Below are 72,089 nucleotides of genomic sequence, written 5' to 3'. Positions count from 1 at the left end.
GAGTGATCACTAATCAGTTGTCATCATATTCTCGACGATTATTTACCCGCTGCAATTGAGCAGTGAGATAAATGGTGTGTTTCCCTTGGGTTTGATACAGACAATGCGAGCATTGGAATTCGATCATACCTTTGTATTCGCTCTGGCTGTCTGGTGTTGCCATGGAGATCGTACCTGATCCTGTAATCACTCCTGCCCTGTGTAATTTTTTTTTTTCATGTTTACTGCGTGTTTAATACAGTTCTTGTGAGAAACCATCATACTTGCCATGCTCGTGCTGTGTAAACACTGAAGGCAAAAAAAAAGAAAAAGAAAAAGAACAGAAAACAAAAAATCAAAACAAATAAAGCAAAGTCAAACACAACTTAAAAAAAAAAACAAAGCAGAAATACACAAACACTTATTGAAGAGCAAATTATTTTAGTCAAGATATTAACTGTAAGGAGTAGTCCTATTCATTGCATATTAGAGAAGTCGGTCTCAGCACAAAATAACATGTTTTCGTCTTTAGCCTAAACTTACAGCTTGCACTGTATCCGAAGCAGCATTCAAGTCACGGTGACACTTGGGGTGTATTACTGACCTTATTACGCAGACGACTGGAAGAGTATTTCAACAGTCAGCCAATATTGCAATGAATTGATGGAATACTTTATTGCACCACCGCTATCTAACTTTCATTAGTTTTTCAATGGTTATGGTCTAATTTGACGTCAGACATCACTCGTAAGTCAGACGTGGGTGAAATTAGGTGTGTTTGCTAAAGTGCAAATGTGATTAATATAAGCGTCATACAGTGAGGAAACTTATATGTACATTGCATTCGAGCAAAATATCATGCTCTTAAAGCCCTTTGTAATAATCAAAGTTCTTGACGCTTTTGACCGGTGAAGCGAACTGAGGTTCGACGTTCAAGGAATCACGATGCTCCCACGAGCAGAAGTCATGGTAATCATGACCTAGAGAGTCAGTCCCTTTAAGTGTCAGGAGGGGAGGGAGAAAAATAGGCTAATCTAGCACACGATCAAATCTAGAAATCAGTAGTAAATCTAGGCTAGTCTTTTATATTCTACCAGTTTTATATTACTTTAACATCTGGAAATGAATTCACCGTATAACTTATTCCTTCTGTTTTGATGTTGCTTAACTGCATTACGAGTGCAGTATAAAGGTGAAAGTCTACAGATTTCAACATGTTCGCTTCCCTCACCCTTTCATATCTACTTCGGAAGTAAAATAACAACAGGCCATTAGGCGATTCGGTTCTCCAGCACTTGTCGGTCACCATGGCAACGTGTGCGACTTCAAAATGATGCGGCGCGCACTCCATGCGCTGCTCAATCATCATTGACGTTCAAAGTGTTTGTATAAAGCAGTGATGCGATCGTAGCACACTTCACTCGAGAGCAGAAATGGAGCAGAGTCACTGGTCTGGCTTGCGACGGTTTGTTGCCGAATATTATGGGGGAAACCCCTAGAGGGCCACAAACGAAGACAACAACAACAAGGCAACAAGAGCAATAACAACAACAACAGCAGCAGCAATTAAGAACGCGACACGACGGAACTAAGTCACGTGTAGTTTGATGCATTTTATGTTATGGCGGAGTACTATACAAGGACAAAACTTTTGTTTGTCTCCGAACACTGTAGAAAATGCATGTCTTTTATAGTAAAAAGCCCGCATACACACAGAGTCCATCAACGATCTCTGCTTGGGCAGGAGGATGAATACGTCTGATTGAGAGGAGTGAGATGTTTGTGAAAGATAAGAAACGAAACAGGTTCGATGGATATCGCCTCTGCAGATATCGTTTGTGATCAGTTTTAAGGCTAAATCTCGCTCGTCAGAAAGGTGCATTTGCATTTGAAATGTTTTATCTTCCAGGGGAGTCAAAAACCCCGAGATCGATGGGTGCGGGCGTAATTATTAAAGCAACCTCATCTGGCATTTATTCCCCCTTCATGATAACCAGATTTCAATCTTTGCTCGCACATATTATTGTCTCGTGATGTCACAAATCGCGTCTGTGGTCGTGGTGATGTCAAAACACTATTTTTCTGTTTTCAGGTAATGAAATTTCTTCATATTTAGATATGAATTTGTGATAATGCATACAGAATTCTCCTCGTTCATATATGACAAACTAGGAATAATTGTCAACAGGGTTTGGTCTTTATGAGCGTCTGTGATTTAATCTGAGCAGCGAGTACATTCACGCTTGCTGAGTGTATGTAGTCACCAGATGACACGTTATCATTGAAACAGCGTACAAGCTGTGAAAACAACGTCATTGACAAAAGGTGATGGTAATGTGTCGCCCTGTCGAGTTCATTCTCCTCGCAATATCAGAGGGATGCATCGTATCTGCATCTTTCCAATTTCTTACTCCATGCGAGTCAAATCGAGAACAAAGACTAATCTAAAATCATAAAATGCATGCTTTCACCCTGTTGCAGTTGAGAAAAAAAAGTTCATAAACTTCTATTTTAATCATGTGATTATGTTAGAGGCTAAGATGAATTTGACTTGCCTGCACTGTAAAAACATCGGTGTTAGATTTAACGTGTTAAATCTAACATCGATCAAACTTCAATAGAGGACCACACCCAAAGGTGTTCAAAATGCACTGTGATAGTGTTGAAAAGTGTTCACCTGACACTTCGTGGTGTTAATTTGACACTGTACCTGGAGTTATTTTGACACTGTACTGGTGTTAATTAAAAAATGACACCACATGGTGTTGATTTGATATTTGTTGGTGTTAATATCAATGGTTTAACACCCGTCCAGCTTCAATAAGAGACCACACCAGCTGGTGTTACTTTGGTGTAAATTTATTTTCACATTTTTTTCAAAAATCTAGTATTTTAATGTAAAATTCTTGATCGTCTTGTTTAAATTAAAAATCAACAAGAAGTGCAGTTACTAAGAAACTCTTCAAAAAAAAAACAGTTTAAAATTTGAAAATGACACCCGGAGGTGTTAACTTAACACCATAAATGAGCACCGAACATTTAACACCAGCTCGGTGTTCACTATTTAACACCGGACTTTTTGCAGTGTGGGAAAGTCTGAAAAGGTACAGAAAGAAAACATACATCTTCATCATCTTTGCGATTCCTGGTGAAGTATATACAACCTCAATTAGTGTCTTTTGGAAGTTGTGTGTTATCTTTCCGACGAGCACGACAAGCTCGATGTAATGAATATCTCCCAGCAATTTTCCCCTTTTCCAGTCTATATGGCACAGTGGTCATGTGCTATATCTACGCTTATATTCTACGTATGATTATTCTACGTAATTGCATAATATATCTATCATAATGTCTTATTATATACTTAATGGTCCTTACATCATATATTTCTTACAAAATGATCAAACAATAGCTTAATTGTGTAATTTATGTCTTGTATTCTGTTAAAACTTTTATTGGATGGGAATAAATGACATATTGAATTGAATCGAATGGAATATAATTATATCAAGATACAGTTTCAGTTCAAAGGAGCGTTGATCTGGTTTTCTAGTAATTATTAAAAGAAAATATAATTATAGGATGCTACGCGAATAACATACGATCAAATATCAATTTTCTTGTTTTCTGCTCAATTTCTTTTTATCGACGTATGTTACACTGTGTTGTTGCTTCAATCATGAGATACCATTTTCATCGGGTTCTTAGCTGATATTGAGGACACTGCTCGCCTCAACGGAGTATGAAGACAAACATTTTGCCCAAGACTTGTTGGGGAGTCTACGATCCGCCTCTCCGCGAGCAGCGAGGTACTTAAAGGTCAGTGATAGCGATCCAGGTTGGGTGGAGATCAGCGTGACCTTCATGTGCTGCCCCTCAGAATGTGTTTACAATCAGCGAGTCAAGTTTAAACTGTAATCAGCGCTTGTCATGTCTAATTAACATCGCTCATCTCCGCTCTGAAAGGGCATCGGTCTTTCTGTCGCTGATGACCGGTATTAAAAATAAAAAGAAGAAGAGCACATGCATACAAGGGCTCTTGTCTACCTGCGTTCTATACTGCAGGTTGGAAAGTGTTAAACCCTTTCAGTGCTAGGGACTCTGAACAGTAGTGTACGGATCAATGCTATGTGGGTTTATGTGTCAGTTGTCATTCAAAGCACAAAGGGTTGACTGTGTATAGGTTCGGACAAAGCAGGAAGGGCGCGGAGATAATTTTAAGCAAAAAAATGAAATAAAATAACATAATAAAATCAACATTGTTATCATCATTATCATTACTATTATTATCATCATTATAATAATAATAATTATTATTATTATCATCATCATCATCATCATCATTATCATCATCATTATCATCATCATTATCATCATCATCATTATCATCATCATCATCATCACCATTATTTTCATACCAAACCCGTAATGAAGAAGTCAAGATAACACACTGATTAGGGAAGAGTTTGAACAAAAGAAAAACCGACAAGAATTAGAAAAGGATACTTTGAAACGGTTTTTCTTCATGTTTGTGTATATGTATTGTGCCTTGTGCACTTTCATGTTCTATATTGTATGATAAAAAACCCATATGGATAGACATTAAATCGAAATGCTGATGTGATGAACGTTGAGAAATGTATCTGGGTTAGGATTTCTGTTGTGTCTTAAAGAAAAGAAGAGAGAGAAAATGGGGCCCTATAAAACAAATAATGTGCCCCATAATTTCTGCCCATAATTATGTGCGTGTTCGTTCGTGGACACGGTGTGTGGTCTAAGGCGTCCCTCGGGACCAACGTGTGTAGCTGTAGCCTGGAAATGCTTTCGTTATTGAAATTGCGGTATCATGCATGCATAGCAAGGTAAAGAAGTAACAACATTAACCTACTGGTTTGATAATGCTACCCTGGGTAGATAAGACAACTGTTTAAGTGCGTTGCAAGTCCGAGATCGAGATGATTTTAATAAATAGAGTAAAGTCAAACAACAGAATGGTGAAATTGTGAATAAAAATAGAACATAAAACATCAACGTTATATGGCATTTCTGTATATCGAGTCAACTATCAATATTTCGGTCTTGGGAGTCATTTTCTATTACCGTAAGTGGTGCTTATGGCTCGAACCCATGTGATTTTACACTGTACTTTATGGTAATTTTGTAGACATACCCCTTTGATAGGTCATAATTTTGAATATGTTTTTTGAGTGACTGCGTGCGTTGATGTTAGCGCGTCTTTTTTAATATTCTTTTAATACTTTTTCAATATCCAAACAAATCTTGAATCTATAATCAAAATTCTCCTAATCTCTTCCACATACAATTCAGATCTTCTACGTCTGTCATCATTAAAGCTGATCCCAGGAGTGTACACAAGCGGAAGAACCTCCGGAAGGGAAGGAGACTGCAGAGTATATTACCATATAATTGCCGCTGCTGACGACACAAGAATTGGCGCGCACTTTGATTCAGTCACATATTGACGCAAGTTAAGCTTCAGCTCTGTTCAGTTCAGTTCAGTTCAGTTCAGTTCAGTTCAGTTCAGTGACTTTATTTCCAGCAAACAATATACAAAAGTGCAGATAACAATGTGATCATTTCGAAAATGGTGCGGCACATCTTTAGAAGTGCACAACTTGTGGCGAGTGTGCCCTAGACGTAAATGTATTTACATAATATAATGATATTAATAATAAATATCATTTATAATGGAGTACTTTACGAAATTATGATAGATGAGGATACAAAGCAGATATAAAGGACATGGAAGAGGACAAGGACTGAGACAAAGATAGAGAAATGATATCTGACGTTGACGGGGACGTGAACATGAAATATTAACAATACTGATATACCAACAAGACCTACGTGGGAAATGACAAATTTAGACTTGCAGAAGATGTTTGAATATGACTGTGACCACAAAGTATTTTGTACTATGTTTTTTCTTCTGTTCTCTCCTTATTTGATGAGGCGAATTATGGTTAAGGTTATAGTTCAGCTACGTGCATTTGAAATACGCCAAAAGCAGGTGAACTTTTGATTATGTAAATATATACATGCTAAAGTGCTCTTGTGTTATGACACTGGTTCAGGTTTGATGATCATGTACAGTGTATATGAAACTCCGAATAGTTGACAATAGTTAATAGTCAGTTGTAGTTTCATATCAAGGCTATATATAGTAAAATGTATTTTCTTTACGAAAGAACAAATTTTATCGTTCTCCTGTGGCGAAATCAGTGTTTTGTTAATTTCGCGATATCAGTGTTTGTGAAATTTCACAATTGAACTGGATTAATTTGAATTGAATTGCATTTAATTATTCGATTTTATTTCCACAAGGTAATCTCATTAAGATATGCAGGTCCTGCTCTTCCAGAAAGCCCTGCCCATGGTAAAAATACATAAATATTCATTGTATCTCCAAATAACAATCATACATAGATAGTGGAAGAGTAAAACAAAATCTATACACAACTGATTACGTATTAAAATGCATACCATCAAAAATCGAATCAATGAATTTTAGCAAATATATTGCTTAACATAAGATAGGAGTAAGATGGCCCATCCCCCCCCCCCCCCCCCCATATACGATGATTGATGGTTTGTTTGACATGGTCGCTACGGAAGCGTTGGATGATCTTAAGCAGTATCAGTCGTGGGGCCGAAAACCATAATCCCATAAGAAGGAATAAGCAATGAGGATGAAGTGTCTTGTCTGCAAGCATATACGTGCTGCTCCAAAGGGACTCGATCCAATGACCCTCAGGATTGATGATCTGTGGTGTTATATCCACTGTGCCGCGATAGCTCCTATATTGTTAACAACATTAAATTATGAACATTACAAACATTATTTTTTCTGTGTTCTTACATGATCCAAACACTGTAATAACCACACATCTGGAATAGAAATGATTGACAACAGTTCGTTATTACTCACCTTTTCTTCATTTTCTGATGAACGAATCTCCTTTCAGGTTCGGATTATACCAAACATTTGGAATGACGAACTTTCGGAATAACAGATTGATGACGTAAACAAAATTTAAATCCGCTGCCCTATACCCTATTCAATGTCTGAAATGATGCCTGTATAGGAAAGACTTCACAGTTTCGCACTGAGCTATTTTTACGTTCTAAATGGAGAAATTAAAAAAAAAGGAATCATGTCAGCCAGAACAATAGCCAGCATTGGCATAACAAATTGATTTGATTTGATTTATTTCTGCATTTTAAACATTCACAAGTATATACAACGTAACAAACGATTTTCCAATACTAATCACATTTTGTCCAACACATATAAATATAAACATAATCATATATAATGTATAAATAATGAAATATTGTATAGATGAATTGCAATCATACAAAAACAACTGGAAAATCATTTGCTTATTCAATCGAAGGAATGCGCACAAAATGCAGGAGACTGTCATCGTAAGCTGAAGCTCGAGTTTGATGGCGGTTTCTGGAAAAGCATATTGCTTGTACTTCTTTACAAATCATTTAATACATACAATTGCATGTCATAGTCAGTAACAAACTCGTATTAAAGTGCAATCACATTCCTTTTGTTGTTCAAGAATTTACCGGCATTGTCATTACGTCTGCTGGGGGTAACTCGGGGCAGAATAATTCATTTCTCTGCGAACAGGTGCATCGGGGTTCCGATACCTTGATGAAAGGGCATGGATTTCCCCCTCAGCTCTATATCGTGCCACACACGATCGCCTCCTCATCAGTCAACATTTCATCAGATTGCTGAAAAGATCTATACTTTTAAAGCCAGTTTACCGTGAATATCATTGATATCACGCCAACAAAGAGGAGAAGAATAAAACAACCAAGCATGTTTGTTTCATAATGAGACCAAGTTTTTAGACTGTAAGATAAACATGAACGTATCAGAGCCTTAAGGGTAAACAGCTAGTGTCAAAAACTTCAACTACAACCAGTATTCAAGGAGAAAAAGAACATCCAGTTCTAGCCAGACAATACTGGAAAATGAAACTATAATCTCTCCATTAATTGTCCAAGAATTAAATTGACTTAACATAGGTAACTCTTAAGCTTTCTCTCTTTTATTGCACAAGTTATTACCTAAGTCTGCGTTCCAGTGAAAAAAAAGGAAAAGGAAAATATTAGCAGTTAATTTACAAACATATATATATATATATATATATATATATATATATATATATATATATATGTGTGTGTGTGTTCATCTTGGAACTTTCCATGTTTCTGAAGAAAAAATGGTGTGATTCCGGTTGGCATTTCATTGTGAGATTCGTAAAAGGTTTAAAGGGGGAGACACGATCGGGTCTGAAAGGATGAAGACATATAATATGTATGTACCAATCCTCTTTCGTTTATTTCCGTCACTGCTCAGGGCACGACATTCAATCATATTAAGTGACAATGATGATATCTTCCGAGATTGATTCACAAAGGTTAAGTCGAAACTGTCACATTCCAAATTGATTGCTTCTCTGGTTTCTTCACACTATCATAATATTCAACCCCCATAAATCTATATCCTCCCTATATAATACGGGTAACCAGGAAACGGGGGATACGCTGATTCCAAGCAACATCCGCAAAGGAGAATATGGGTTTCCATACGTAAATCAGCATTCATTTATAGAAGCACAACCATCTGAGGACATCATAATGTATTGGTTTCGATTTTGTTTATTTGTTTGTTCTTATTGGTGTTGTTCGTGTTTTAGTGTATTTGTTGTTGTTGTTGTTGTTGTTGTTGTTGTTTCAGTGAGTTCCCGCAAGGACCTCAAAATCAAAACTGTGATGCAGGTCTAATAATTTAATCATTTTTTTTATGCATAGTTGTATGACAAAGGTTGTTCTGAGAACTGGAAAGATATCATGGATATAGTGCACTTGACTGACGTCATCATCATCACTTTCGTCGCGTAAAGTAAGTAAACTGGATTCCGTCGAACTAAGCTCCGAGGGAAGATCAATGCATTTGAACACACCGGTGAAAATTCGCCTCTGTATTTTCGAACTTTAAAGATATCAAAACCTTAGGAGGTACTTATAGTCATTCATTACACCTGCCCCTAACCTTGAATAATATAGCTCTCTTAGTGGAGCTGTATACTATCCTGTAACTGCTTCTTATCAATGTATACTTATTGTATATATTCTGTCTTGGCTATATGAGATGTACTTGCATACATTTGTATGCATTCCTATTTTGTGAACACACATGAAATCTTGAATAAATGAATAAATAAATAAATATCAATCCTCCGACGAAGCCTGTTTGTTGTACATTTCAGCATTTGCAATAACCCGGTTTATATATATATATATATATATATATATATATATATACTGAAAGAAATTAGACTTGAGGCGGACGTTGCTCTCGATCTTGTTCTCCCTTTTAATCAGTCGAGCTTTCGGCCTGTCATCACGCTTTCATCAGGATATACCAACAGAATAGTTATTATCTAAATAACATGATGTGTCATAACATATAATGCAATATCATACAATGCCAATCTTCTGAAATATTACCTTTATATACACAAATCAATCATTCAATTTAATATGAAAATCCAATCTAACATCATCTCATCGACAAAAATACATCATTAATCAAAAAGAATATATATATATAGATTCTTAAAGCAAACTGCTGAAATATGATAATCATGTTTTCTCATCATTCTAAGCATAGTAATTACAAACAAAATAACATCATTAATGTAGACATATACATGTATATATATATATATATATATATATATATACACTTCTACATTATTATAATAATGTTCATATGTCTATTTGCATTGCATATATATATGTATACATACACACGTACATTCACACACCCATATATATATATATATATATATATATATATATATAACAAAGAAAGGGAAAACTGACCAGAAACTGGTCAGAAGATATTATAGTGTGTGTATGTGTGCCACACGAGCAAAGAGAATTAAGGGTTTGGGACGGACACCGAACTAGGGCTTTCAATAGCTCAGTCGGTAGAGCACCGGTCTAGTAATCCAGAGGTCTCGAGTTCGAATCCCGATGAATCATATATATATATATATATATATATATATATATATATATATATATATATATATTTGTATATATTCCCAACTCGCGATGACCGAGCACCTTGCTAAGATGGCGTGGCACCATGCCTTCCCCTGCATCTATGGGGAAAGGCCGAAAGGCCACCTGATAATGGCACCTGGTGATCTGGATTTTGCTCATGGATGCATTTACAGTCCAGGGCGGGGCCACCTGGTATACAATACGGTGCACCGGTTTAGAGAGGCAATCCTTATTGATGCGGATCACTGGGTTTTTGTACTCTACTGATACTTCCCACTGTCTTCATCTCTTGTGACCTTATACAACTGACCAAAAACAATACACGGATCAATCTCCTCGTCTTGGCCGAGATTATAGATGTTAAGTACAGGTTGCAGTAGCATATGAATGGTCTGACCCTTTGCTGGAAGATTATCGTGCAGGTGGCTGCATTGTGCGTAAGATAAAAGGAAACTGGCTTTTGGATGCTTCTTCTCCTCTTGGTTCTACTTTGTCTTCTTCTTGTCTGCTCGTAAATCTCGTTACCCAGTGGCGTTGCCATTAAACTTGCTTCAGTCCTCCCTCTTACAAAGACATCTTCAGACATCTTCAGACAAATGCGCATACACCTGAAAAGATAATCACTTTCTTTCCCCACCCCCAACTTTACAACAATGTGGTTCCAAAGAAACATTCTGTAAATCTGCTGTCCCCCTTCCTTTTCCCCATTTCTTAAAGAGTATGCGTTAACACACTAAACGATTACTCGAGATGTCCGAAACAGTGACACATTGTAAAGTCATCTCGTCCAGTTTGTAAAAACGCGAGAAACTTAAATGTCATAACTCTATTTAAACTATAGAATGTCTGATGGTAATGTCACATTATCTATTTTTGTTCGATTGGCTCATCTCTCTTAATCAAATTTTATTTGAACATGGAGTGTAGTACCCAACTAATGGGGGATTCACTTGTGAATTAAAGTAGAAATATGACAGGAAAAAAGAGAGTAAAAGCTTGAGCAAACCTACTGAAAACTTTTAAAAAAATGTCATCTCAAAATGTTAAGTTGTGATTAATCGAGCACAAATTGACATTTCAGTGATGAAGCACGTGAGCACCTTCAATTTGGCCTGTGTTTGAAATTCCATAAATCTCTCTTTCTCCGTTAAATCTGACGGAATGTATTAATATTTTTTCTCTTGCATGCAGGAGTTGTTCATTAGAATGTTAACAATGATTGTATTAAGGGTGCGTATACAGTTGGATATGACCCTGATGGGACCAAGAAATTCCGAAAACCTCTCGTTGTTTCATTACTGACGATCAAATATACTATGATTTTATAGTACAGAGCATAAGGGGGGTGAGCTTGCCTGTGACGACACAGAATTGCCAATTTGTGTTTTAATCACAAATATAAAAAAAAATCATGACTTTCACAGTTTTCGCTAGACTTTGTTTAAACCTTCACTTTCTTGTTCCTCTACTTCTTTTGCTTCTATAGTCACACGGCTTTTTTTTTTTCTAGTCACAAAAACTTATTTTCATGGAAAATTTCCCTTTAACCTTGGACGAGGCACCAAGCTCAGCAAACCGCATACATAATAGTTCTGTCTGTATTATACTTGCAGACAACAGACGATTCTGCAATTCAATAATATGACATCAGTCTTTTCAAAGTGCCCTCTCGTTGCTGTGACGCACATAGAATCGTCCTGCTAAACACAGGTAGCGAAATGTAATTTCGTATAATTCAAGGGCTTACTTAAAGTGAAGAAATTCAGATTGGTTCTGGAAGGTTTTCTCGCTGTACAAGGCTTTTCGACTCGTGACTTGGCATCGTGTCACGTGACTGCATCTTCTCCCGTCGCTTGCTGTATAAGTATGCCCTTCGATAGAGAGAGATGGCGTTTACATTATAGGCTATCAATATGGCGACTCTCAGACAATTACTGACGCGTAAAATAAAGACTGAACAAGATAGATAGCTGCATTTCACTTAATAAGTGGGATTCGCTTTGGACTACAAGCATTTTCTTCTCCTTTCTTTCAGGATGCAATACGCAATGCACATTATAATAGTGGATTTTTTATTCTAGTAAATGCTGAAAAATTATATACCGTGGTTATGATTGCAAATTGAATTGTATAGATGTCCTTCCCGTCCAAAGATCGATGACGGTTAGGGAAAAAAAAAGTCCAAGGTCTGCGAAGCGCCAGCCATCGTCCTGGTTACGAGGCTCTGTCGATGATAATCAAAATGTGCACAGCGTGCATTCTCGGGTCACTGTTGATAGGATGCGGTCCATGCGAGCCAGCATGAACAGTCCTCCAAATTACTTAATGACATCCCTAGACTGTCCCATCAACATATCATACGCATGCAGACATCCTTACAGACAGTAAGGAAACTAATAGACAGACAGCCGCTACAAGAACAGGATACAAAACCGGGATAATATCAACAAAACGTTATAATCTGATTTTTAAAATCTATTAATCATTTGTTTAGACAGAAAATGACGATTAGGGAATAACATCTGAGAGAGAGTGAAAGAAGGAACCAAACGTACACTAAAGTTGATGCATGTAATTAACTTGATTGTCTAGATGATTATATTTATATACAGTCGCATTGAAATACTTAACCAAAATTAGAGAACTGAAACACACACACACACACACACACACATTCATCGAGTTTTAATGTCATGTGATAACATAGGCCTACTATACCATGACGACAACGATTTAGTTTCATTTAGTGTGGGTAGCTCTTTCCTTGCAAACGGTCTTTTTTCCTATGTCTAGGGCCCCGTCATTATCGCAATACCAGAAAAGGCACAAAACTGCCGAGGGACACGCACATCTTTAGATTCAAAGGTATGACTATTAGAATTATTGAACCCTTTACAATCATGACACATCGCGTATTGCAACTGGCAGTACGACATATTGCAGGTCACATGCAAGTATAGAAAAGAAGGTTTTAAGTGTTGCTTGTATTCTGATTATGATTGTTTTGTGATAATCTGTATTACATATACCTGAAACGAAACGAAACAAAGAAGAACAGCACAAAGGGACGCATACAATAGCAGTAGCGAAAACGTCCAGAAATTCATGAATAGCACTGTGTTGTTTGGTTGACGAGAGACGTTGGTCATTGGTGAATTTATAATCGTCATCATCATCGTCATCATCAACAACAATAACAGCAGCAACACACACATATTGCACCCCAATTTCTCTCTATCCATCCATCCATCTATCCATCTGTCTGTCTATCCATCGTCTATCTATCTATCTATCTATCTATCTCCGTATAGTATCTCTTTGTCACAAGTTTATATTACCACGTACACTATCATGCAAAGATAACGCCCATCAGAACCAAATGCAAATGCATATCCTCACGTACGTCCTTGGCAATACACGCATGATATCATTTATACGCACGTAGACATCGCTATTTCATACATCCATTACATTGTGATTACACTGTATACGCTTTCGCGAGTGGTACTTACTAAATACTGGACTCGGGAGCTGATTTTCAGTTCTCTCATACCTCCTTGGTTCTACTAGATCACCGTAATACAACACGATGGATTACGTCGCAGTCGCGCCAGGGTCGTCGGTATCGTTATGTGAAGCTTAACGATGAACATTATCTAGCCGTCGAGTGGTTTTCTTGTTGCTATTTTTTTCGTTGCAATTAATCGAAGGTTTTTTTTACATTTAATCTAAAGCGTGTAATGATGTAATTTAACAATTGTTTATACAATCACATCGCCAAAAGACTGTGAAGCTGTGAAGCTGTTAAGCTTTCTTTCTCTGTAATCGGAACGATTTTAGAGAGAGAAGAATAGATAGATTAAGACAAAATAAATAATGTGTGTGAATGTGTATGTATGTGTCTGTGTGTGTGTATGCGTGTGTGTGTGTGTGTGTGTGTGTGTGTGTGTGTGTGTGTGTGTGTGTGTGTGTGTGTGTGTGTGTGTGTGTGTGTGTGTGTGTGTGTGTGTATCATTGATGAATACAAAGAAGTCAGGATGGATTTCAGATTTTTTTCCACTTGCTAACGCTGACGTAAATATGTCTGTATATTCGGGGAGCTAACTTAACAAACATGGAAACAGAAAGACGAACAAATAGACAGAAAGGCAGGCAGAGATGTACACAGATCATTATACGTGCTGAATGTTCCTTAATTGTCTGCATTCAAGCATTTTGGTCCATTGTGCTGATTGGTGTGTTTGTGATGATAAAATAAAGGATGCGTAGTTACAAGTGCATGTTACCGAATCCCCTCCCAACAAGACCCTTGCAGTATAGAATGAATCCAACTTGCGCGAAATCTTATGGCAACTTCACCAATTTGAAGGTCCTGTTTTCCTTTGGGAGCAGTGATTTTAAAAATGTTCAAGATATCACATTTGATGCATATGTGTAGGTTTGTTGTATCACAAAACATCCTACCATATAAAATTTTCGTAATAAATCCTGAACTATAATAAGGATATATCAGCATTTTTCTCATTAAACCATAACTGTAGACGGTTTAGTCTGGCAATGTTTTTATTATAATTACTGTTCACAATTCGTCTATTTGACAATACTTAACATTGCTTATACGGATTCAAATTTTTACAGTGGCTGTTTCTATCCCAAACTCACATTTTGGAACAATTTTAAAGCACTAATGCTTTTTTTGTGTGTCATCTGCAAATGGTTAATTATGCCTTTAATTCTGCAAGTAAGAAAATCAACTAAAGAATTTACTTTGATACGGTAAAGCCTGTGCAGTATGCGACTAAATTTAAAGTGTCTTTCAGATTCAAAAAGAATGAATCAGTAAATTAGATCACAACATAGCTATTCGCAAGTAACCACATTCATGCCAGTTTTATTTCATTTTATTATTGATGTTGTTATCATTGTTAATGTTATTGTGATAGATTATTCTATTACAATTTATATACAATAAGCTAATTATAGTTCTGCGCGAGAAGTGTAGCAGTAGCATTAGCAAAACGGAGACATTAAACAATCAAAAGAGCCATGAAAATGGTACACTGGCCTTCAAACGTTGATGGCTCCCTCTTTTTTTAATTAGTCAAACGTTGATGATGCCTTTCACTTCCCTGCTGCTTCACGTGTACTGTCATTAATCAAAATGAGTTCTATTTTAGGCTAACCCTCATGCAAGGTACTTTAAAGGTACTGTTTACCATTGGGAGCAGTGATTTAAAAAAAAATTGTTAAAGTTATCACATTTGCATTTGATGCATAATTATGTGTACGTCAGTTGTATCACAAAAACATCTTACCATCTAAAAAAAATTGGAATAAAGCCTAGTTATATGGAGATATCACTATTTTCTCACTAAACCATAACTGTAGACGGCTCAGTCTTAATAGAAATCATTTATTATAACTATTGTTCAAATTTTGTACATCTAACAATACTTAACATTGATTACGTTGATTAACTTTTTTTTAAAACAGTGGTAGTTTCTATCCCTAACTCACATTTTCCAACTATCTTGAAGCACTAACATGACTAAAGCTGGGTTTTTGTTTCATCTACAAATAATGGTAAATGATGCCTTTAAAGCGAAGGCACATGATGATGCGTTTGTTGGTTACCAATATCGATAGTCATGAAACATGAACACAAGGCAATGTAAGGGGTGTGCAGCTATATCAACCGTAGGCATTGAATCGGGTTATTTGGGAAGAGGGGTTTGAAATGTTTGACTTTCACAATAGTAATGGCTGTAGACTGCAATGAGTTGGCGATATTCATGGTGATAGAACGTGCAAAGTATAGCGCAGGTGTACTCTTGTGCGATGTATGATGTAGTATATCAGTTCAACAATGTTGCGAAACTTGAGTGGCAGCGGTTTGGCGTGAGCGGACGGCCGAGTGAGAGGTTGAACAGGTGGATGACCTGTTGTTAGGTAGAAAACGAAAGATGACTAATTGCAGTAGAAGAAGGGAAAACAGCAGTCAGTATATGGACCAAGGAGTGAAAACACAGCCATCCAGTGGGTACGAAGACCTATTGTTTTGGGACTCTCTATCCCTTACATTGTACAGACAAAGCCTATAAGCGATCTTGTTTAAGGGGTCATTATACCAGCCCATCACTGTCTTTTCAGTTATCACTGCAGCTTCTCCACTATGTAGGGGATTAATGAGGATGAAAGGGATGGGCTTTAGCTAAATAGCGGCTTGTAATGTCACGAGCTGATAAAGATGCTGGGATCGATGAGTGTTTTCTGCAGACAATGGGGATGGTAAGGCTACCCTATCTGATGACACTGCGGTGCTCGTGGACCGTGACGTGGGCTAGAATAGGTGGAACGGGGTGTACCTGCGCCCCTTCCCTCCCACTCATTCCTAGGAAACTTTTCCATATATCGCTTGTCAAGCAAGGAACCGGTCTTTCCCCTTGAGGAAAATCTTCCCTCCAGAGCTCAGTGGCAATGGTGGAAGAATAGAACAGAAATCTACCCCCAGATACCAGTAGATATCATCATCACATGAGTCCATCGCATGTGGAATACTGTGGTAACTACTGTAGGTCGGGAATGCCCCCAGAAACCGTTCAACTGTCGGTTTTGACACACGAAGCATGTAAGACCAGGCTCCATCGCGAAAGCGATCTACGCTTATAAAATATGGAAAGCAGCATTGGGGGTCTTTCCTATATCTTGACACTGAAGTTACGAAGTCCGTATACCAACAAAAAGACCTTGATTATCACCATATCACCGTGAACGCCACCATCCACTTACAAGGCCAACATCCTTCCGAGTTGCTTGACACTTATGACCATTCAGGACGAGAGGGGCTGCAGACGTGTACGTCCCGAATAGTCTTTAGCATTATTCCCGGAGGGAAAAGAATGTGCCTAATCAAAGGGATTAGTTTCCATCCACGTGACGCATTATGCAAGAAAACACAGATTCCCGGCCAAGCGTTATGAATTGGCTTATTACGTCTCTACGCGGTCATTAAACCGAGAGGGATTGTGACTTCACGAAGCTTCTTGGAAGGGGGGGGGGGGCCCGATATAGATTAGTATTCGTCCAGTCAAAGTGTAACCTCCAAATTCTTATAAATCCGAAACTGGACTTGAAACTTTACGTCACGCGGCGTTTCGCCAGGAAACGCTGATTGTTGTAATCGGCGAAACGTACGTCGCAAGATGTAAGTTTCAAGTCCAGTTTATTAAAAAAAAAATGGAGGAACTCCCCAGAAAATCTTTGCCGAGAAAGAGAGATAGTCGTGATAACTACTCCCACCCCGCCCCCCCCCCCCCCAAAAAAAAAACCACACATCTGCACATGGAAACACAAGTATGATTAGTGTGCGTCTTGAGAAGGATGCTAAGTCATAGAACGTATAATAGAGATAGAGGTGGCATTTTTAGAGAGAAATTCGCACATTCATTTTTCACTAATTCCGCAAAGACCAAACATATCGACACCATCCCGTCACCATGCACCACTTGCCAAGCAGATCCCTTGACAGGTTAATGAAGACGTCCCACGTTCGTTCATGCAAGTGTGAATTTATCGACAGGTTATAACGAAGACAAACTTCCCGTATAAAATCAATAGGCTGGGTAGACGAGGTACAAATGCCAATGGGCCACAGAAACAATACGAACCAGCTCTGGAAGTAAAAGGGAAACTTCACGGCTCCATTGATTCGCTGAGCCCCCAGACGACGCATCTGACGCAATCAAAGATTCATTCTGGCCCACGGAGCAGCCAAACCCCGGGGACGACATTCTCTGGTTCTTCTTCGGGCTTCACCAGGTGACCCAGGCATCCGGGGTCCCGAGGGAATAGGAGACAAACTGGCCCAGAGGGAGAATGGGTATTATGATAGGTGGAGGAACGCGAGGAATACATTATTGATGGGAGCTAACAATTTTGATAAACAACAGCCCAAGGTCTGGCGAACAACTATTCGTCATTGGAGGCGAAGGAACCCATACAAAAAGGAATTGATATTTCGTTAACGCTGTGAAAAACAAAGGTAGCTAATTCAGAGCCAAATCTGACATAAAAATTGTGTCCTCTACTCTTCTCTCGAGTAATATATGTATATAATGTAGAGGGATAGATAAATATGGATAGATGGATAGACAGATAGATAGATAGATATATAGATAGATAGATAGATAGATAGATAGATAGATAGATAGATAGATATAGATAGATATAGATAGTTGGATAGATAGATAGATAGATAGATAGATAGATAGATAGATAGATAGATAGATAGATAGATATAGATAAATACAGATGTAGATGTAGATGTAGATGTAGATGTAGATGTAGATGTAGATGTAGATGTAGATGTAGATGTAGATGTAGATGTAGATGTAGATGTAGATGTAGATGTAGATGTAGATGTAGATGTAGATGTAGATGTAGATGTAGATGTAGATGTAGATGTAGACAGGATGTAGATGTAGATGTAGTAGATGTCAGGGGCGGCGCAGCCGTGGGGGCCGTGGGGGCTCGGGCCCCCAGACTTTTTGTGCACCATACAAAGGAATACATAAGGTATCATCACTTTGGCCCCCCTCCCCACTTTTTTCAACCCGGAAGTACGTAAGAGGCACTACAATGGGAAGGGGAATGAGCTGAGGACCCCTTTTTTCTTTTTTTCTTTTTTTTTTTTTTGCTTGTCAGCTGAAGAAACCCGGAAGTGGACGGGGACAGGGAGAGATGAGCTGAGGACCTTTTTTTTTTTTTTTTGCTTGTTAGCTCATGAAACCCGGAAGTGAAAATAGTGCGCCGGCCCTGGATGTAGATGTAGATGTAGATGTAGGTGTAGGTGTAGGTGTAGGTGTAGGTGTAGGTGTAGATGTAGGTGTAGGTGTAGGTGTAGATTTAGATTTAGGTGTAGGTGTAAGTGTAAGTGTAGGTGTAGGTGTCGATGTAGATGCAGATGGAGATATAGATATAGATATAGATAATAATTATACAGCAGACCTCACCGAAGTTGATCTCACATTAAGTCGAAAAATTCATGTTAAGTCGAAGGATTTCCTCCAGTCCTTTTGGATTCAAGTAAGGCGAGGCTGACTGTATTATATTACACTGTATGACAAAAAGGTGTGCGTGTCTGGGTATAGGTGCTATGACAATTGTGTTTGAGAGCAAGTGCTATGGGGATGTATTGAAAATGAATTGATTCCACTCACTTTCGAGACACAAATTGTTTTCATTTGCATTTTGTTTATCTTAACATAGAAGCAATTACTTTTTCTTTTTCAAAGTGTGTGTATGTGTGTGTGTGTGTGTGTGTATAGCTATATATATTCTTTTTCTTTCTTTCTTTTGCAACCATTGGACTGTCTAGTAAACAAATACATTATAATACCATGTATACTTTTCTTTCTTTTAAGAGCGCAGAACAGGAGAAAATTATTTCACTCAACTTTCTTTCACCGAAGAATTTATAATTTATATAATAATAATAATAATATAATAATATAAATAATAATAATAATAATAATAATAATAATAATAATAATAATAATAATAATTAAAATAAAATAATAATAATAATAATAATAATAATAATAATAATAATAATAATATATATATAATAATAAGGTCTTATTTACCCAGGGTAGCCTCTTCAGTGTTGCCACTGCTCTACCAGAGGGCCCTGCTATTATTATTACCCTAGCGTTGCCAGGTACCCATTTATACACCTGGGTCGAGAGGGACATTGTGGGTAAAAACATCTTGTCCAAGGATGTAAGCACTGGGCGGGATTCGAACTCACGGTCCTCCGTTCGGGAGTCGGAAGTCTTATTTACTATGCCACAGCGCCCCCACTCCCACATCGCCCCGACTCAGTAGCTTAAAACAGTGCATGACATATTTGATTTATATCCTTCCAGCCAATCTTTAGTATCATTGATCATTTTAGAAACAGAACAAAAGAAACTTCATCACGAATAAATTACCTCATGCGACTGTATCAGTAATTTTCACAAGACCCAGCTGTACTAAATTCTAACCACGCTATAACGGGCGCATGCACGACACACACACAACACACACACACACAAAGTAAAACTACATAAACCTAAGTATTACCATTGAACTGCACTCTTCTGTTCTCATTCAAATGCGAAAGAAATGTGGTCTCCAAGTACTTATCATGCTCTCTTCAAAGGAATAGTCTGTACATCTGTATCTGTATCTGTATGGTTTAGTCAGCAAAATGTCCAGGAAGACACATCTACGCTAACTTGTAGAGAAGCACTACGTGTGGATAGAGCGCGACTATTGAAATTGCATCAAATTTTGCTTGAACAGGGACAATGATGGGCATTGAACCACTGCGTTGGGGAGTTGGTTCCAATCTTTAACAGTCGTTATGAAGAAGGAATCCCGGAAAACTGTAGCTCTGTGTCGTTGTTGAATAAATTTTTGATTATTGCCTCTGGTGTCACGTGCGTTGGGTTGAACATAATTATATAGGGGGACGTTGACTAAGCCGTTTTTCATTTTGTACAACATGCAAAGCCTCTGATGCTTTCTCCTTGTCTGGAGCGATTCCCAGCCCAACTCGGATAATGCCCTTGTAACAGATCCCTCTTCCCTGGTATAGGCATTCGTGCAGAATCTGGCTGCCTGCCGTTGGATTCGCTCGAGAGAATTAATGGAGTGTTTAGTGGTAGGGTCCCAGACGGAGGATGCGTATTCGAGTATGGGTCTCACTAGGGCCAGATATGTAGCAGATTTCACTTTCGTATCACAGTTCCATAGGTTTCTGCGGATGACATTCTGCACATTTTGGGCTTTCTTAAGAACTTGCTGAACATGGGGGTTCCAGTTTAAGGTGTTGGATAAGGTGATGCCCAGATAGGGGTGGGACGAAACACTCTTCAATTCGGAATTACAAAATTGATATATGTTGTGGGGTGGATTTATCTTGCCAAAAGTAATAGTACAACATTTAGATGGGTTGAAGTTCATAAGCCAGGTGTCCTGCCAGTTTTCCAGTGATTTTAGGTCATCCTGAAGAATACCGACATCTTGGGTAGGTGAGATGGGTGAATAAAGCAGACAATCGTCAGCAAATAGTCTGGCTTTAGAAGAAACAGCATTTGGTAAGTCGTTTATATATAACAGGAACCATAGAGGACCAGTGACTGTGCCTTGAGGTACACCTGAGGTGACGCTCGCAGATGAAGAGGAATGACCGTTCAGAACAACTCGTTGGGTGCGATTGGTGAGAAAATTCCGGACCCACGTGGATATCTCACCGTTAAGTCCATAATATTTCAATTTAGAGATGAGTCGGCGGTGTGGAACCTTATCAAAGGCTTTGGTGAAGTCTAACAGTGCCGCATCAACCAAGTTGTTTTTATTCAATTCATGGCTGATATCATGTATGGTTAAGATGAGTTGGGTTTCAGTTGATCTCTTGGCCCTGAAGCCATGTTGGTCGTCCGAGAGGATATTATGGGATTCAAGGTGTTTCATCACGTGACTATGGATAATGTGTTCCATAACTTTGCACACTACCGATGTAAGTGAGATGGGACGGTAATTAGCGGGACATCTTCTGTTGCCCTTTTTAAAGACAGCAGCGATATTGGCCTCCTTCCATCCCTGTGGGACAATGCCGGAGTTGATCGATGACTGGAAGAGGTCTTGTAGTGGCATAGCTAACTGTTGGGCGCCAATTTTCAGGAACCATGAAGGTATGCCGTCTGGGCCAGGAGATTTGTTAGAGTTCAGACCTTTGAGTAATTTAAGTACTCCATCTTCAGTAATAGTAAGATGATCAATCTGTTTGTGTGGACTGTCGCCAAGCAAGGGGACGTTACCGTCAGGTTCAACCGTGAAAACACTTTGAAATTGATCACTAAGTATATTGGCTTTTAGGTGATCTTCGCTGACTATCTTTCCCTCAAAATCAAGATCAGCGACCCCAAAGCTTTCTTGATTAAGGCGTTTGATAAAAGACCAAAAACGTTTGGGTTCTTCAAGCAGGGCAGACCCTAAGGTGTTCCTGATGTAGGAAGACCGCGATTTCCTAATGAGTTTGTGGGTGGATTTCCTAAAAGATCTGAAAATTTCCCAATCGGCTGGTTTTTCCGATTTTCTAGCTTTATTGTACAAACGTTGTTTTTTCTTGACCATACGACGCAGGGTTCTGTCGAACCAAGGTAGGTTGAAGCGGGATGAATACAATTTATGTGGCACATGGCGTTCCATTGTTGAGAGAATGTTTGATTTAATCTCTTCCCATTTTCTGTTCACATCATAATCAAGACAGTTGTTACGATAATATTCAGCAAATTCATGGAGTGATTGCTTGATACCCTCTACATCAGCCTTGTTTCGTAGAAATATTTTCCTTTTGGTTGGACGTTTTCTGAAGGGAGTGATTCTGACATCGATTACAACAGCATCGTGGTCGGAAATTCCTTCCCTACATGTGACCTTCTGTACAATTTCAGGATTATTTGTGAAGACCAAATCAAGTATACTCTCAGTTTTTCCATATCTTCTCGTGGCAGAACTAACATGTTGATACAATCCAAATTCCTCAGCTAGGGAGATCAGTTTACCGGCAACTCCAGTGTTACTGCCACTCTCAACACTGTGATCAGACCATGAGATATTTGGCAAGTTGAAGTCCCCAGTGAGTATAACATTATGTGAGTTAATTTTATGCCCTATTCTGGTGAGTGATTCCACAAGGTGTTCAATTGCTTCACCTTTATCGTTGGGTGGACGGTAAAAAACTCCAACGAGCAGTGGCCTACAGCCTTTAATTTTGTTTTCAGTCCAGAGAATCTCACAATCTGAGTTATATTCACTGCAATGAGAAGTAGCCAGGTCCAGTTTGACAGCCTGGAAAACCCCCCTCCAATTTTCGGTGGGGTCCTGTCTTTCCTGTGTACATCGAAATGATCAGGAAAAATCTCACTACTGTTGATGCTGGGGTTTAACCATGACTCGTTTCCACACAGGATATCAGGTTTGACAGAGTCTACGAGCACCTCAATGTCTCCGGCTTTAGATCTGACACTTTGACAATTTGTAAGAAGTATCTTGAAGTTTGATTGTGCTTCCCGATACTGTGGTATCGCTGACTGACCGGCACATGTATAATGAACGATTTGTTTTTTCCTCTTTTACGTCAACACTATCAATATCTTAAGCGCTTACTTTTACTGGGGCCCCTATCTCTAAGCACCGCTTCTCCTGGGGTTTGTTTCCATCTTCAAGCTCAACTCCTCTGTCTTCACTTCAATTACTTTGTATATGTAATATGTATCTCCGTGTAGTGTATGTTCTCATAAGACTTCTGAAATGATAGTGAATATCAAAAGAAGTGAATTGAAACTGACTTGAAACTCAAGTGTCTGTTGTAAGGCACAAGGACATAATACCTCATAATCAGCGTGTAGGCGCTTCTGGTTCTAAAACTGTCAAATCTTGATCACGACAACACACAACGCGTATTACACGTACACATCACACAATCCTGTATCATACGCAACTCACACTCAACATTGCACTTCATGTACATGTAATGACGCTTAAATTAAGACAAGGTGTACCCATTACTTGCTTCTTTGCGAAAGTCTGCTTCTCTTCACATAAATGCATAAAATCTCTGATATCAAACATTATCTTGACATGTATACATGAAATATAATTATTGCTTTGTGGCAAAAAGGGAAAAAAAGAAGAAATTTACAAATATTTTACAGTCTTTACATTTACATTCTTACATTTACATACTAAGAGTTCAAAAAAAATGCTTCACTTGACATCTTTTTTACAATCAATTAGCATTATATTTGTAATAACATAAACTACAGCTGTACCTTCCACAACCCATCATGAAATGCATACACGAACTGTGCAATGTACAAAATTACCCTTTCCCAATACACTAGATTTTCTTTAATTACAATATGGCGCTGATTGTTACAATGTATCATGATTTAAAAACATAAAATGATTACTGCCAAGATAGTAAAACAATTTCCATTTCCAAACATGTGAAAGAGCAGACAATTTGAATGGTCTTAATAATTTGACCTTAAATGATATAACTTAAATAGCAAATTATAAAGTCTTGAATACAACAAAATACAAGGAAACCCTAAACCAACATTAAAATGCTGTCAACATCTCGAGCAATTGTATCACTGATCAATCGTTATCATCATAACTACAAGAACACCACGATCATGTTGTACAACTGTACATTCATAATAAACAATCGATATTGTAGATCCAACGTGCCACCAAGGATTTCGTACAGACGGCTACAACTGATCAGATTCAAGAAGAACCTTTGACCCTTTTAATAATAGTATTTACCACTGAAACATTCGGTAAGGCAAACTGGGATATAGTACCTATTAAACTGCTATATCAAGAATACATGCTGCACTTGATTGTTACATGTATGTGCCTGCAGAGCCCACACATACAAAATTTTACTTGCCAGATGTGATTTGTACACAAAAGTCAGATTCTTGTTGTTGTTTTTTAAAGTCGCATGACTTCTGAGAGAAATCATATGGCAATTACAATGTATATCAAATACATCATGAAACCGATCAATCTAGTCAACACTCTCAAACCTCCAATATGACTGTTGCTTGAAGCATCTCTTTTTTATGAGAAATAAATCCATCATGAAATCAGATTTATGCAGTACAATGTACAGTGTACCTATCTTTCAAATCAAGACACTTCATAATGTCATCTTCTATGAGTTCAAATTCATTTAGCTAACACAAATGTACATATATTTGTTCTTCAGTGCGTAGGTGGTGATCCTGCACAGAAAATACACGTATCATAATTTTCAGCAAACGAAAACTGTAGTTTTATGTCCTACGGTAGAACCTCACAATGATAATACAGGTGCAATGCATGTGTCGTACACTTGTATCTCAGGGATAAGAATAAAAAAAAGGGGAAAAATATCCATAGACGTGCTGTAGAAAGAAAAGGAGTCAAACTGAAACGACTTACCGTAAGATGTGGGGAAAAGTCATAAAATCACTCTAAACAAACCTACATTGTACATGTACCAGCATAAACCACAGACAAGGTCGATAGGTAACACTCCAGATCGGATTCAATGGTCCGAGACAAGACCGAACATACAGGTACATCAAGCATGGTATTACAGTTATACTCCCTGTACACAGCCCCAAAGCTATGTATAAAATGTTGTATTTTGTAATTGTATGATTTTTTACTTCACGGACTCACAGAAGAACAGCCATTGGCTGAAGTGAGTGACCCGTGGTGAAATAAAATAAACTCAAACTCAACTCAAACTCAAAGCCTTACATTCTATTGGGACATACAGTATCATGTACATACAATGTATACTAAACTGATTCTGTCTTTATGGTGGTTGCTGCTTTTCTATCATATTTTACCTGACTTTTTAGATACATATGTCTATCAATTTACCTTGTGCCAGTTCACCTCAAAAGCTTCTTGGTTTAACCCAATGAAGACTTTCCCCCAGTGTACTCATGCAGGTGTCTATGGGAAATGCATGTTGTACAGAAATCAGCTCATCCTCAATGGGGCAATGATTCTCACGTATTCCTCTCCAAATATTATAAAGGAAAAAAATCCTTGGAAAATGTCATTTTTAGTTCTTTCTTCCTCTGACACTAAAATGCACTTCAAAAATAGCTGTCCACAAACTCAATAGCACTCAATCTTCACTTTGGAGATGTAGCTTTGCCTTTAATAGACAAATTTTGATTTTCTTTCTAGAGTGCCTGCGTCACATCTGAGAATTGTGAAACATACATCGTACCATGTTGAAGTGGAAATGAGTTCTTTTTCTTCATTTTCTGTGTGGATAGCTTGTAGGGGTAGAGAAGGGTTTCAAGGTAGTTCAAGGACTTCAGACCAGTAGAGCAAAAATAAATCAATAAACAGACCCTGATATCAGCAATTGAATGCAAACCATATTGAACTTGACTCGCCAATAATGAGAAATCCCTACGGTGGAAATGATGAATGGCAATGTATGGTGCTGAAAACAAACATTCAATTAGAAGCATCTAGCATGAAACCGAAGCTAGGAATACAATTGTACATTTCAGTAGTTTGGCAGAAAAAAAAAATATCAGGACAGAGACACCAACTACAAATCACTGATTTTCTGACGATAAAGAAAATGAGAAGTGTTTCCTCGGTTTGATGATAGGAGCAAGTACTGAATATTTATATGAACTATGAATAAAGGAATGAAATCAAATGCATTGTTCAAATTTGATTTGGGGAAATTTGTCCATTGAGCAGTGACATGTATGTCCATGCAAATTATCTTCAATGCAAATTCTGTAATATTTACAGATATGTAAATAAATAAATGTTTCTGCTGATGGTACAGAATCAAATTGCACTTCCCATGGGAAATGACTCTGTTCTCAAGAATACAACATCTATTTGTTTTAGGTTTATTTTGGGTTGGTGTTTTTTTCCCCATGTCTATCCTTTTTTCAACAAACATTGAAGGTTTGCGAGACAGGAAAGAAAAGTTGCTGCCTTCTCTTTTCTTCAATCCATTCAAACATTGAAGCAGATTTTTGCTCTCTCTCTCTCTCTCTCTGTCCCAAATTTGCGAGCAGGAATCTCTCATCTGTGTGCAGCACAAAATTACTCATGCAATTTAATCCTTCATTATCTAATCTCATTCAAAATATCTTGCATTCTGGGTTTTTCAAGCGTGCATACTTTACAGCGTAATTGCGAAAAAAATGGCATCAATTCTTTGTGAGAACAGCTTGCAAAGTTGCTCACCACTTGTTTATTTACATTCAAAGGTTACACTAGCAGCAAATAAAAAGAAAAAAAAACTATGGTACTTTCCCCCTTTCTCGCTGCAAACAGATGTGTAATTCATCCAACGTTTCTCTTCATTCTACTATCTCCTACTCAAACTAGGCCTGCTGAAATGTGCATTGCATTGGTTTATCTTCCCTTTAAAAGCTACTACATGCATGTAACTGTACAATATCACATTGAATAGCAAGCTTTAGATCTGTGATGCTATCGCCATTAAGATGACGCAGCCTCCCGGGTCGGGCAATGGAAAATGCTGTCTCACACATATGTACAGACCACCATTTTTTGCCAAACAGCGTTATCTTTAGTGTTTGCGCCACAGATCTAAAGCTCGCTAATGTCTGATGGAAGAGAACATGTGGAAAGACTTTGAAATGTCATACAATCAACACTGATGTCAGTGTTAAATGGTTTCCAACATACCACTGATATAAGTTCTGCTGCACACAGGTTCACCATCACACACTCTAAATTTATCTTAAAATTCAGTTGTTGAAGACCTGGTGCGGTATGCAGTTGATTTGGTAATGAGTGCCCCATCTTTCCTTACTGGTGCATGCTTGCTCCTTCATTGAACACATAAAATATTTTGTCATTATCACATTCTATCATAGCATTCTTTTTTTCTGTACATTACTGTGTAACACCCTACGCACTTTCAATAACACAAAACCCTACAAACAGAATTTATCTTATGTAAAATACACTGTCCGAGACAGTTACCTTCACCAGCAAATATCTCACCTGGCTTGAAGCAGCCTAAAGTCTTCTGCCACCCCCGACACAGTTCAGTGAAACTATAGACATGGAAAGGATTCAGCAATATTTCTGGTCAACTTTACCAAAGTATGTGAGCCATGGAACTCAACCAATTTGGTATTAAAAGCTTTAATCTGTGCGGCTTCGGTCATGTACAATGTACAATGTACATGACCTATCACAATACATAAATGTAGCACCAGCACCGTAGATGTGCTTGCATATTATATCAAGCATCTTTTGCATCGTATATGCATTTTAAGTGTGATATGAAATGTCGGTACCCAACCAAACTTACAGTAAATTGAGGAGAAAATATAACTCTTCATCTAGTGTCGGTTGACATCTTTAAATGTGTATAATCCAAACCCCTATCATGTCACAATTGCCTCAAATGAATCCATGCATAATTGATACCATGTTCTTACTGAAGGTTGCAAGGCATAAAAAATATAGGTCTTTTGAAGTTATAATCTGAATACATGTATTCTTCTCTATTGATAAATGAAACAGGTGCAGGTATGAAGACAGACAAATCAGTCAAGTAAAAGTTAGACATTAGACTCCCTTCTCCGGATTTCATCAGGCAACTCCTTCTGCGATTCCTCCGGTAGCGGACTTGGCTGACTGTTTATCGAGATCTCCTCTGTCGTCTGGGAATCACAAGGTGGCAGCGGCTGCATCTCCGTGCCCTGCGACTCGATGGAGACCAGGCGGCCCACGTCGGACTGCTTCCACCGCAGGGTCAGATGCTCCGAGCTCCGACTCCGCTCGCGGAAGTCCCCGCGGGCGAACTGCTTGAAGCGGCGGCTGAACACCTCCTCCGTCATTCTGGGATTCCATCGCTGCCGCTTCTGCTCCTCCAAGATGTTCACAATCAAGTCCTTCAGCTGCGAGAGCTGCGAGTCCGTGGAGTTCTCTTCGTTTTTCTTCTCCATCTCGTCGAGTTCTTTGGCACTCTGCCGCGGATGTTTTGGCACCGGGTACGTGGACTCAAACTTTGAGTAGTCTATGTCATATTGCTTGTCAAACTCGCTGTGCAGAACCAGTACTGAACTACAGAATCGGTGCCCCCATATGATTTCAGAGGGCAGGTAAGAGGTCCGTGCCTGTGTGGTGAGGCCCGTTTGTTCTACAATGCCTTCAAGTATGACAACGATCTCAAAGTCAGCCGTGTCCAGGCTGCTGCTGGAGTATTCATATAGAGGACTGTCCTCATCGATGGTGTGTGAGATAATGATGGGCCACACCAGAAAGATCCTGTCTTCCCCGGTATCATACGACAAATCCATGTTGTGGTGATACAAGGGAATGATTTCTCCTTCCTGGGTGACTTTGGGTCTGACGAGGTACACCCTCAGGTGTGCCTCAAATAAGTGACTGTTGCGAATGTCTCCCACCCGGAACATGAAGCAGAGCTTGCCGTCCCTCTGAGCTATGACGGCCTTGCGGCTAAATTTGAGAGTAGCTGCCCGCTTCTTGGGGCGTGCGATTTTGGCAAATATGCATCCGATGAAGACGGCATCTATGAGGCAGCTGATGACAGACTGGACGACGACCAATAACACAGCATCAGGACATTTTTCAGTCACACTCCTGAAACCGTAGCCTATCGTTGTCTGTGTCTCCAGTGAGAAGAGAAACGCACCGGTGAATGTCTCCATGTTATACACGCATGGTTCCCAGTTGGTTTCATTGCGATCAGATGCACCGATATCCCCATGGGATGCGGCAATGATGTACCACAAGATGCCGAAGAGGAACCATCCGGTGACGTATGCAAAGGTAAACACAAGCAAGTTCCACCGCCACCTTAGGTCTACGAGAGTGGTGAACATGTCCTCTAGGAAGCGCAGCCGGCGCCACTTGACGCGGGTGTGCACTACATTACAGACGCCGTCCTTGCCCACCAGCCGCTGCATCTGCTTCCGCCGCTTCAGCTTCCGGCGCAGTTTGTACGAGCGCACAGAGTCCTTGCGGTTGTGCTGGGTGGGGATGGGCGGGCCGTTACCATTGCTGCTGTATGCACTCTCTGAGGACAGGCTGGTGTTGCTGACCCGCCTGTCCATATCTGACTCAATTTTGGGTGGTTCCATGAGCCCCAATGGCTCGTACATGTCACCATCTGGTATAGTGTGGGGCATGGCGAAGCAGGCTCCCAGGCACTTGCTCCTTAGAAATCGTCAGGTACACCTGGGGAAGATGAAAAAAAGTTGGCACATTATTTACTTCTGTGGAGTGGATGGTCAAAAGTAGGTATTAAAGATACAATTGTACATACCTGTAGAACTTGAGAGACTCACATCAAAATTCCAAACTAAAGAGCAAAACAAAATCAATTATGTCCCCTACTAATATTCTACAATGTATACGATGGCCTTGTTGAGATTTACATTTCATGCATATCTTGAGAAAGGTATGATGGTCATGATTGCAGGAGTCAGTTACACATGAAGTTTCAAAATTTTAAGTCTCGATTTGCACAATTGTGTAAGCCTTCCCTTCCGGCTTCGTGCCTCCTGTTTGGAGACGATCTTGGGAAGCAGGTTAGGATTTACTTGATTGGTAATAGTGCCTACATGTAAAAAATGAATGTACATGGACATACACGTATCCAATGAGATGCAAATACCATGCACAGAACTGATTCCTTCAGTAAATATAAGTCGCCATTCTAACCCATGTGTGCAAGCACAAAATACCTTTTAACATTAAAAGTATTTAATTCCAGAATGGCCAAGTTGGCAAACTCTGCCCCTGTCCCTGGCCTGCAAATACTAGCACGACCTTACCCTAAAAAGAGCAGAGCAAATAATAACCATCCTCTTGTAGTCTTTTAAGACTGCAAAGGCTACGGCAAATAATCCTTCTCTCGCACCGTTTGCTCAGCAATGCTTTCTGGATCGAGAAGAATCCATTGCATAATATTGATTAAAGGTTGTCACGGACCGGGAGATGGAAGGCAGTTTATGACGTCTGTATCTCTAGCCCAACTCTCAAGGGAGAAGTCCCCATGACAATGTTCCTGGTATATTGTCTTTAAAGCCCTGAGCACACAGACTTTGAATGGAGACATGATACAATTCAGTTGTTCTCGTTAGGATTATTCACACTTTTGTGAAATACCTCAGTATTTCGTAGCATGAACGCAATATACTAAGTACCTCACAAAAGATCATGGAATTTTGGGTGGTATTTATTTAGTTTGCGCAAATTACACATGCAACATTGGAGTATGAATCCTGCCAAGAAATACCACCTTTCGTACAGTACAATGTTGTACTTGGTACATTTCCCATGCAGCATGACATACATACTGTTGCGCTTGTCTTCTCAGTACGAGATATGTGGTGTAGACATGCAGATTGCTTTAAAGGACAAGTTCACCTTCATAAACATAAGGATTGAGAAAATGCAACAATATTAGTAGAACACATCAGTGAAAGTTTGAGGAAAATTGGACAATCGGTGCAAAAGTTATGAATTTTTAAAATTTTTCTGTTGGAACCGCTGGATGAGGAGACTACTACAGCTTGTGAGTCATATGCGTACAACAGTATAAAGAAAATATAAAAGAAAATTCAACATATTTTCACTTTTTTCGCATAATAAAAGAGCAATTGACTTGCCTCTTTCTTAAGGCAGGGGGAATAATATTACCCATAACATTTATCGGTAACGAGTCAGGGGAATGTGTACTTTTTTCAAAAGATGGAATTTTGTGAAATTCTCTTTATATTTTCCTTATATTGTTGTACGCATGTGACATCTAAGTTATTCATACACTGCAGTAGTCTTCTCATCCAGCGGGTACTGCACTAAAACTTCAAAAATTCATAACTTTTGAACGGATTGTCTGATTTTCCTCAAACTTTCAATGATGTGTTCTACTAATATTGCTACATTCTCTCAATCCTTATGTTTATGAAGGTGAACTTGTCCTTTAATATCTCAGAGAGGAATACTTTACGGCCAGAATCACCAAGGTATTTTGAGAATGAGAACTGTTTAAAATGAAATACTGCAGTATCTACTGACATAGCATTTCACCACTAAGAACAGGGAGAACAAATTACTGTGGTACATGAACTATAGGCTAGCCTATTGTGGATGGTAAGTCGAATGTGAATGCACCTTGTGAGTGACTTTATAACAACTTCAGATTCCTCTTAACCTTCCAATACCCCAGAGTTATTAAACAAAAAATGAAACCTCTGAAATCAAATACCCGAGGATCAAATGAAAGTCACTTTAACAACTATGGGCATCTTCATTAAAGATTGTTATTCTTGCAATTGCATTCTTATCTCATTCTTACAATCCACAGATTCAGTTCATCTTGTAACTGCACAACAATGTAAGAGATTGGCAAAAGTCATTCCACACTTTGACTTCAATAGTGGCAAGAAGGCACTCAAACAGAACTCAACCATTTTCTATCAAACAATTCAACACACACTCAAACAAAAACACACAGAAGGTGACTCATAAAAGTCAAACTCGGGATTGAGCCTCTAAAAAGAAAAAAAAAAAAGCGGTGGTATTTTCTTTGATTGAAAGTGACCTCCATCCTCAATGACTTTGCATAAGAGAGAGCAAGGCTACTCCAACAAAATCCCACGGTGTGCTGCGCAAGCAAAGGGATACGCCTCAGTAGCATTGGATAGGTAAATCTACAATGCTCACTCTTACCAGGGAGGTGAGACTGTCTCACCTCCCTCCTCCTACCATTCTATTTTCTCCCCTTGCTGAGCGTGACCACACCAATGGTCAAACCTGCCACAAAGTTATGGAATATTAACCAGCATTGTGTAAACTGGCCTTTAACTGCTGTGGAGGTGGGGGTGGGGGTGATGGACAGAGGGGGATGGGTCTACCTTCTACCAAGGAGGTGAGCTCACCTCCCTGTTCTACATGAGTATGTGTACAAATGTACAGTAAGTAGGCCCACATTATTGTATTTTATTTGCATACAAATATGTACATGTACTTTTATGAAGAGGCTCAACTTGAGGCAGGCAAAAAAAAAATCAAGCCTTTTGATGTGTTTGCTTGTTGCTTGTTTTTCTTCTTTTTTCCCCCTGACTCTTACTGACCTCATCTTTCTCTCTCTCTCTCTCTTTCTCTTCTATTGTCTGGGGCAAATTGAGATAACGAGCAGTTGAAGAGCATAATTTTATTTATCAACCTCCTTGGCTTGCAGCCAGCACCATGATATGGAAAATAAGAATAAATTGTGTAACTTGTACATCAGACATTGTGCACATTCATGCCTTTAATGTTATCTGGGAGCATGAAGGTATTATAAATCAAACACAGTCCATGATGAGGGGGCAAAAATTAAAAAAAAAAAAAAAACAGAACAAGAAATTAATCTACAAAAACCATGTCAGACTGGAATCAAAGTTTTGAGTGGCACTGCTGCTTTTGGTCTTCACGTGAAGATAGCACAGCACCAGAGAGGGGTGAATCTTGTCGCTATTGACGTCACCTATCGTAGTCCCAAACTGTGCCCTGCAACCGGAGCCAAGCAAGCTATAGGGAAGCCATGCAGGGTAATCTGTGGTTGTTGGCAGGGCTAATGACATCCTGAATTGGGCCCACACAGCGAGGCCTGCACTGATAAAGTAATCCACCAGTGCTTGGGATGAATAAAATATAACAACACACAAACCCAGGGGCCAGGCACTGATATGATGCACTACACCACTCATTAGCTGACATGCATCGAGTCAACGATGCATTGTCCTCATTTATGAGGCATTACCAAGGGTCTTGTATAAAAAGGCACTCATTGTACATGAAACTGATATCATCCACCTCATCAATATGTAAATCGTAAACTGCTGGCAACTTTTTAACTTATGAGACAGTGCATTAATCTAAAATTGGATATGCTGGGGAACCTTGTTATAATGAGGACCAAAAGAACAATGGCAGTTACACTGTGCATTGTTACACTGAATCAGGGTACAAAACAAGAATTATAAAGAGCTGGGTCCTGCGAAATCATCTCATTTATGAAAGGGTTTTCTTGTATGAATCTGAAATAAAGTAGGGAGGTGCGAACCTCCCTGCCTGAAAAGGTTTCACTGTACTGCATAGTGTTGCCAAATATTTCTCCCACTTGGCCAAATTGGCAACAGGGCAGAGGCCCCATTCTCTTCACAGGCACATGCCAATTCATCTTTCTACTGGCCTGATATCAAGTTTTATTTGTACATTGTGTAGTTTCTCATGACAAACAGGCAATTGGGTTTGTAGCACTCATATGCCAGGTCAGTTGATCTTGATTGGTATTTGGTAAGACCATGAGGTTCACTTTAAAAATAAAGACAATGGCACATAGGGAACTATCTCCAGGAGCTTTTCTGGTTTGCACTAATAGCCGACAAGTTTAAGTTAGAACATGCCCAAATGCAATTCTAGTTTACCAGTTGAGATCAGTCAGAAGATGCTACAGGACAAGTATTGATCTTTCCATTGTCACTAGCCTGGGAGATTGACTCGAGCACTTACCGGCATTTCAAGCAAGATGCCGGAGCCCCCGGTCCCTCTCCTCTGCTTCACCCTCCCCATTGTGAACATCGAAATCAATATGCAGCTCCTTGTTCCCCGGTCCCAATGTTGGAGCCTCTCAGGTAGAAGAGATGGAGGGTAATTGACTAAATTTTTTATTACTTCCATCCGTCCGTCAATTCTACAGAGATGCCACAAGGAGCTTCCCACATTGCCCGAAACCCTATTTGAAGAAATGCAAGGGCACAGGGGTGTTGGTACATACGTGTAGGGGGGTTTCCCTCTCCCACACTGTGGGCCTTTTTTGTTTCATAAATCATATGAATACTGTGCGTTCCGCATCATGCCTTGGGCATTGGGGGATATCTGCACACATTTCAGCACACATCATTCTCATTCTTATTTAGCATTAGGTAACAATTGTCATCTAGCTAGGCCAAAAGCTAATTTTGGTTCTGCGAGAATAAAGAGAGAAAAAAGAGCAGCAAGTAATTGATCTTTTGTGTAAATCTGTAAATTCCCTTCATGCTTGTATGTTAAAGAAGCTCTAGTACAAGTCTGAGTTTTTTCAAAACACACTTTTATGACTCCAGTCTTTATTGTGCGTAATCTACATTTCTGTTTGCACTGAATAATGTAAATTTACCTTCCATATCATATTGTCTCTTTTTGTGTGTTTTTCAGAATGGTTTCTGACAACCACATCCTTTCTTCTCACTGCTCTCTGCTGGATAGTTGGATAGAAAGTCACCTTTCACATTCATTTGTTAATTCCACCACCACCTCATTCTTTTACTCCTGCTCAAAGTTGTTTGATAGTACTTTCCTCTTATTTTCAATGATCACCATGAGGACAACTTTATACATGTAGACCTACAACATGCTTTAAAGGACAAGTTCACCTTCATAGACATGTGGGTTGAGTGAATGCAGCAATAGTAGTAGAACACATCAGTGCGAGTTTGAGGAAAATCGGACAATCCGTTCAAATGTTATGATTTTTGAAGTTTCTGCTCAGTCACGGCTGGATGAAAAGACTAAGTAAGCTTGTGATGTCACATGAGTACAACGATATAAAGAAAGAATAAAGAAAATTCAACATATTTCCATTTTTCTCGCATAACAAAAGAACACTCGACTTATCTCTTTCAGAAGGCAGGGGGAATAATATTACCCTTAACATACGTCAGCAAGTCGAAGAAATGTGCACTTTATTCAAAAAGTACAGTTTTGTGAAATTCTCTTTTTATTTTCCTTATATAGTTGTACGCATGTGACATCATACACTGTAGTAGTCTTCTCATCCAGCAGTGACTTAAAATATTCATAACTTTTGAACGGATTGTCCGATTTTCCTCAAACTTTCACTGATGTGTTCTACTAATATTGCTGCATTCTCTCAATCCTAATGTATATGAAAGGTGGACTTATCCTTTAAAGAGACCACAAGAAATGAAGACATGAAGAATTGGTTAACGGTGCAGAAGGGTCAGGATTGCTCCTTTGTATCATATCAGATAATGGAGGGGGGGGGGGGATGAGAGATGATTTTGTCCTTACACGGAGAGTCAAAACATATCAAATGTCAGATTCTGACAGAAGTGCAAATTGGTCAGTTCAGCAGGAAAAGCAGAAAATTCTGGGGATATTTACAATGCCAGGGATCTCTGGAAGAGCAGTGCTACAATATTTGCCAGTAAACACTGAAGAGTCTATCATGGACTAGAAACCTAGTGAGACCATGTTGTTGTTGTTGTTGTTGTTACTATTATTATTATTATTATTATTATTATTATTGTTATTATTATTATTATCATTATTAAAATATCATTATCATCATTATGATTATCATTAACATTATTGTTTTAATTAGGTTATTATTACTTGTTAATTTCGTTACACTTAATAGCCACGTCAGAAATGATGGGAGGGCCACAGGGAGACATTGGAGATACCGTAGGGTTGTTCCTCTTTCACAGTGTAACCACTGAGAATGCCCCAAATCTGCTCCTTTTTACTTGAAGACTGGGCTGTGCGGATATGAGTTCACTCTTTGGTATTCTTCTATTAACAGGCCAAACATTGGATGCCCAATATTAAAGCAATTATGAAATACAGTTGAACCTCTCTTATCCGGCCTCCCTTTATCCAGATCTCTCTATTATACGGACACAATCTCGCCGTGATTTTTTTTTAAAATAATTACGGGAGGAAAGGGGGATTCCCAACTCCTTGAGAACTCCTACACAAACACACATGAATTACATATTCTTGATACATTTCTTAATAGTTATTTAGGTAAATAATCCCAAGAATTTATAAAAGAAAATGATTTCATTCTTGCAAACACGAACCTCTATTTTGGGGTCTGTTACTGAGTGTAACAATGAAAAGGTGGCAGTATACACATTGCTACATGTGGTACTACAATGGGCTACTGTACATGTGTATGTATATTAAAGCATTGAGTCTCCCGTATCCGGCCAAATCCCTTATCCGGATGAGCCCCGGTCCCGACTTGTGCGGATACGAGAGGTTCAACTGTATAAGATATTCATCCTCATCCTACACAAGCTCTCAGTTTTCAGTCTTGTAATGTAACATGTGATGCCAGCTTTTCATTCATCACGCCTCAGAAGAAACAGCAAGAAGTCTAAGCAAACAACTCCTTTCCGGTGATAATTAATGGCCTGTGACTAGTTCAAAGCCAGCTTTACATTTCACAAAAGGATTTACAGCAATACCATTCAAAATGCAGTGCTCACCAAGGCAATATCTTTTGCACAATAGCAGAAACCTCTGGATGAACTCACTTTGACTGTGTGAATGCAAGGGCCTTTTGTTTCCATGTCCCGGCACATTGTACGAGTGTGTGAATGTGTTAAATCAGAGAGGTGGAACCATCTCCATGGTTCAATGAAGTTGTGTGTTTTACTCACACAATTGGCAACAACAGCCTCACCTGCAAGTCATCGTAAAGCCAAAGGCACTCAAACATTTGATTTGAATAGACGTGAATGCTACCAGTGACTTTGAAACTGTGAAAAACTGAGCTCCATGAAGACATTTTGCAGCTGGAAATGAAAACTAATATTAATATTAACATAAAAAACAAACAAACAAACAAACACACATGGCGCACACAAAGACGTGAAAGTCTTGAGTGACAGGATTTTGTATCATATTGGCTAAATTTCCCCCATAACAGGAGTGTTAGGGGCATTGTGGTAATGGATAAAACTCCTGACTTTCATATTGTAGGTTCCAAGTTCAAAGCCTGATAATGAACATGTATTTATCTACAAAGTGTATTAACATGGCCAGCTATTGTGTTGTAGACTACACTGTACTTGTAGATCTATGATCTAAACAAGTCCCTGGCAAAGCTGGGGTGATTTTAATGACACGGTCCTCTGGAGTAGCAGTGCTATTAACACTGAAGAGGCTACCCTAGATGAATTACCAAAATGATTGTATTGGCTTGTACATGTACCCTTATCATTATTACTACAGATTTGCATTACTGTCAACAATTCAGTAAACAGTTAATAGTATGGTGACTTGGAAGTACTTGTATGGTCAAACATCTTCATCTGCACCCCATCAGTGCATTTATTTATTCATTCATTACGAATCTTTATACAGAGTAGCCTGTCTTAAAAATATACATACATATTGTACATGTACAACTGTATACAGCATAAGATGGACTAATAAGTTTCAAAACGTCATGAGGTAGATACACATCAAACATCCAAGATACAACGTATGCCTACAGCTGTAGTATACATTGTATGTACATTTGTATGTGTATTAAATAAAGTTGACACTATTTTAATAGACTGACAAAATAATTGAAAAGTAACTTCTTTGTGGAAATTTTTTTAAAAGACAGGGCAGGAGTTTATGTTTTTGTCACTAATGACCACCTTCAACTCCACCACCCCCCCCCCCCCCCCCACCTACATGAAATAAAAGAGAAAGCAAATCAATCTACAGTTGACTGTAAACAAGTTTTTGTGTCTTTAATTCTAACAAAAAACAAAAAAACAAAACAAAAATTTGAAAGTTCCTTGCTACCCCAACTGGCAGGAGTATACTTTTATTCTCTAAACCAGTCCACAACCGTGCAGTGAACATTGTGTAAACATCAACAAGTATTCCAGAAGAATTGGTATAATTTACATTCAAAGGAATGACAGAAAGTCATCCAACTCTATAAAAGAGGCTGCGACACAAAAAATGCCTCAGACCTCCCGCGGCCAGTTTGACACGTTTTCCTTCGACACATCTTTAGAAACATCACTCGAGGCTAAAATCCACAAGTGGCACCAAATCAATTTCCCCCCTTTTGCTTTCGGAATCGTTTAAGCCATTTTTTTCGCAGCGAGGTAAGGATTGAATATGGCAACAAAACTGCGTGGGCTCCCTTAAAAGGTGTTGACCATGTATTGATTATTCCATCCCCTCTATCCATATAGATTGACCTATCAAAAACCTGCTCCCAGGCAATTACTGCTTTCACATTGCTCTGTTTCACATTTCAATGATAGTCTAACAAGAGGACACATAGAATTCTTTACATTGTAGTTCTCTATTTAATCTCATTAACTGTACAATACATGAAAGGAAAGAATGCTAAGAAGCAGAGACATTACCAAATTTACTGGCTACATTGTTGCTCAAGATGGAGAGTAATCAATTTTTGTCAATATTGTCGACTGTACAAAGGAAACAGCAAAAAATGGTCATGTCACTCTATTTTCAAGAAAATTTGATCGAATCAGAGGTTTCATCAGTTTCTTCTAAAGAATTTCAATAATAGAAAAACAAAGCGCAATGCCTGTCAATATCTATGTACATAGAAAGAAAAACACAAAAATGCCTGGATATTCTAAAGCACACATTATCACAACACAACCATGGAAAAAGGAATGACAATGATTTCCTATTATGTATCAACTTCAGCACTTGAGCCACCCCTCAGACTTACGACCGGTACCCGAACTTATTTTTTAGTGGTTCACATCATTTTCGTATACCAGGTACATGTATGTCACTGAAATGAGAAAATAATTTGTCCATGATCTCGACCATAGAGTCCAATCGACAAAAAATGTATACCTTTGTATTGGCCGATTCGGGTTCATTGAGGGCAGCAGACATTTCATGGCACTGGGCGAAGCCATAGTGGGTGTCTCAGCTGACCGCCCCCCCCCCCCCCCTGCTCTCCCTCACTCCGGGCGACATGTTTATCACGCACTTGTAACAAAGGTTCGCGCACTAAGCAAGCATTCGCGCACTCAGTACGAGACGCCCATTGGCTGAAGCAGTTTTTCATTCTGCGCGCGTGCTAATGTAGGGAGAGGGGTGGGGAGTGGGAAGGGGGGGTCGGCTGAGACATCGAGTAATGGCGCTGCCCATGCCAAAAATACACATAGCGCGTCACAGAATCGGTCAATACACTCCATCTTTGCTTACATGTACTTTATTGCATCCTTTGATTGTATCTTAGTTCATTAGTTTGAATGAAAAGGATCAAATTAGTCCCTTATATGTACACTTGTAGTGTATATTCTTTAGGGCTAACTGGTATCAGAGTGATGCAGTCTTTTATAGAAAATAAAAGAAAAGGCAGATTCAACATCCTCCCATTTTACTACCACCAATATACAGAAACTGAACTAAGCCCCCCCCCCCCCCAAAAAAAAAAAATACTTAAAATACTTTTATAAAAGACTAGAAATGTCGCTATGGCGACTGGTATGCCTCCGCCATAATGCATGGTTCTCCTAATAGGTCTACATGTAGATACCGTACATTGTATGTGGACAATGTGTGATTACATTTTCACAAAATTGGCAAAATATGAAAATGACAAGTTTGTCACAAATGTGTTGAATGTTCACCTCCCATGACCTAGGTTTAATTGGATGAATAGGAGAGCATGTATTTGGGATTTAAGGACTTTAACTTGACTTTGACCCATTCATACGTTTGCATTGAGTAATTTTCAAGGTATGGAGAAAAAGTGCAATTTCTGTATTGAATAGTAAATTGTTACCATTTTCATCTGGACTTTGACCCCAAAATTCATAAGATAATCACTGTCAGTAGGGACAGTGATTTTCCGCGATCGCGGAAAACGGACGGAAAACGCGGAAACGGCCTTTTGAAACGGAAAAAATATTCCACACGGAAAATCACGGAAAATCACTTTTTAACAAAATAAAACACATAAAAGTAAAAATAAATCCAACAGAAGCTGTGAATTAATCATTATTACATGTCCACGATATTCACCGACTGCGGAAACTGAGTTTCTAAGCCAAGTTGTGTTAGTTGCAAGTTCTAGCGATGTCTAACGGCGTTAGATCTAGCGATGTCACGATTTCAATAACTGTTGAACACTTACTCAGTTTGATCCAACACCAACAATCATAACCATAGAAGAAAGTCCATTTATATTCCAAAACACAGCGTGTGTCTCGCCGAATAATGTGTGATGATAAAGCCAGTATTTTGGCAGTAAAAGTAGCGGCAACAGAAGAAACTGTCTAACTGTCTAACTGTTATCTGCTCGCGGTAAGCTGTCAGCAGGTGAGTGGAGTGGTGACTTGCTATGTAGCTATGCCTGCCTAGCCTAGCCTGCTATGTCGTGTGTAGAGCACAGCGCACAATTTCAGGAGAGAAGAGTGATCAAACTCCAAGTTCACGCAGAAAAAAGAAAAATCCCACGATGCCAAGCCAAGGTGCCATGCCAGACTGGCATGGGTGGGGTGGAGAGAGAGAGAGACCAATCAACAGAAGAAACCGCGCGTACTGGCGCATTCTTGGAGGTCATGAACTGTCTGGGGTGTTGGAGATGAACAGGGAAAGGGGCTGTTCCCAGGCCCTCTTTCCAGTCAAGAAATTGACACGCGCGCGCAAATTCTTCTGCCAACCAGCCAGCTGTCGGAATGTGCTTTGAAGTTTATGGCAGCCTGGCCTGGCTGGCATGAATGGGTGTTGAGTTTCAATCAATATCTACTGCTGTTTTATTTTTGTATTTGAACATGTCGTTTCACCTGACAGAAACACGGAAATCGGGAAGGTGTAGGGGAGAGGTTTTTGTTGTGTTGCAATGTGTGTGTGTTTTCCTCGTTTTTTTTTTCTTGTTTTTTTTTTTTTTTTTTTTTTTTTGGGGGGGGGGGGGGGGGGGGACCGAGGCCAGAATGGGGAAAGATCAGAGTGAGATGAGTGCTTGTTTCTTGTCTGGATTATTGACTGAAGAAAGATAAATTGATTGTTCCTTTAGTGCTGAAATTTTTCATCTGTTTAGACCTTCTGAAGGAATATAAAGACTTGACTAGACAGTAGTACACTGTAAGTCACTTGACTAGCAAGTCAAGAAAGAGGACATTCATAATGATAGTTGTTGATACTGCAGGCCAGGCTTTGATAGTGATACACAAATATGTACTGTCCCACGGCATGATTAACTGGATTACAATGTATTGACTGAAGAAAGATTCAGGTAGATTGATCGTTCTTTTAGTGCTGAAGTTTTTATCAACACTGCTTATTAAACTGATTATCATGTATTCTGTTTGCAGCTTCTAATCAAAGGAATAAAAACACTTGACTAGCATAAAGTCACTAGCTGAGACTCAGAGACATATTTTACTTTGTATATTTTTTTTTCTAATTTGTAGACAGCAGTGTAAACAGTCGTGTAAACAGCAGTGTAAACAGCCCTCTTTATCATCGCCATAATTAACCTTGCAGATTTACACATTATGCAATACTCTTCGAACATTATCACTGTGGCAACCTATTTGTTAAACCGCCATTTGGCAACCTAAAAAACTCTATAGGTTGCCCGGCTGGCAACCAAGGAAAAAAGTTAAGTGACAGCCCTGTGCGTGTTTTGACAGTCGAAATAAATAAATTGTCGTACTGATGTTTCATTTCATTTGTCTTCATGGGTGTGTGGTATGTAGGGGAGAGCGGGGAGAAGTGGGACATTATTTCAAGTTCGCCGATTTTCTTCTGATATCTTTTTATAAAAGAGATGATTACATTTCCTTGCGGGCTTGCATGAAGGTTCATATGGTAGGTTACATAAAGAGCTATAAACTGGGGGTGGCACTGTTCTCAATTTTCTGCAGTTAATGAAAAGAAAAAACCTTATTTTGGGGGAGAAGTTGACCCACCCGTGGGTAAAGTGGGACAACGGCAAGGGAGAAATGGGACGGTGTTGGTAAAGTGGGGTAAAGTGTGACATCCTATAAACATGTCGGAAAAGTCAAAGTTTGAAGGCGTAATGAAACATTGGTAATGAAAACAGTCAAACATGCTTTAAAATGATCTTTATTTCAACAAAACAAGTTTGAACAACATGTTTGAAAATCTGAACTGTTTTACATGTAATGCTATTATGAGGGACAAATGGGACACGTTGTCCCAACTGTCCCTCACATGGCATATACATAGATATGTACAACTGCTCAGTAACCATGCAGGCATTTGTCAAAAACAAGTTATATTAGTTGCATATCAATAAGGCTCACCACCAGCTTCAATTGTGCCCTTGAAATCATGAATACAAAGACAACAGGTTAATTAACCTGATTTAAAAAAAAAATCATATTTGGGGGAAAATTTTCAATAGCAATTTATGACCACTTAGAATTTGCCGAACTGCATGGCTTTCTTAATGTGATGTATGGTTGCTAGGGACTTATTGTAGATATTAGCCAATCGCTGATTGGTTGAACAGTTTTTGATTCAGAGGACGTGTCCCATTTGACCCGCGTCCCAACTCACCCCGCTCTCCCCTACAGAGGTTGGAAATCATCAGGTATACACTATGCATAACATGTATGAATGTATACACGATTACACAGGCACACAAACTTCAAATAGCAATCTTTTAATTTTTGTTCATTTTTGCATGCAAATACATGTAAACGGAATTTGCATTTTTTGTATGTACAATTCATATGGGAAAACGGAATTTCCGTTTTTTCACCATTTTGAAACGGAATTCATGATTTTGTGAAACGGAAAAGGTAATTTTTTGAAACGGAAAATCACTGCCCCTATGTCAGGCAGAACATGCATAAATATGTAGTTACGTTTCAAGATAACTTGAGCCACTTCCAAGATATGGAGAAAAAAATTAGTTCAGCACTTTCACTTGATCTTTGACTTTTTGACCTTTGAGGCAAAAACAAAAGAAAAGAAAAACTTTCCAGAGAATCTCTATTAGGTTATACATGCATACACCAAGTGTAAAAAAAAATAATCCTGCTGGCATTGCATAAACATGAGGGAAATAGTAATATTTTAAAGTGTTGCCTTTGACCTTTGACCCCTGACCTTTGACCCCATGAACCCTAAATTCTCTAGATAATCACTGCTAGTCAGTACATGTATACAATATACAATGTTCCATGAAGATACCTTGAACAATTTCCAAGGTTCAGAGAAAAAAGGTGAAGTTTTAATATTTTTACTTGACCTTTTGACCTTTGACCTCATGACCCAAACTTTCACCACAGAATCTTAATTGGGTAATACATGTATATACTAAGTTTCAAGAAAATATCTTCAGGCATTGCATAGATATGGTGGAAATAGTAAAATTTTATGTATTTGACCTTGACCTTTGACCTTGAGCATGTGCACCAAAAAGTTGATAGGCACAACTTCACCCCCTATTACACCTACAATGTACATGCCAAGTTTCATTAGGATACCTCAAAAGGTTTTGATAGTTACCCTGTCCACAAAATTCATTACGGACGGACGGACGGAAGGACAGACGGACGACCCGAAAACATAATGCCTCCAGCACCACTTCGTGGCGGAGGCATAAAAAAATAACCAATGAGATGTGCTTTGTCAAAGGCGCAACACTGGAATAGTATCAGAAAGTACACACTGCATTACATTGTATATCAATGGTTATCATTAAACAGCGGTTTGTACAGTACAATGTATGCCAGTATGAATGAGATAGATTTTTAATTAAAAGCGCACATGATTGATTGTACATAAAGCATTTAGCCAGTATTGTGATCACTAATAGACAGTCTGCTATGCTTGTATACCTGTATTGCCATGCAAAATCTCGCCACGTTGTATAATTTACTCTGTTCATCAGCTAAAGTTTCAATTCAATGGACAGCTTTTCTTCCGTGTTCCTTGTTTATGAGGCGTTTCCCCTCGCAGTGCGGTACATGTAGGTTTCATTTACAGCAAGAGCATTACTGAGCACTAATGAAATCAATACCTACATAGGTACCTAGCAATATTGTATCTGGATAATTGAACGACTTCTGTACTGAGGCATACACATGTGAAGTACATACAGCTGTACGTTGTATGTATGTATCTTTGAGTAACTTTGCAGTGGAGTCCCAAAAGGAATTTATCTCCCAATTAATGCACTAGTTAACTTGAGCTCCGACACCAATGGTCAGATTAAACACAAGTAACTAATGTCAATAATGATCATAATCATTAATCCCAAACAAGTGTAATCTTCACACCACCACTAGTATTGAATTAGTGGGATTGGGCTGGAATTGTACGGTAAAGTGATACCATTTGCTAATTCCTAGAAAATTCACACCGCGTCTGGTGTTGTATCTTTCCTCTCCAGAGCCATGGGCACCTTCGTTTTGCTGCAATATGCCCTCTGTGTATCAGAAGCCACAATCATATCATTATTTTACTCTGGACAAATTACGTAAAAGGTACATGTCCATGATGAGATAAGATTTTGACACATGACTGGGAAGACAATGAAATGCCACAAATTCGATCACTTCTCCCAAAACACAAGCTCAGATTTACATGGTCATGTCAAGAGTACCATGTACACTCCACTGGCAAAACTATGGCATCAGCATCTTTGCTATGCATTTATCTACATGTATGTGAGCCTGGACATACCCCACCTCATGTGGTGTATACAATATTTATAACAATGCCAACACAAACACCAAACTTGAACTGATAGATCTGATAATCCTCGTGACTGGTCATGGACGATAGATCGCCAACACAAATAGTGAATCTCGGTCTAGCAGACAGCATGCAACACCGAACCCACCACTATTATCAATCGGAACTACAGTGTACATCATACACGTAATTTTGAGGTCAACCCGCTCATACAAACTGATTTCAAGTTCAGGGTTATCGTTGGTGCTGGTGCTGAGATGGCACAAACAGCAGTACGAGCACCGAACCTGTAATCGCATCAGTGCGGAATGCATTATACTGCTTATTCTTACACTGTACATGTATGGATTTTTACTGAATAAAAACATTGATATTGAATAAAACCTTTGTTATTAAAAACAAAGTGACCTTTTTTTTTTAGCTGCAAAGTCTGAAGTTTAAAGCATTTTACTGTTTTTAACTAATGTATTTTTATTACAAGGTGAGTTCACTGGTTTTGAAGAATTTTTCATTAGGACAGGGTATTACACGTACAATGTGTATAATACCATCTTGAACTGAGTACAGGGATATTGTGTGACATTTCTGCAGTACCTGTGAAGCAACACCATAAAAAATAATGGGGGAAAAGAAATCATCATGGTACCTTCACAAAGAGCTACATGTATATGCACCTACGTGAATACTGGTCACAGGTTTGGTATTAAAGGGATGGTGTAGTTTGGTTGAGATGGGGATGCAGGTTTTGACATTTTGCAAGATAATTACAAACTACTTTTAATAGACTGTACATATGAATTATTAAAAAGCACATGTATAATTCTATTAGGGGAATTAAAAGTTTATTTGATGAATATCTATTTTGAAAAGGCTGAGATACATGTACAAAATGTATATCCAAAAACGTATCCAAAAACGTATCCAAAATGTATATCCAAAAGTAAAACAAAGTGGTCCTACTAAAAGGTGGGACCCATCTTTTATTAAGACCTTTTTTTTTTTTTTTGAAGGATATCCCAGCCATTTCAAAACAAATTCTAATCAAAGAAACATTAATTCCTCTTGGAACTATACGCTCTTTAATATCTCATAAAAATGGTTTGTAATTATCTTGCAAAAAGTTAAAACCAAAATCCCCATCTCTTTACCGAAACTATACAATCCCTTTAAAATGACTCAGAATCCATTCGTCTACTGCTCTGAGTCAGAGAAGCATCACCTCCATGGGCTAATCAAACACTCCCGGAGTCCGTTTCATGAAGTCATCACATTTAGAGTCTTTAAAGGACAAGACCAACTTCAAAGACATGTGGATTGACTGAGTGCTATAATATTATAGTTAACACATCAGTGAAAGTTTGAGGAAAATTGGACAATCCGTTCAAAAGTTATGATTTTTTGATGTTTCTCCTGCAGTCATTGCTGGATAAGAAGACTACTACAGTGTATGATGTCACATGCGCACAACAATATAAGGAAAATATAAAGAGGATTCCACAAAATTTCATTTTTTAAAGAAAGTACACATTCCCTCAAATTGCTACTGATGTGTGCAAAGGGTAATGTACAATTATGTATGTTATTCCCCTGCCCTCTGAAAGAGGCAATTCAAGTGTTCTTTTATTATGCAAGAAAAGTGAAAATATGTTGAATTTTCTTTATATTTTCTTTGTATCGTTCCATACATATGACATCACAAGCTGTAAATTAGTCTTCTCATCCAGCGATGGAACCGGCATTGGATCTCGAAAAATACAATACATAGGATACAAACTTTCAAACGGATTGCCCGATTTTCCTCAAACTTTTTCACTGATATGTTCTACTATAAACTTGCTGCATTCTCTCAATCCTTTGTACAATGTATATGAAGGTGAACTTTCCTTTTACGCATAAATCTCAGCATGGCGAAAGCTGCTCATAATTGTGTAGAACTTTACGAGAGACTTTCAAAGAGATTGTAGTACATATTGTAAAATCCATTTCATGAAGTCTCTCATAAGACTTTCATGAAATGGATCCCAACACTGCCACTTTGGAAACATACAAACTGTACACCTGTACATACATACATTGTACCTGTATACGTGTATGTTACATGATATAGAATAGATACAAAATGTACATCTGTATTAAAATATGAAGGTACTGTGGTGAATATGTTATAAAAAGAGAGAAGGAGAGAGAGAAAGAACTTTTTCCTCTCATGTATTTTGAGAGTTCCTGTACTGAAAGCAGTACACTGTACTGAAAGTACAGTACAACTGTATACGTATACCACTGAAATCATTGACATCCTTGTTTTGTTTCCATAAATACCGACTGCATACAGCACTTTACAAACTGGCAAGGCTCCAGAAATATAGCAATTGCCGCCCTTCCCTTTCACTCTCTCCCACAATGCAATGAATGAAGAATCATCTAGCACGTGTACTGATGTACAACTGTACACACTTTTATGTATCTAAGGCAGAAAAACACTGTTTGGAAACCAATTTCTATTCAAATTAAACTCTTTTGTCTGTTTCAAACATTTCCATTGAATTTGTGTATTTTTCATGTGCATACAGTTCTGTATATTCATATTTTTTTCATCTCGACATTATTAAGAATATGATAGGAAAAGTAAAAGGAAGTGTTCATCCAACAGACAAATTTTGATGACTTCTCTTTAATGTTTTTTTTTTTTTTTATTGCAAAGGAACACTGCGAGTAACTGAACTGATTAGCTGTATGAAAGATCCCTGGAATTCTAACAAACTCAGTCTGCTTTCCCCCAAAAAAATCCTTGACTGTCATGGCATTACATGTGAGTTCATGTATATACAAACTAAACGATTGGCAAAAGTTACTATGTATACACAAGAAGAGGCAAGCATTTGCTGTTCTTAAACAAAGTAACACAATAATGAATGCATTTATATGTGTACAGACATTTGTACATGTAAACTGTATCAAGGAGCTGCCAACATTCAGTTGATTTACATCTGAATCAGTCTAGAGATTCATTGCAATGAGCACACAATGCAGGAAAAAAACTGTGTGTTTCAATGCATCTCACAATGCGATGCCGTTTTGAAATCAGGGAGGCCATCGATACATTCGCTAGTCGGGATGCCGAAAGATTATTCAAATGTTCGGGAGGCCTCCCGAAGAATCGGGGAGAATCTCGGCACTAAATGTTGGCAGCTCTGAAGCCATTGTGGGAATGAAAATATCGACGCTACGAAATCATTCCTATATGCATGCATGCATGATCAGCGATGGCATTCAGCCAGTCATACACACATGTACAAAACAATGTACTGACGTTTGAAAAAAACATGAGGCTGAGACTGCTAGTCCATTATTTGGTTATTACCCCCCGGTTAGGCGATGAATGACGGAGGATCTACATGTACTGCGAGGTGATGATATCATCATTGATTGAATTTCATTTACAATATAACACCCCAACAATCGTTACAAGTGATTATGTGCAGCCTTGGTGTACAGGTTCGGTACAGAGATACTGTGTGACTGAGTCTGGTGCCAATGATTGTAATGTAAAGCATTAATTTGTTAATGTGGGCCTCAATAGGTTACCACCATCAACAGTACCGGGGGAAGAAATTTGATTGATTTTTAATGATGTCAGACTTGTACTGTATACTCAATGAATGTGATGGTTCATAGATATTGTGCTTTCTTGCATGGCATGTATCTAGACAATTGAAATATCACTGTACGGTCACTTAATTGAAATCTGGTATAGACTAATCATGATCTTTAAAAAAGGATGCTGCTATTAATCATAGTATGCCACTACTGCGGGGGGAGGGGGGGTACTCTTTTCTTCTTGCCTTTGCCACACACACATGTATCTTGTGCATTGGACGATCTGATACCTGATTGAGAAAGACACTGCCACACAATGCAAGCAATACTTGAGTAGACAGAATTGGGAGTCTGACTTTATGCACCGAAATAGACCCTGGTGTCTGTTGACGAAATGACTCACCAGAAAAAAGAATGTGTTCAATCAGGGGTCCCTGATTTTTAATGCAAAAGAAAGCAATTTTACGTAAAGATGATCACACCTTCACTGAAAAGAATCCATTAATCCCTCGGTAAGAACTGACTTGCGGGATTTTCCAGTTGTCTCAGTTAGGAAAATGTGAGGATCCAGAAATTTTCCATGGTTACGCACATCCTGCAATCACACGGCAGTGAGGGGAATGAGACATGCATCTGATGCTGGAAAAACTGGGCAATTAAGAAGTTGAGTGGCTACACTTCTTTTTGTGTGCCTGTGTGTGTGTGCATGTGTTTGTCATGGGCACCACTCCAAAGTTCATACTGTATCTCAAACAGTGGTCTTTGTCCAACCCATCGTATGATTCGAGGTCCAATGGGACACAAGGAAATTGAATATTTACTTGTTGGCTGAAGATCCAACACATACATTGCAATGCCATTTATGGCAGGCTACTTTCCAACAACTTTCCTGAAGATTGGTTTGGAATTGGAATTTTGGTAGTATTCATTTCTTTTGACTGGTAAAAATTTTACCAAGTCGAATTAGTGATGCCTATTATAATTACAGCAAAACATCTCAGCGAGCTACTACATGTACCACAACAAATGGAGCACCATAGAAACAATTGCTACACTACTGTACACCCAAGTGTGCTCACTCACTGTTTTACAAAATTCACTTTTCATTAAAGAGAGTGCATACAGTGTAATACTTCAGCCATGGCAGCAAATAGGATTAAACCTATAGAGCTACAGATGTATCTCAAAACACAGCAGTATAGATTGGAAAGAATATAAAGGGGGGGGGGGGGGTATAATTGCGTGGGCATAAAACACAATGATCACAGTCCACATTGTACATCCCATACACACTATCACATTGATGATGGGACTAGGCAGACTCTAATGACAGTTGCAGTAGCTAATCCTTTAATGTGCCCCACTTTCTGCCCCCCTTTTAATGTTCCAGCCAATTTCCAGATCAATGTTCGGAAAGATCAAATGATACCGATAATGAGTGTGTCCACCACAAAAACTGCCCTTCAGACAATAAAAATCATTAGAGAAGCGCATTGGTTATTTTGTAATACTCAATCACCCACACAAACATTTTAGTGTACATACATTTATGCACACTTACCCTCACATAATGTTATTAAAACACACCCACGTTTACACACATAAAAGCCTCAAAATTTGTCAATTTTCACTCCCATTGCAACATTGATTATACAATGTAAAAAAGCACTCATAAGAGTGAAGACCTCCACCAAGCGACTCATTTCTACAGCTACACACGCATCCTGAAAATCGCCCAGGTATTTTCCCAACAAGGAAGCCTTTCTGTTGTCTCATTTGCAGAGTCTACCTCATCAGCAGCTTTACAGTTCACCTCAGGTTCACGCTCAGTGAGCATAAATGTTGTATGTAAACAATGAACACTTCAAATACATGCAGCTTGAACTCTCTCCTTTGTTGCAGTATTTGCCTATGATAATCCTCAAAAGCATTTTAAAAAGATATCCTGGATCTACATGTAATAGATGATTATCCAGATCACTACCAAAATCAGGGCTGCCAACTCTCACGCATTGAGCGTGAGACTCACGCAATTCAACCAATTTTGACTGTCTCACTCTGATAAACGAAATCTCACACTAAACCCCCAAAATGGAATGTACAATGTACATGACTACCCTCTAAATTCTCTGATATTCCGAATATCGATATGCCCAAGCCCAAAATTTCGAGATTTTCCCGCGCGCGGGTAAAGCTTAACCAATAATAATCGTTTTCGGTTCGCGCGCAAAGACAAGCTATTGGATTACGATTGGTTTCTACCTATGCCATGTGAGCGTAGCTTGTACTTTTGGCAAATAACAGCACATGTATGGCTATGACGTGTGCTTTACATCGCTTTACATACACTGACTGTGTACGTAGTACGTACGTACGTACGTACGGCCGCACAGCAGGCCGCCAGGCGCTAGCCAGGAGGTCGCTCCGCTCCCTCGCAGTGTCTCACACCAAACTCTCACTCAAGGTTGGCAGCCCTGCCAAAATTTGATCATCTTTTCCTTGTGTCATCATCAACTTTTCCTGCAAGTTTCTCCCAAATCCATTCACAACCTTCTGAGTTACAACATACTTTGCAAACAGACAGACAAACAAACCAATGCCGACCAAAACATAACCTTCATGGAGGAGGTAAAAAGAATTCACAAAGTATCAAGGTTTATACCGTAACTCACAGGAAAAATGCCAACTGATGTGTGGACTTTACATTCACAATACACAGTTTTCCCTTTATGGGAAAATATCTGATTTTTAATCCTGTTATTCTATCCAAAATTGTGTTTCTTTGTTAATATTCATAGTAATTTCTTTGAGGCATTTTGTTTACATATATAATAGAGTAGAAAAGATGATATAAATCTTCCCGATTTTTTTTATTTTCATTTTAAAAGCAATTATGAATTTACACCCTGTATTCGAAAGGTGGAGAAATACAGTTGCAACATAAGAAATGGATTTGGGATACAAATGTACACTGTAGTACAGGTCTACGACTGCACACTGTAAAAGTGTAATGTTTGAGGTGACAAAATCCTTGTTGGCATGATATTATACAATGACTGTGAAAGAAGTCACTGAATTGTGAAAATGTGTGAAACTCTGAAATACAAAGCTTATTCTCAAACCTTTTCACTGCACAGTGCATCAAGCATTTTACATTGCTTCGACATACATGTAAACCGAATTAGAGTAAACTTGGCCTAAAAAAGATAAAATGGTAGGCCTATGTCATCTCCTTGATAATGAGAAGTACAAGTAGGCCTACAAACACTTGTACCCTGGTTAAGATGATATCTACGTACTGGTATGCCTTGCTCCTTTGAAGTTAGTAGCACCACTACTACTACCACACATTGAAGGTAATTATTATACATTTAAATGCTCTGCCACTAACAAATTATACCACTGTCCAGGTGTCACATCTTTTCACAACCTCAGCTGTCACATTAATATATGACACGTGTAATATGCACACGTCGTACATCACAGTTCAAATTATATAGGCCTTGCAATGTAGCTGGCAATGGCAATGTAAGAAATTGCGCAATGCAGAATTATTAAACTTGTTCTTTATATCACTTCAGACCTTCTTCGTTTGCAAACTGCGAATCAGTAGTACCTTCCACTTTGTAATGACTTCTGCGTAAACAGAACATCATTAAGATAGGTTCTACATCTTTAAAATCAAGGTGATTTTATCCCAATAACTCAAAGTGAGGTTACACAGTAGGCCTACGTAGGTTTGTCTTACATTTGCCCAGTCACTTGGACTCAAGAGATTGCAAAACATCTACCATAAAATCAAATCTGTGTAAATAAATGTTGGATCATCATCACTCTCTCCCCTCCTTTTTGCTCAGTTATCCCCACATAGTTGTACTATTATAGGGCATAGGGATGAGCTATCCACCATTTGTCATCCATTGGACACAAGCACTCTTAAAACTATAATGATGGCAAGCATGCATTAGTCACCCCCATGACTCATGCACTGCATCTGCTCCGACACTGCATGTATGATTGATCCCATGTTGTACTTAACATTTAGAACATAGGTTGCCATGCCACTTACACTTACATGTATTTACAGTGCAAGTGGTTTAAATTTAGAGTCTAACGTTACACTTGTAAGTAGAGAAATGGTAAACAGTCAAGCTCAGACTCAGAGGATTATATTACACTCAGTACATTCCACATCACTAGAGATAGAGATTTTACACTCACATCATCCACAATCCACACACTGTCACTGACTTACAAATTTCTCACCTTCGTGTATCTTCCCAAAAATACTACAATCGTGCAGAACCTACTGATATCCAACAACAATGCACAAAACATAAAATGGGTCACATGGAATTCTACTTGCTGGAACCGACAAAGCCCCTTTAAAGGGAAAAGAACGAGAGGTTTAGGCATCTCGCCTCCTCGAAATTCAAATCACAAATATACATACGAACAGTCGAAAAGGAGGGAGACATCGCCAGCTTATGAATCACGCCCACAGAATTCATGAATGAAATTGGTGCACGTGGTGGAAGCAGCAAGCAGTTCGCGTGTACACAGCTACCGCAGAACAAAGCGATGAGAGCTCGCGAGGAGCGGAAACCGCCCAGTTTTATGCCGGCAACTTCGGCGTAAGGAATCGCACTTCCCATCCCCCGACAAAGCCAGCTTCTCTCACTACGCTGCTGGTTTTAAAAGGAGGAACGTTACGTTAAAACCAAAGTACAAATGTACGGTACCAGAGGTTACATCGGGTTGTACTTACTTATGAAGTGATGTTTTTGGTATATCCAAGGTATAATAAATATCCAAAGAGAAAATGTCGAATTGATAGTACACTTCCGTATCTCCTGCCCTGGCGGTCCTCTCGTATTAGTCACCACCAGTATATTTCCACCCACGACGCGGCGTCGGTCGGTCGTGGTTGTGTGTACGTGTGTGCTGTCGATATCCAAACCTCGCTACACCGCCGCGCGCCGGCGGGATTTGATTCGAAGAGGCGCTAGTGGAGGCCCACGGGAGCTGGTAATGGTACGAGCATGAGGTATGTGGCCGTGTTTGCACCGCAATCCGCCCGCCCGCACTATTCAGTCTAACGTTGCGTTACACCTGCTGTTTCGTGGACCAAGACGTGAGCTGTATCTACTGAAGCAGAACCTGTCTGCTGCATGATACACCAGCGCACCGTACGGCCGGGGCTCTTGGTTGTTTTCTCCATGCATGCACTGACAAAGCATGTGGCTTGTCGTCGCGCGCAAACGACAAACATTGGCGCGAAAAGACTAGTCGATTATTATTTCAAAGAGGGAGCACTATTGTCAATCTTTAATCAATTTTAATGATTCAATCACTAAATCTTATAATCGTCAATATTTTTCTTTGTAAAATGTTTTATTAAATTAAGATCTAAAGGGACGTAAACTAAGATGCTGAGATGTTGTAACAAAAATGCTGTCCCTGTCGTCAATGTTCACGCTGTAATAATGGAACACTCCAAAACTTCTTTCGGCCAACCAACTCTCCTCGTCCTCAGCTCAGACACCGCACTCTACAGGTACACAAGTACTAAGTACTACTGAGCTCGTCCTTCGTCGTTCTAAAACGACTGAACTGTATCGAGCTATATCACATACATCTCAATAGAGATGTTTACCATCTATGATCTAACTGTAATAATTACCGTCAACCTCCATGGTAGCTCATTACTGGAGGTTTAAGGGCGTAGGTATTGCAGGCAAAATATCAGGATTTCAATAAGTTTATATAAACGCTTATTAGTACGTTAATTTAGTGAGTTCAGCTAGTATAAAAAGTTAATGAAACTTTTAAATGAAATTGTCACAAATGGAAGAAAGAAGAATAATCTGAACTTGAGGAAAAGGGATAAAGAAAAAAAAACACTCATTGAAAATCAGTTCAAATTCGGTGCTCCAAACATTCAACGAGCACTTGACGTAGCTCCGTCATGAGATATAGAGAATCTATTGTACAATTACTGTATTTCCTTCATTTAGCTCAGTAACGTGTCACGTGAACTTTTCATATAAATTTAGGATTTGTAATGTTACTTACATTCTTTTATATACTATATATGCAAGCATAACACGATATACATAATATATTCAAATGGCAACTATCAGTGACATGTGTGTGTGCTTTTTTTTTTCAAGTGCTACAGATGAGTGAAATTTCTTTCACACATACTTATCCATTCTACGGTGCCTCACGATTTGTTGTACCGTCCCCGTCTAGAGAGGGCGGCACATTCCGTGATGGAACAGACGGCTCTGTGATGGAATACACTATGACAGTTCACAGTAGGCCTCCATGATGAGTTGCGCTTGTCTGCAGCAGCGACCTCTGGAACTACCAGTCATACTATACGAGTATACGAAAATATGGAATACTCTTTTAGAGGAGCAGTTGGAAACCAGCTAAGCAAGAAGAAGCAATTTACATAAAAGTGCTGCATGAAAGTCTTCTGTGAATATAAATAGTTGTAAAGACTTCACATTCACCTGCACATTCCAATATGCACCTGGTTCATACATGAATATAATTTTTTTATACCATAGTTTTTTAATGAAGACCTTTCCAGTTTAAAAAACATAAGTTACTGGTAAAATTCAAGACGGTTCGACATTGACCTTGATCTGCTTAATTATGCACAGAGTGTAACTGTGAAGTGGCTTTTTAGCCAAAACCTTACAAAGTTTTAGCTTGTCCAGTCTACTTTTTCCAAACTTTCATTGACCATCTCATTAAACTTTAAAGGGACATTCCAGACGATTTTCATAAGTTCACATCATGTAGTACATAAATCGACAACTCCATGTATAGATTTGTGGAATTTATTGTGGTTCTTGAGCAGAGAAACAATACTTTGAACAACCTTAAACTAATTACACTGAACAAGGATGATGTTTAAACAAGAAAACTTAGGGAAGAATCCCCTCTGTCCAAAGATTTAAAAAAATGTATTTGCAACTAGGAGGATACTGTAAACCAGATCGGTGTTCAGCTCAGTAATTTGCTGGAACCATTTTAACTGTTTGCATGCCACATTAATTACCTGTTCAGAGGTTTGTGTGAAAAAAATTGTGTACAGTTGACTCATTGGCACTGAAATGGTCGAATGCTCTTAAAGGACAAGTCCACCTTCATTGACATGTGGGTTGAGTGAATGCAGCAATATTAGTAGAACACATCAGTGAGAGTTTGAGCAAAATCGGACAATCCATTAAACAGTTACGAATTTTTGAAGTTTCTGCTCAGTCACGGCTGGATGAAAAGACTATTATAGCTTGTGATGTCACATGAGTACAACGATATAAAGAAAGAATAAAGAAAATTCAACATATTTCCATTTTTCTCGCATAACAAAAGAACACTCGACTTCTCTCTTTCAAAAGGCAGGGGGAATAATATTACCCTTAACATACGTCAGTAGCAAGTCGAAGAAATGTGCACTTTATTCAAAAAGTAAAGTTTTGTGAAATTCTCTTTTTATTTTCCTTATATAATTGTACGCATATGACATCATACACTGTAGTAGTCTTCTCTTCCAGCAGTCACTGCGCAAATACTTCAAATATTCGTAACTTTTGAACGGATTGTCCAATTTTCCTCAAACTTTCACTGATGTGTTCTACCAATATTGCTGCATTCTGTCAATCCTTATGTATGTGAAGGTTGACTTGTCCTTTAAGGGGAGTTGAAAAACAACGATTCAATATGTGTATTGAGTGAATGCAACAATCTAGTAGAACACGTTTGGGTTTCATTCTCCTCTAAAATGGTATACAGCAATTCTCAACAGTATAAAGTTCCAATTGTGCAAAATTTTCCCGAATCTTTAGTCATTGTAAAAAATGCAAACATCTTTAAATAATGGAGTTTTTCTGACCTTGGAAAAGAAAATCTGTAAAATGTAGCTCAGATGTTCAGGGGCAAACAATTATGATACTGGATTCATGAAAATAAACAGAAAAACATTTTGTCGAATGTCACTTATACATTGGGTATACATGTACATGTACTAGTATACTAGTATACTAGCTGACTCAATTGCCAACTTAAAAAAAAAAAAAAAAAAAAAAAAAAAAAAAAAAAAAAAAAAAAAACTTGCAGTTTAGATCTATACCTCCCTGAGAAATCCATTCTCCATTTTAAGGCCTGTAGATTTACGCGAAAACAAGATTTTGCAGTGAATTTCAAGTTTCCCTCATATACTTTTCCAACTGCGAGTAACACGAAACATCGCGTGTAGATGTCCATTTTGACAAGATCCCGTTATCAAAATACTGCCAGCTACGTCAGTGGGAAGAAAAGTCATGTTTCTCAACAAACAGTTTTTCTTGTTCTTCTTTTATTTGATGGGCTGTTCGTACCATTTCTTACGAGTGATGACATAAACCATTGGCAGAATGTAATACCTTTTTTTTCCACTTATTTCATCAGTATGCCATAATCGATACTGATAGAATTAATATGTGTAAAACTTCGCATGAGAGAGTCATTAGGTCATACATGTACTAAAAAAAGTCGGCATCAGGTTTAAAAAGAGGAAAAACACGATATACAAGCAGCCTAATATACACATAATAGCGAAAAGGGGTCAAATAAAAGACTATGGGAAGGTAGTATCAGTAATGAGATCACCACGCATAACACACCAAATTCCGCTCTCAGAATCTACACTATGTTACCATGTAGAATTAAAATCTATCTTCCGTTTATGGGCTATGTTCACTCAAGTTGCCCTTCTGCCATGTCTGCGCTGGTGGGAAAAACGCCCTCTATGTACATCCGTCTTTTTAAAGGGAAGCAGTCCTGAGATTTTCACTGTACTGATAATTAAGAAGAGTAAAAAATATAACCTTTCACCAATTTATACGCGTGGACATAAAAAATTGTCTCCGTACGCGATTTTTAAAAAATAATTCCTGCAAGCGATCGTGTAAGAGCCTGCCAAAAGGTGCAACGTCATTGATGCCCTACTCTCAAGTTGACAGCCGTGCCTCAGAAAACCAATTTAAGTGTTCAAAATGATCATATCTGATTTTTTCATAAAATGTGACAATATGTGGTTTTATTATTTCAAACAAAATATTTCAAGCTTATCTATATATACAATTAATATAAAAATAAATAGTAAACATGTATTTATAAATAACTAGGGATGACGAGCAGAACACAGCTGGAAAGAGTTGTGCATCGATGACGTATGACTCTCCGCCAAGACTTGCTCATTTGCAGAGTCACACTTTTTTAACCGAAATGTACGAGCTTATTTGGTGATTTGAAAGTTTGGTTTTGATGAAAGTAGTTCATTGGAGGTACCAACAACAACATATTTTTTTAAATTTCGTGAGGACTGCGTCCCTTTAACAAGAACTGGCATGGCCAAAGCAACGGATTGCTTAGTATTTGGGATGTTTGTGAATTTGATCACGTTTTCTTTCCTTTTCTCTGTGATATTTCTACCATTCTCTTTGGGTTCTTTTTTTTTTACATTCCATTTTTTTTAAATCACATAAAATGGTTGGCATTACACTGTATATGGATACACTATACAGATAAGTAAACAGAGCAGACCAAGAAAAGCAAAAGAACAAACAGAGGACATAAGTGTGATAAATAATGTAATGTATCCGACATTTAAATCCCTATCCTGAAAGATACGTCGGTTATTACTCAAAACGTCTCAATTCATGGTTTATCTGGTTCCCAATGTATAGGTAAACGGTGTTGATGACCGCGGCAGCGCTAACTTCAGTTTAAAAATATTTTAGAATTTGTGCACAAGATTCTTCCAGACTTTTGTAGTTATAGTTGTTGTTGTTGTTGTTTGTTATTGTTGTGTTACATTATTTACCCCTGCTTTATAATCATTAAGAAATGCATGTTTTTCACTCATTTGGTGTTAATTTTGTATTCCTTTCTCTAAAAGTCCCTCTGTGGGTTTTCCCCTTTAATTCCCTCTTTTGTCTTTGCAAGCATTATACAGCGCTATGATTGTACAGAATCAGTCAAGCTTAATAACAAAATTTAATTAGGCTGTTTATGTGCTTGCATTTTGAGGAAGTGTCTGGTAGAAAGATAGGAGATTTTGATAAAGCTTACTGGACATGCAACAATTCCTTTACGCTTCGATGTATAGATGACCCTTGATGACACCGCTCTCTCAAAAGGCATGCATACAATGTGGTGTATATATCAGATCACATATCCTACCAGGATTTCCCTTCCTCATTCAGGGTAAACATACCCTCCTCAAGATGTGCTTCTTTCACTTTCCCTTTCACATTTAGAGAACCATGCAGAGAGTATAGGAAAAGTGCGGGACCAACTTTTTTGCGCTCTAAAAAACACTCAATGTGTATACATCTGTGTGGAATCGGTGAAAACGTCATAATACAAGAAGAAAACGGTGAAAACGCGCTTACTTCTTTTTCCAACTGGATGGCATCAAAAGAATGCTATATTTTATCATGAACGCGAGAAGGGCACGCCATCTTTCCACCCTGACCTTGACTTACCAAGTTATCATCCTGGTTGGTTTGGTCACTCTTTCTTCTGGTTCGGGAAATGTCGGTAGGTAAAAGTTGCTTAAAAACTTTGTAATGTATAAGGAGACGTTATTCAAACAGTATGCTCATATAAAGAGTGATTTAATGTCTTGGTGTATTTCATAATTATCTTTCATGTCTTGGTGTATATTATATCGCGTCAATACATATCTTTAGGAAACTTCTGGATTTTATGCATTGGTTTTAATCATGGATTACTTTCAAAGCCCAGAGACAGAATACTATTCAAAACCAGTATCGCTTTACACGCAGCATGGTTGTTGACCAGATCCACAATGAACATGAACAGAGAAAAAACATAAACAAAAAGAATAAATAAAGAATTGAATGAGTAAATGAACGAATAAATGAATGAATGAATGAATGAATGAATGAATGAAGGAATGAAGGAATGAAGGAATGAATGAATGAACGATTTTTTTTTTTTTGCCGTACGGCTGGGTAGTAAGGTTGAGTCTCTAGCATTTTCTCCCATAAATAACATTGTGTACTGATGCATAATAGTTTCACAATTGCGGCGTATAACGTTTTCATCTTGTGCCAAAAATGAAGTTCACCCGATTTCAGTATGTACTTATTTGCATATTACACGCAAAGAGTGATTACTTACAGAAACGCAGTACATAAGTATACGATCTGATGGAAAATATTTCGTATATTGATCTTTTCGAATTTTCTGTTAGTCTGGGAAATGTTTTGATGTAGAAATTGTAATACAGTGTACTAGTTTGTATAATCCATGCAAACTCGAAGAAGTTATGGTCAGTTTTAAAGGTGATTGTCTCTCCAACGAGCATATTATAGACGTTTGTGATGAACATAATATATCGGTTACTCTATTACACATTTTCTTCTCATTTCCCAAGCTGTTAGACTGGGCGGAATAGAAGGAGCATCCGAGGGCCAAGTGGAAATAATGCTTGACGGCAGCCAGTGGAGACCGATATGTATCGCCGAGGATACAGTCTCCTGTCCAGACTTCGGCCCCACCGAATTGACCGTCGTTTGTAGACAACTGGGATTTCCCGGGGCTAACCGTGTAAATCGGGCTCCGCTGTTAAATGAGCAAGCATATTTTCCGAGAGATTTCACTTTCTCATGCCAAAAAAAATGGTGATGACCAAACTAATGTACTACAACATTTGTGCTTATCATCGACTACAGTGATACTACTATTACTACTACTACTACTATTACTACTACAATTGCTATTGTTATTGTTGTTGTAGTTGTATACAAATAGTGAATGGTCACGAGTGCAATGCGCCTCATCTTTCACCGAGTGCGAAATCTCGTTCCATTGCACGAGTAAAGACCATACACTATTTGATTTATACAACGTCCAAGAAGATCTTTTTGGTCTAAGTAGGCCTAGAAGTCTATATATGTATGAAAAATATAGCCATACTTACATGTGGATCCAGTGCGATTCTCTTTCTGGCTTGTGCAATCACAGGTCACATTATACCAAAGAGATTATACCACAAGAGGGCGTAGTCCAGTGGGGAGGCAGCCGCGCGAGGGAGCTGCCATTTCGCGTTGTGGGAGCCGCCATTGCACGGATCCTGTACAGTTATTAATCAGTAGATGGCAGCGCACTGTTTGATGCGCTCGACTTGAATATTCGGCGCAGTGACCTTGCGTTGTTTTATTGTGACGTCACAATGGTCATGTTTAAGCGTCATAATGGTGCTGATGTTGTTTGATTTTATGGCGTGAGTGGGAATGTACGCGAAACAAACGTCATAATGCTCAAGTACTGTCTAGTCTGCACCCAAGTTCCCACTGTTTATTTTGCGAACAACAAAAAGGTCTGGACTCTACCAAATGGTTCAAATGATATGATATCATCGTAGAAACTAATATTTAAACAATTAACCACATTGTGATTCTGAAAATGAAAATGTGTAATGAAGAATAACATATCATTCCAGATATGATATGAGAAGATATGACTTGAACGTAGACTTAGATCCAGTGCCAGGAGCTGAGTGTGCGCCACCGAACTAAAACATAGTGGAATGCGTGTTCACCCAGGAAATACGCAGCCACCAAAACTTGCTACCACCGCCATTTTGATAGGTCAATTTTTCCTTATATGGAATGCACGCTATGTGGATCCAACCACTCTCTCATTTTCGATTGTTCATGCACGCGTCATATCGCGCACCCCACCCCAACTTCCTAATCAATCGCGCACACACTGGTAACACGGGAGGTATATGGTATGATCAAGGAGGTATGTTCAATTCGGTGTAACAATGGAATAGATAAAAATGGCAGTGGTAAAAATGGCAGAGGTAAAAATGGCAGAGGTGAAAATGTCAGAGGTAATAATGGCAGAGGTAAATAATTAAGACAGTGGTACAAATGTCAGAGTTAAAGTTGTCAGTGGTCGAAATGTCAGTGGTCAAAATGCCAGAGATAAAAATGTCATTGATAAAAATTTAGTCGTATAAATGCAAGATGACGAGGTAAAAGTGACAGAGATTTTATTTTCCTTCATGTTTATGACACCTTTCTAGCAATACGCGCTTTTCGTGCCTTCTTCTGAAATAATTAAAGCACGGGGGAGACCGAGGAGAAATGGGACACGGGGAGAAATATAAACTCATGTATATAAGTTGAAAAATGGTCGGCAAGTCAACAATCCAATTATATCTGTATGAGCCTCGGTACACCTGAGAAAGGACATATTGACTACCATACAGCTCTACAGGTATCTTGTCAGTAAAATATCAAACTTAGATCTCGTAGGTCCTATACTATGTTAATAGGTATTTTAATAAGTGTGCAAACTTCTGAAAATAAAATTGCTTGATAACAGACATGCAGGTATGACAAATTGGCAGGGATCTTTTACTGTTTTTGTTATCACTGGGAGAAATTTAATAGGGCATAGTGTTACATTTCAGTTCAGTTCAGTTCAGTTTTTATTTCTGCATTTCAAAATCAATACAAATCAACAAATCAACAAAATACTTACATAGTCATTTACACAGCTAATATTCGTAAGGTTTGGATCTTACATACATTTTCTTCTTGTTTTTTCAAGAAGAATTTCTCCCCGCAGCACATGTAAATCCTACTTTGGTCATGATGGTTATCTAATTTCTCTCCAGGTTGTCTCATTTCTCAGCGCTTGATGTCCCATTTCCCCCCAAATTAGGGGTTAAACAAATCATTAATTACACGAACATGTTATATATATATATGTATATATATAAACATATATATATAACGAAGAATAAACCGGTAATGCAATATTTCGCCAATATAGAGTTTATTGAGCAACTCAAATTTTCGGTGGCTTCCATCCACCTTCTTCAGGAGTCTCGACGCGGAGACTCCTGAAGAAGGTGGATGGAAGCCACCGAAAATTTGAGTTGCTCGATAAACTTTATATTGGCGAAATATATTGCATTACCGGTTTATTCTTCGTTAAATTGGAGCCAATACGTGAATTCGCAACATGTTTGGACCTTTACATATATATATACATATATATATATATATATATATATATATATATACACTCAGCAAAAAAAAGTAAGTTCCCCCAGGGCATTTGTGGATATATCTCAAAAAGTTTTCAACCGATTTTATTAATTCAAACGGAAATGGATAAAGAATTTTATTCCTCATAACATGAGTGGAAAATCATTGCCACCAGATATCATTATTGGTGTGAAAAAATGCATTTTATGTCAAAATGCATGGAAACAAAAGTTGCACTTTAGTGATTTGCAATGACTTTTACACAAATAATCAAACAATCACTCATGATTCTGAACATTTAAGCATGGGTTATTGCATATTTCTCTATCTCTTTCTTTTCATGAGCATATAGTAAAGTATTTGATAATTAATATGTCCACCACCCGCAATGACCAGCCGCCATCTCCTCCTCAAACTGTTAACTAAAGTTTGTACTTGGCGCTGCTCAATGTTGGTCTATGCTCTCTGCAAGATGCGCTGAAATTCTTGCAGTGAAGTGTCATCTTTCAACTTCTTGCTCGCTTTCCACTTAATGATATCCCAAAGATTCTCTACTGGATTACAGTCAGAGGATCTTGCAGGCCACTCCATACGTTCGATGCCAGTGGCCCAGTCTGACCGCGCCTAAGCGTGCACTCCATATAAGGAAAAATTGACCTAACAAGATGGCGACGCAACACGGTAAATTTGGCTGCACGGTCTCGTGTATGTTGGGAATAGGGACACGCATTCCACTATGTTTTAGTTCGGTGGTGTGCGCTCCCTCTTCAATTTTGGACGCACTATTTGTACGCACGCGTATGGCGACTACTTACGCTATAGGTATAATCTCTTTGCATTATACTAGCGCTCATACGCCTACACTAGCACTACGTAGGCCTACGTACGCGCATGCATGTACCGCACACGTACACTGCGCTAGCTGCATGCGATCCTCAATATGCAACACACAGTTCACACAGTACCGTACGTACAATTTCTCGAACCGTGGAATAGAACGAAAAAATCGAACCAAGTTGCACGCAAAAATAGAACCAAAATTGCACGGCGCGTTGAATGGAGTACTTATTGAATATCACGTCACCAACAATCCTCCAATCAAATTACAAGGATCTACTTGGACGTTGTATAATTATCATTATTATCATTATCATTATTATCATTATTATTATTATTATTATCATCATCATCATCATCATCATTATCATTAATGTAGTCTCATATATACATGTTATATATGATATATATATATATTGTGACGAACTCGCCTTCTCGTCGTGAAGTAAGAGAGTGTATTTGACTGTCTGTACAAATGTCTCCGCGAGCCGTGTCAGGATGGCCGAGTAGGCGGGGTTCGTTTTGTTGCAGTTTACAACGATCCCTTTAAATCATTAAAACTACCAGTCTGTGTCTACCATGTAATATGTTGTGTCAGAAGCAGCTCACCAACACAAGCGGCACACATACAAAGTTCAGCATCACTTAGATAATGTCACTTCCAAACGTCAGTTGTAGATGGTGTTAAATTGGTACGTCTAGTTTGTTACCAACTTTTGCTACCAAGTTCTGCTACCAACTCTTGCTACCAAGTGCTGCTACCAACTGTTGCTGCCAAGTTCTGCTACCAAGTTTTGTTACCAACTCAGTCACGCTAACGTGGAACACCTTTCACAACCATATGGTGGCACAGGTATCGTTTGATGGCACGGGGTAAAGTGCTATATCGCACCGTTACCAACTTCCTCAGGCGACGACTGGAACTTGGATTGGGCACAGGGCATATGCGACAAGTCACATTACCACTATTCCCGAAATCCAACGGCGACGACTGGAACTTGGATTGGGCACGGACTATGCGACAAGTCACATTACCAATATACCCGGAATCCAATGGCGACGGCTGGAACTTGGATTGGGCACGGACTATGCGACAAGTCACATTACCATTATACCCGAAATCCAATGACTTGCTAGTTGGTCTTCTCAGGAACATGTACCACCACTCTCCAAGCTGTTGTATCGTGGTAGAACACTCAAGAAGACACAGTGAAGTCAGCATTACAGGAACACATGTACAGTTTATTACTTATAGAAGCAAACAATAACAACACATTGGAAATGTATCATACACGGGCTACTTGTTGCGGACTATGTCACACAACGGCCAATTTATATGCCTCCCCTCCTATCGCGGATAAAGGAGGCAATCCCGCACGGCCGTGAATGACGAGGAAAATACCCGCAGTAGTCATTCAAATTATTTACAATGTTGGCGTGGTTACAAAATTCGTACAATGATTATACGTTTTAACAGTATCTCTTGTACATGGTTACTATAATTCGGCATGTATCATCGGTCTAAACCGGAGTTGGTATTAAAATAATCCATACCTGTCCACGACAAACTAGTAACCACATTTTAAATAATAAATGTTTAAACTCATAATGATGCACTACCACCTTGAAACGTTTGTCCAACGTTTCGATATTGTGCCCCTTTCTATGTTATAGACACTATCGATCATAACAAATATAATCGAGCGATTAAATCGAATCGGTTCCACCGAATTTCGTTACATGGCTTCCCTCCCCATGCAGGCTTCGTCCCTGGAGCCGAACACATAGAGAGCAAAAAATGACAACAAAATGTACTACTACAAACATTATTGAACGTTTTGCTCCTGTACAAAACTCTACGTACAGTCCATAACAACGTTATGAGACAACTACAGTCTTTTATAGTTCAAAGCTGTCCAACTGTCATATAGACTAACTGTTCGTCAGAATCTCATCTTTTAAGAGTTCAACAGTCTCTTCATTTGATTTCCTGACCTGGCTGCTCCCTTGCAGCAGACAGGTCGATACGAGAAATGTCACATTTCACCCTGGCATGGTGTGCCAGAATGAATCCGATGCATGACGAGAGGAACGGGCGTGCCCCAACGGAGAGCGGCTCCTCAATCGGGGTAGATAATCAGGTGGTCTTCCCGGTGACCGAGAATAGCGTGCAGGTGAGGAAGAGTCGTCACACCGGCGATGTCCACTAGGTAGCTTTCCCGCAACCACTGGTGCTGTCGCGCTGACGCTGACACGTGTCCCTGCTCGGCCTGTAGAGAACACCTCTGAGTCGTCTCTCAGAAGCTGGTATGCCGATGAATTGCTTTCTGGGGGAGTTTCTGTCAAACTGCATTGACAGAAGTCCAGCAGATGTGGCGGCACACAATTCTGAGATACGTCCTCGTCGAGAGGCGCGGTCTCCGTGTCGTCCTCAGCAAGGCTGGTAAGGTTGGCTACTTCTGTTCCTTTTGCCAACATCGGTGCTGTCGTTGCTGCACATTTCTGTCTCTCATTGTTTATACATGGGAGAGAAACCCATGGAGTATGCAGCTGCATGTTCTCGAAATTTAGCGCGGTTTGCAGACCAATCAAGAGATCCAGACCAAGGATGCCCTCAGCTCTAATGTCAGCTACTACCAAGTCAACATGGCACAAGCAGGAGCCAAGCTGAAGTTCCATGGTAGCATGTCCCATTGTTTTCAGCCGAGATCCATCTGCTTGACGAACGATGCTTGTCACTGGTTCAAGTGGTGGCTTTCGCTCAGGTCTCATTCGCAGGTACATTCCTCCTGAGACATATGACTGCGATGCACCACTGTCTACCAGAAACATCACCTCCTGCCCATTCACGTTCAGATTCACGAACAGTCCTTTCTGGAACGTGGATGACAGAAGTGAAGCTCCGGAACTAGGTAGTGGCGGGTGAGATGTCTCTGGTTCGGATGCCTCTCTGGATTGTGTGCACCCGTCGTCTGGAGGATTCGTACTCTCCTTGGATGTGTCCTCCTTGTCATCAGAAGGCTGACTGTCCTCCTTCTGTTCGCTTTTAGGGAGTGTCTCAGTCTTTAATGCCAGGTCGTTTCTCGGCACTGGCGCTGGCTGCTCCTTCTCCCTCTTCTTTATTAGATCGCTGACTGCTTCGATCATGAGAGTGGTGTTATTTTCACACACCCCCATGGATTTGTCAGCAGCGTCTTCATCCTTCACAGCCACGTCTTGTTCTTCCTCCTGTGACAACAAGACCCGGTTATACTGTCGCCGGTCGCTCTCCATCCGCAGGAAGGCTTCTGTGTTGAGAGCAGCTTGGATTGCCTCGTCGAGCGTACGAGGCTGAGCCCGGAAAAGGCCGATTCGGATATCCCGGTCAACTATAGCATCGAGAAAATGACCTCGAGCCAATTTATCTTGGCCCGCTTCCTCGAATTCAGGATATGCCATGGATGTAAACTCGCGAATGCTCTGTCCTAGCTCCTGCAAACTTTCCTTCGGTCTGCGTCGCCTGGTACACAGTTCAGCCAGGAATACTTCTGAATGCGAAACAGGTCCAAAGCGGTGCTTCAGGCGGTTCACAAGTTCTTGGTACGTCAACTGACGTCCCGTCTGCTGTGCTAGTACTTTGACAGCACCTCCTTTCAAGCTGGCAGCCAGATACTGAAGAGCTTCCACTTCCGTCCAGCGGTTAATTCCAGCGCAAGCTTCGAAATGACAAAGATAGTCCAGCACAGGTCCTTTGCCATCATATCTATCTGGTATGACAGCCGGTTGGTTGCTTCTGTTGTCCTGAACATCATAACGACGTCTCTGGTCCCAGAGCTCTGTTCGACGTCGCTGGTTCAGGCCAAACTGGTGTGGCATTACATCTGGTTGTCCTCCAAATGTAACAGGCTGGTCACTTGTACGAGATGAATGCGACTGCTGCATTGGAGCTTGATGCTGCTGAGGTATCGTAGCTTTGCCGATGGCGGAGCTGACAACTCCACCTCTCTATTCGCATCTCCAAACAGCTGAGGTGACACCACTGGTGAGGGTGGCAGTGACGACTGGTTAAGGCGCCCTCCAAGTGTCATCGGTGAGCAGCGTGAGTTAGAAACCGAAGTTGGTGCTACTCCAGTTTGTTTGCGCACCGACTCTGACACCTGGGCAATCAAGTCGTCGATTTCGCTAATCTTGCTCTCCAGCAAAATTGACAACTCCAACAATGGCGTTTCGCGTGCCATAGTGAAAACACAGTTAACTACATTAATTCATACAAAAGTTACTAATAGGGATCCCACTCCTGACACCATGTGTGACGAACTCGCCTTCTCGTCGTGAAGTAAGAGAGTGTATTTGACTGTCTGTACAAATGTCTCCGCGAGCCGTGTCAGGATGGCCGAGTAGGCGGGGTTCGTTTTGTTGCAGTTTACAACGATCCCTTTAAATCATTAAAACTACCAGTCTGTGTCTACCATGTAATATGTTGTGTCAGAAGCAGCTCACCAACACAAGCGGCACACATACAAAGTTCAGCATCACTTAGATAATGTCACTTCCAAACGTCAGTTGTAGATGGTGTTAAATTGGTACGTCTAGTTTGTTACCAACTTTTGCTACCAAGTTCTGCTACCAACTCTTGCTACCAAGTGCTGCTACCAACTGTTGCTGCCAAGTTCTGCTACCAAGTTTTGTTACCAACTCAGTCACGCTAACGTGGAACACCTTTCACAACCATATGGTGGCACAGGTATCGTTTGATGGCACGGGGTAAAGTGCTATATCGCACCGTTACCAACTTCCTCAGGCGACGACTGGAACTTGGATTGGGCACAGGGCATATGCGACAAGTCACATTACCACTATTCCCGAAATCCAACGGCGACGACTGGAACTTGGATTGGGCACGGACTATGCGACAAGTCACATTACCAATATACCCGGAATCCAATGGCGACGGCTGGAACTTGGATTGGGCACGGACTATGCGACAAGTCACATTACCATTATACCCGAAATCCAATGACTTGCTAGTTGGTCTTCTCAGGAACATGTACCACCACTCTCCAAGCTGTTGTATCGTGGTAGAACACTCAAAAAGACACAGTGAAGTCAGCATTACAGGAACACATGTACAGTTTATTACTTGTAGAAGCAAACAATAACAACACATTGGAAATGTATCATACACGAGCTACTTGTTGCGGACTATGTCACACAACGGCCAATTTATATGCCTCCCCTCCTATCGCGGAAAAAGGAGGCAATCCCGCACGGCCGTGAATGACGAGGAAAATACCCGCAGTAGTCATTCAAATTATTTACAATGTTGGCGTGGTTACAAAATTCGTACAATGATTATACGTTTTAACAGTATCTCTTGTACATGGTTACTATAATTCGGCATGTATCATCGGTCTAAACCGGAGTTGGTATTAAAATAATCCATACCTGTCCACGACAAACTAATAACCACATTTTAAATAATAAATGTTTAAACTCATAATGATGCACTACCACCTTGAAACGTTTGTCCAACGTTTCGATATTGTGCCCCTTTCTATGTTATAGACACTATCGATCATAACAAATATAATCGAGCGATTAAATCGAATCGGTTCCACCGAATTTCGTTACAATATATAAAATAGCATACATACTTATGATACAGGCCGGCAGTGCACGACAAAAGTTATAGTGCACGCAAAATATAACGATTGCAAACGATAACCCACTATCGATTTGATATCGGTTTTTGCTCCCTCATTTTAATCATCGAGTACTTGAATCCCGCACCTTATCAACGCGATTGCGCCCCAACCGCGATATATTTTGCTCGATATTATCGTTATTCTCAATTCTCGCAGGCTGGCTATGCCAGCAACTTAGTTCGGTGGATGGGACTAGACTTTCAGCGGTAGATTTAAACATGGAAGCTGAAATGAACAGGTTCGCTACTTTTAGAGAGACTGATCTATATAAACAGTATCTTAGACAATAAGGACACAAAGGATGCCATCAAATGCGCCCTACGAATTTTGGACTCCTACTGTTCTGAAAAAGGAATCAATCCGACGGATATTAGGCCTACTGAGCAAGTCAACCCAAGATTTGTGCCGCTTTCTCCGTACATTCTACGTGGAAGTGCGCCGTGGAAATGGGCAGCGTGTGGTGTGTACAGTATACAAATAGTGAATGGTCACGAGTGCAATGGTACGAGATTTCGCACGAGGTGAAAGATAGAGGCGCTCTATTCAACGAGGCGAAGCCGAGTTGAATAGTGCGCCTCATCTTTCACCGAGTGCGAAATCTCGTTCCATTTCACGAGTAAAGACCATACACTATTTGATTTATACAACGTCCAAGTAGATCTTTTTGGTTGGAGGATTGTTGGGTAGGTCTAAGTAGGCCTAGAAATGTATGAAAAATATAGCCATACTTACGTGGATCCACTGCGATTCTCTTTCTGGCTTGTGCATGCAATCAGTGTAGATACAGGTCACAGCTATACTAGCGCTCATACACACGTACACTAGCACTACGTACGCCTACGTACGCGCATGCATGTACCGCACACGTACACTGCGCTAGCTGCATGCGATCCTCAATATGCAACACACAGTACATGCAGTACCGTACAATTTCTCGAACCGTGGAATAGAACGAAAAAATCGAACCAAGTTGCACGCAAAAATAGAACCAAAATTGCACGGCGCGTTGAATGGAGTACTTATTGAATATCACGTCACCAACAATCCTCCAATCAAATTGCAAGGATCTACTTGGACGTTGTATAATATACGCTAAGCGCTCTTTGATCACGCTACGCTATGAACTTTACTACGACATTCACAACACACTCTCGGAATCCGCATGTGCAGCAATGGGGCCTGGCACGAGCCTTGTGTTTAAATCCAGTAGATCCCTAATCCTACAAAACATCATCTAGTCCTGGTCCTGGACCCACAGTGCAGTAAGTAGGGCGTCTAACGTGTTACTGTTAGTTGACCTATTGTAGGGCCTAAAGTGTTAACTAGCTCTGTCGCTCGTAAGTGACGTACAGTACAGTGTACGTAGATCTAGTATAAAAACGTTAGGCCAGGACCCCTAGGGCCCTAGGCCTAACCTATCGTAGGGCCTAGAAAACGTTAGATATAACCACGTAGACCCTAGACTCTATAGAAATCTAGTTGAATTTGGATCTTCAGGATTTTGTCTACACAGGTTCAAAGAAACTGGTATTATTGCTTGTGTAGACACGTGCAACTGTTAGAAATGATCTAGGCTTATCTTGACTGGGTATGTATGCTATTTTATATATCACATAGTGCATGACATCTTATTGCACTATAACAAGTACCAAGCACCTCCAAATTCTGAATTTGCCCTCAGGCAATTATATTCAATTCGGCCTGCGGCCTCATTGAATATAACTGGCCTTCGGGGCAAATTCAGAATTTGTCGGTGCTTAGTTTCTATATTGTTATAGTGCATTCAGCCTCATGCACTATATATATAATATAATATATAATATAATATATATATATATATATATATATATATATAGGGAGAGAGAGAAAAAAAGTTATATAATACTCTTGTTTGTATGTATCTTTTCTATTGTTCAGTTTTGAAACGATAAGCTTTCTTCATCTAGAGCTCTATATATATTTTTTGGGGGGGGTTGACTTTCAAAATAATGTTCGATAATGTCCTATCTTGAATACAAGCACGCATTTTGATTGAGTGCGCCTGTGATACTTAACTTTAAATTACTCGTGATAGACGCCAAATCTAAAGTTAGCTTGAGGGTCAATGCAATTGTTCTGTTAACCTAACAGCAATAATAACTGTGTGGCTGACTAATCTTACCTCATCACTACGGATCCACGGGGTCATCCCACGAGACCGACACTCACGAGTCATACGGTCCACGAGACCGACATAAAAAAAAGGTCAATGAGTCTAGTTTGCAGGCACAAACCCTTGTTGGTCGTAAAGGAGTCTGCGCCAAGACTACTACATGCACCACTTTGGCACTGTCCCATAGGCCCTGTGTTGAAGCGTCTCCCTTGTTGGGAGAGGCTGCAGTGTAGTGGTGCGTGTATTAGTCTTGGCGCATGCAGACTCCTATACGACCAACAAGGGTTTGTGCCTGCAAACTACAACGTGTACAATGAGTCCGCGAGTTATACGGCTAACGAGTCATACAGCCCATGAGTTCAACAGTACGTAAAAAAAAAAAGGCTCACGAGACCGACACCACACAATAAAAGTTCACGAGACCGACAGTACGCAAAAGAGGCTCAGGAGACCGACACTAGGCAAAGAAAGACCACGATTACCCGCACTTTTTTAGAG

The 72,089-nt window shown here is 39.3% G+C and overlaps 1 protein-coding gene across 1 annotated transcript; it reads right to left on the bottom strand.

The window, feature by feature from the left end:
* Window positions 1-25,459: 25,459 nt before the first annotated feature.
* On the bottom strand, window positions 25,460-53,923 carry LOC139730505 (ATP-sensitive inward rectifier potassium channel 12-like). Its single transcript, XM_071641344.1, has 2 exons — window positions 53,594-53,923; window positions 25,460-29,946 (listed from the first exon to the last, which is right to left on the bottom strand). Exon 2 carries the CDS (start codon window positions 29,895-29,897, stop codon window positions 28,305-28,307), a length of 1,593 nt encoding a protein of 530 aa, XP_071497445.1. The 5' UTR covers window positions 29,898-29,946; window positions 53,594-53,923; the 3' UTR covers window positions 25,460-28,304.
* Window positions 53,924-72,089: the final 18,166 nt, after the last annotated feature.

Source organism: Diadema antillarum, unplaced genomic scaffold (genome assembly GCF_040938485.1).
Source record: "Diadema antillarum isolate AM-2024a unplaced genomic scaffold, OU_Dant_1.0 seq00000318_RagTag, whole genome shotgun sequence".
NCBI classification, from domain to species: domain Eukaryota; kingdom Metazoa; phylum Echinodermata; class Echinoidea; order Diadematoida; family Diadematidae; genus Diadema; species Diadema antillarum.
The sequence above is the reverse complement of the archived record's forward strand: the minus strand, read 5'-3'. Positions and strand labels throughout refer to the sequence as shown.

Coding starts and splice junctions, on each gene's coding strand:
- LOC139730505 (XM_071641344.1), bottom strand. CDS start 29,897: ATGCCCCACACTATACCAGATGGTGACATGTACGAGCCATTGGGGCTC.